At 40.3% G+C, this 72089-nt stretch overlaps 1 protein-coding gene across 1 annotated transcript; it reads left to right on the forward strand.

Annotated features, from left to right (window-relative positions):
• The first annotated feature begins 5168 nt into the window (after positions 1-5168).
• On the forward strand, positions 5169-32779 carry GNAT3 (G protein subunit alpha transducin 3). The gene is made up of 8 exons (XM_054812637.1): positions 5169-5919; positions 12612-12654; positions 18136-18277; positions 21734-21891; positions 25792-25920; positions 30095-30224; positions 30431-30584; positions 32126-32779. The coding sequence occupies exons 1-8, from the start codon at positions 5802-5804 to the stop codon at positions 32314-32316; spliced, it is 1065 nt and encodes a 354-aa protein (XP_054668612.1). The 5' UTR covers positions 5169-5801; the 3' UTR covers positions 32317-32779.
• Positions 32780-72089: the final 39310 nt, after the last annotated feature.

A 72089-nucleotide genomic window follows, 5' to 3' on the forward strand; every position in this document is an offset into this window, starting at 1 on the left:
TGCATCAGCACGTGTTGCAAATATAGAACCAAGGATAATGAGTGTACTGAAGCTGGTAGAGTTCACGTATCTCACAGTAAATTTGAGATTTTCACAAAAAGGGAAAAGAATTATTGCATATGTCAATGTTTTGGGAAAAAAAAAATCCGTTTGACAGGATTGAAAATGTAACAACTCCATTATTTTAAAAATATTTCCTCTTGACATTTGTAATGTTTCTTTCTTTCTTCTACTTCCTTTTCTTTTCACCTCTGCAAGCACTAAAAATGATTGACTACATCATTCCTTTTCCTTTTCTCATACAACTAAATGGCTTTGCAAATATTACAGTGTCATTACTGTGATACTACTATAGAGCTAAGGGACAAGATTTCCCTTTTTCTTCTGCTATTTTGTAATGTTTCCTAGATAGGAAATGATAAACTGCGGGGAGAGGAAACCCCAAAAATCTTAAACTTCACTTATTTATATCCAGTGCAGAAAAAGGAAACAGAAAGATTAGGAAGGACCAGAGCAAAATAAAAGAAAATAATCCATGCCTGTTTTTTTTCAATATTTTGATTAAAAAGGCAAAATTTTAAACCTAAGTAAGCTATCAATGTATTCTTTGCTTTTGAATGCTTTTCATAGAAATAATATTTGCTTCCCTATGAAAACCTTAACAGTGGGGGTTTTTGTTTGTTTTCAGTTGGAAAATTTCCGGAACCTGAAGAATAATATTGCTTATGAAGGAAGCCATAGAGCTGAAGACCCCAGAACCATATCCTTTTTCCACATGAATGCAGTTAACATGGATATTAAATCTGTAAAATACTCTTCTTTTGTCAAAATGTGGAGATACTACGAAAAAAAGAGCACAAAAATGTGAGGTATTGATAAAGAGACATGTGTCTCAGCTGATACTAACCACATTATTTTTTTTTCTTACCAGTTATCAGTATATTAGTTATTCTTACTTTAATAAGGCTTTTTTCAATAGCATGGAAAATACAGATGATATTTCACTACATAAACATCCAGGATGATATCTAGAACACTAAGTTCAGTTATGTGACCCTTCTGAAACAGCTATGCTAGAGTTATTTTAATTTCTGAAAAATCATGAGGAAAGCTATGTAGATCTGAGTTGTTTTCTGATTTGTTTTGGGTGTGTTTTTTGGTTTTGGTTTGTTTTTTCTTTTTTTAATTGAAGCAAGAGGATAAACAGCAGGATTCATCAATAAATGGAATCTGAAGTGAATGGGTGATTACAGGCACTAAGACTACAAGAAGCTTATCTTTCATATAACATAATATTTAAATCAATGTGGAAGCATGCAGTATATACAGAAAAGGCTTCACAATGGGTACATCATAGGAATAATATTAAGGAATGGCTAGATCATATATTTGATATGCTCTGAGTTAAATGCTCATCTATTTTTATGAGGATATGCTTTCAATTGTGCTTGAAAAGACTCAAGTAACTTGTTAACTTTTTCCAGTAGCAAATAGTGCTATTGCCCAAACAATGAATTTCAAGTGTGGTTGCTTCCTGCTCTGGATTAATTTACTTAACCTTAATTTTGGACAGTGCTTATTAGAGGTTGCTATGCTACGAGGGAGGGCTGCCTTTCAGACAGACCTCAGTAAAGCTAGACAAATGGACCAACATGAACCTCATGAAGCTGAAGGGCAAATGCAAACTCCTGCATCTGGAAGAGAATAACTCCATGAAACATTGCAGGCTGTCCAGAGGGGGGTTTCTAATTAAGTCACCTTATCTTATACATTAAGATAACTGGACAGAGGGTAGTAGCATGGTAAGATCTAAATATTCATCTCTCCATCTGATCTTGTGGCCAAATTCTTAAAGGTAGTGCACCCAAAGGAATGTCTGGATTCCCCAGTAGGAAACTAAGGAAGTTAGAGCTCTGGCTACCATTGAGTCAACAAGACTGATCATGTCACATATGTACACTGGCAGAACACATGGCAGCAGTGCTACAGGGAAAACCAGAGAAACTGGAGAACCTGCTGCCAGCAACACTGGAAGGTCTGCTTCCATCATGAAGACAGAATGATGAATAACTGAAGTAATTCAGTCTCCTACTGTCATTTCTATAAGCATTTACAGTAGCATGAAGCTGGTTGGTAACACCAGTTTGATGGTTGTCACATTTGCTTGGTCTATGTCAGATATTTCAGTGCCATAGAACAGTTGATGCTGAGATTGATACATTTTACCCTTGGCTTGAGATGTATGGATATGATTCTTAAGAGGAGCTAGATACTTATCAGGACAATTTTTTGTGGGCTTCACGTCACATTCAAGCTTCAACAGTTTCAGTTTTGTGACTGAGTCACTACATCTTGGAAGAGGATCAGAGTAGCAAGAGGAGACAGCTTGAGAAGCCCTCCAGGGCCAACCTACTACCCAAAGATTCTCCACCTGTAACACTTTACTGCTAGGGTAGATGGCCAGTTCTGAAGTCAACCCTACCAGTTTCTTCCAGGTCCATCTTATGTTCTTGTGAGTCTGAGAGATAAAAAGCTCACAGAAGGATTAACATCCATCTGGTATATCACTTACAGCAGTCAAGCAATATGGGTATGCCTAGACTGTAAAAGGCAGATGACAATCCAAACTGTAACCATCACATAGTGAAACACAGCCCTGTGTGGACATAGTACCTCGGATCCACAAACATTTCAGCCCCATGACTGTGGCCGAGTGCCAGAGGTAATAACCCTTGACTCTTAACAGGTTTCAAAAGCTCTGGCTTTGTGCCATGTTAATGCAGCTTGCCATGGACCCAAGGTAATACCAGTGCCGACTGGGAGAATATAAGGAGTCCCTGTACCTGCTTTGTCTCTAGAATATCTGTCAACAGAGTAATTCACAGCTGTTTTGTTTCTTCTTGTGCATCGGAAGCAATTGAGTAGCCAACTGAAAAAGCTGAAGGGTTTCCTTTGATTGTAACAGGCATTGTCCTGAAGATTTTTCAGGCTTCCTTTATTTAGGAGCATACTGAAGGAAATTTATTGAAAGTTGCTAAATTTAGAGAATTCTGTTCTTACTAAAACTTCCTCCTTTTTCATCAATGTCATTCCTCCAAATTTTATCAGGCAAAAGGGAAAACATTAGTTATAGTGAAACGTGGAAAAACCCAAATTACTTGAAAGACTCTATTAACAGAACAAGCTATTTTATTTGCCAAACAAAAAATCCCAAATCAGTACACCTTTAATAGAAGTTCCAAAATAATAAATTTGAAATTGAAATCCAGAATTCCAAATCCATGACTTCTGGACATATTGTTTGAAAGAGCCTTTCAGAAAGTCTCCTATAATGTAACTCTTACTAGCTACAGAACGCCTTTAGTGTACACTCTATCTTATCAGCACCACCTAGAGTGCATCACTAGAAATAACTCCAAAAACATAAAGTTAATATTTTTTACAAAGTGTGATTGTATTTCAAAGGAACGTTTTCCAGACTTACTGTCTTTCAGAGACTTCCATATCAAATATTCATGGCTGATACAATAGAAGACAGGCAGGGAGAGGCAATATTTTTATTATTGCACCCAGAAGAGGTGGAGAAAAAATACCACAAGGTATGTTAGTCTCAGCTGAAGCCTGTAAAGGCAGTGTCTATTGCTTCTGGATTCATCACCATCAGTAAGTTCCTCAATTAGAATACAGTTAGTGATGATGGTGATGATGATGTCCAAAGCAGAACAGAATCTTGTCCATTTTCCTAAATCTGCTTTGAGTCTCCAAAGAAACAGAAACAGATCATTGTTTTTTCAGTAAACTGTTTAGTTAAGGGTTTGAAGGCAGCCATGAGCAAATTAAATTGATGTTATAGACATTGTATGTTTATTAAATAATTGTTTGTATCTTTATTTCTCTATTCTGTTTACAGCCTGCTTGTATCAGACACCTACTTATTTAAAGCCAATTCCTGTGCATAGTCATAATAGCAACAGAGGATGGTAGGAAACTTATGCTACAGGGTGAACACTTGATTTTCCATTGCTTTTCATCTAGGAAAAATGATGTAAAGCTTTCTATCTCGATTTATTTACACTTATTTTCTTCCTGTATAACTGCATGGGACCTAGTTCATCATTACACTATTCAAGTTTGATACTGTAAAAATTAAATGCAAAAAGAGTAGAGTATATGCCTGGAACAACTCAGTAGTGAAATGGGTCCTTAATCTGGAGATTATGTTTTTCTCCATGATTTGTGACTGCATCAGTTAATTTGTAAATTCAGTTACTGTTCAGAAATGCTCATACCTACTCTTCAAACCCACTGAAACCCATAGGAGCACCGTACTTACCTATGGTGCTGATAAACAGACACCTGGCACTGACATCACACTTCTGAAGCTGCTTATTTTCATTTTTTTAAACAAACCAGTGTTACTATGGCTGCATAAAGATCTTATTACAGCCTATTTTAAAGAATAAACAAAATAAGAATATAAGCTTAACAAAACAGAGCATTTTCTTGCATTGTAAATGTACATGCAAAAATTCAGCTGTTAACAAGTACTGATTATTCACTTCTGGCAAAGCAGTGCAAGGACACTGGAAACAGCTTCCTGCTGCGCTGACGGAGAGGCAGACACTGAAAAAGCACAACTTCAGATCTTTATTGCAGTGTGTCTTAATTTTAAGCCTGAGAAGACACTCCCATTGAATAGGATGAGCACAGCAAAGGACCTATCTTTTCTCAGAGGACAGGGGTCTCCTGCTCTAATGGCTCGTTAGTACCACTGATGGTCTTCATTCCTCTCACTCCCATCTTCCCCACCCGGTACCAGCTGCCTTCCTGTTACATCTGGGGTCCACCTACTTCTCCTGTGGGAAAGTTTAATTTCTGTAGGACAGAATGAGTTAAATGTTTTGCCTCTGGCTGTCCTCATTTATCTTCTGACCTAAATATACATCTAACATCACTCAAACTGACCTGTAGGATTATGTTTCCCTTGAACATTATTTCCAGGCTAAACCTTATAAGCTCACATAAAGTCAGAGTGTTATTGGCTATTACTAGTCAATAATTTTAAAATTCTAATATCATTTTTATGTTTGTATGTTTTATATGATTGAAATACTTTATAAAAAGTGAGTAAGTATAATATTACAATCAATTATAGTATTGCACAGTAATAAGATTTAATTTGTTGAAATCCTTAATCTGAAGAGAAGGACCACGAGGAAAGTATTTTGGATCTTGTAGTCCTGACAGCAATTCTACTCTTACCCACTACCACAATATTACAGCAGAGTATATTTTCTCAATATACTGTTGACAACACATGCCAAACAGTATTTCCACTGCATTGCACAAAATACTTCTATATTACTATTGCACTATAAAGATTTTTTTTTTTTTTTTTTTTTTGCTTCAGGGCACTAACACTGAGTCACAAGTTGAAAAATTTGTCCTTGAGCTAGGCTATTCCCAGTTTTATTGTTTCAAGATATTCTGCACATTTCTCTGAAGCATGTGAAGACAGAACCTGTCTGAAAAAGCACAGAGATGTATCCAGACCTTGAGTTTGCTCCTGAATGGATCATTTTAATTCTATGACATCATAACAGTCTGTTTTTATGTCCCTATATAGCATCTCCAGATCATGTGACAGGTGAAAAGGGACCATTTGATTTGAAGGCTGAACAGCGTTTGCATGGGATTTTTAAATTTTCTTGAAGCACAGGCTGTTGTCCTTCTGAATTAAAGGAACTAGTCTGATAAGAAGCAAATCACCTGGACAAACAGAGGATTTTTAACATCTCAGGATGGGCAGTGGAGCCAGTTCTGAGAGCAAGGAGTCGGCCAGAAGATCCAGAGAACTGGAAAAGAAACTCCAGGCAGATGCAGAGAGGGAAGCCAGGACAGTCAAACTGCTACTGTTGGGTAAATAGAATAAAAATTGTTCCTAATGCTTTTCCATTGAGGGGTTATTTTGCTCTGGAATTACATTTCAGTACAGTGAATCTCCCACCTCTCGCTATTTGATTTGAAGAAGACAGTCCTGTAGTACCTACACAAAATGTTTCCTAGTTGTCAACACTCATGAAGCAACCAATTAAGTCACGAGGAACGGGCTGGAAATGGTCTTGTCACTGCATGTATTCAACTTTAAATATTATAAACCCTTGACTTTGAAAAGATTTGAGAAATGAGAACCTACTGCTAGGATAAATGTTATGATGCTTACTGACACAGAATATAGCACAGACTTATCTTTTTTTTTTTTTTCATGGACCTATACACATTCATTTGCAGGATTAAGTGAGATAACTGGTTGCATAGAAAATCCACAGGTGTCACAAGGTATTGATATTGTTTATTTTCCAAACTGTTGCACTTCATTTTTTACAGAAGCAGAAAGTCACTTGGAAGGGCTTTTTTCAATGTATAAAAATGATATTGTGGAGAGTGGAATGGAAGGTAATGAAATGAGATGAATACAGATGAATATTCTCACAGACTACTACTTCTAATCCACACTATGATCAATTTATTAACAACCAGCGGGTGTAATGGCAAAAGAAAAAATATTTTTTTCTTGATATAGCTTTATTCTTCTCTCTTTTTTCCCGTGGTACTATTTAGCCTACCTGAAATATCCAAGAGCACAATAAGACTGGCACCATCTTAATATTTTTCTTCTAGCAGTATGATGCCTGCTATGACAGTTTATACTGGTCTCACCAAATGAATAGAAAAACTTTGATCATTGAAATGTTTCTAATTTTTCCCCATTGTAACCACGATGCTTACAAATGCTTTTAAGCTGACATTTATTCAGACTTAGCTAGATCCCTTCGATGAAGTAAATCGGCTTAACTGTGTTGTTTTGTATCTTATGCAAAAAGTCTATTTATACCTGCTGAGAATCTAACTATTATTATTAATAAAGAAATAAGACAAAAACATAACCATGCAGGTTTCTCAAATAATAGGAAAGTGGCAGTTTGATACACTGTATGTACATCAGTTTTACATTTTATGTCCATCAGTATTCAGATTGCGGTTTACAGAGATTTTCAGTCCAGTGGAGGATATGAAGATTTTCTGTGCCACATTAATACAAAATATTGCCCCTACTGAGATAAGCTTGAGTTGGTCAAAAACCAAAATTACATTTTCATTTAATCTTTCATAAAGTTTCAGTACTTTCTATACACTCTTACAAAAAAGAATTGGCATATTGACTTTGAACCAGGGTCTATCTACTCCAGCATCCTATCTCTGATATTATACAGTATTGGTACATGAGGAAGATGTGAAAAATCCTTAAGAGGAATTCATAGGATAAAGAGGAATTTATAAGATAAGTAGTTTCAGGATATATTTTGATCTTCAAGCCTTCATGTCTTGGCAGTAGTACTGGAGGCTGTCTTACACTAGGACACAAACTAAATTACCCCTCCCAGAACACATGTATGTATTTAGTATTAAGAACTTCAGTTTTTCATGTTTCCCAATGTATACAATCAGTCTTTTTCTGACACTATTAATATTGCATTCTCAAGATAACTTTAGTAAAAGACTTTGAGATTAATTGTAAACTATGTGAAAAAGACTTCTAGTTCATTCATTTCAAATCTGAAGATATTTCAGTTTCATCAACTACTCTTTTCATGAGACAAGATGATCATCAGAATCTGAAATACTTTTGCTAAAGTCTTCTTTATAGCATATATTTCTATAATATCTTCCTTTATTCATGTCACACATGATAAAGATTCAATTTGTCAGTGGGTAATGTTTTGGAAGATTTTTTCTTCTGGGAACTGTTATGACAAATCACAAGGAGCCAAGGTAAAAAACGTTGGGGAAAAGAAAAAGATTATACATGTAACAGCTTGATTTTCTTTTGTTCTTCAAAAAGCAAGAGGTGAATAAAACATAAGTCTGTTTCAAGCCTATTGCACAGCCAGAGTGAAAGTGTCTCTTGAACACTTGGAATCACAGAAGCTGAAGCAACATGTATAAGGGGCACCATATAGTCCTTTCCATAGTCAACCAGTGCAATGGCCAGACAGGAGAGGATTAAATCTACTGTGTTCAGATCTATACCTGTTATCTTTCCATACCTCTGAGGTGATCTCAGAAATGATTCAAATTTTGCACTTCATAAATCAAGGGCAGCTCCATTCAAGCCAACCAGCCTAGTCCTACCCTAGTCCTAGGTTTCTGTTCATTCTGACCATACGTTGCCTCTTTATTATGGATCAGATGTTACCATTGTTTCTTTTGCAGTAGGCAGATTGGTAGAAAATACTCAGGGAAAAAAAGGATATGTATATCATATTTTTTTCAGAGTGATCATTATGTTATTACTCTTAAAATGTTAAAAAAAATACATATTTTCTGACCATTTCCTGAGAGGATTATTTAATATGTAGTCTGGTCTCTCTGGTCCTCCAGTAGGTCCCTTTACAAAAATGAAATTATAACCAGAAACCAAAGATACCACATTTGTTTACGTTAAGTTCCGTGATCTGGGCTAACACATTATCTGTGTTGACGTGATAACTTACAGTTTATATGACATACTCATATAAACTGGGGGAGGGGGAAAATTATGCCACTTTCTGACATTCCTCACAAGATGTCCTTGAGCCAGGAGGGTTAAGTCCTCTGTGCGACGTGTTCCTATGTTGTCAAGGCCATCCCACCCCCCGTCTTGTCCACAAAACTATCATCTACGTATTTATACTTCCAAAAACCCAGATTGTTCCAGACTCATAAAACAAACTCCAAGGTGAAAGTTTTATTTCCTTTGTATCAGGGCCGTATCTTGCCTACCACATCACACGCAGATCAGATACTTTGTAGGAGGCCAGCTTGCAGTTTACCTGTGTGCAAAGTACAGCACACGTGCAAAACGTGGCCAAAACAGCTGATGCTAACAGTGATTTTTCACAGAAATAAGAACTTAGCATCAGTTTAAATAATCATTTAAACTTATTTCTTTCCAAAGTATTACTCCATGGCCTCATTGTCTACAGTTTTCAGTGGTGGGATACAACTCACCTCATCTGAGCTGGTCATCCTCAGCTCATTTTACTGAGAAATACTCACTTTTAGGGCACAACTTACCCAATTTAGTTTAAATATCTACTTTAGGGTGACAAAAAAAATTTGACGTTTTCTTTTTGTTTGGTTGGTTGGTTGGGTTTTTTTAGTTTTAGAAGCAAATATTTTTCTCCACTGACTATAAAAGGTCACTGGTAGGCAGTCTGAATGTAGAAGTTTATTTTACAGACATTTAAAACCAGTTAAATGAATCAATCTCTGCTCAGTTACCATAGTACTGAAGTCAGGCTTAAGTTCCTGTTATTAACACCTGCATTGGAAGAAAAGACTTTGAGCACAAAGATGGCCCAATAATCCTATTGACTGGAATACACTGATTTTCTTTTTTGAGGGTTGAGGGAGGGGCAGCATTTAAGGACCTTATTCCCTCAAGAGGGTTAGATCTTAGATCTTTTCTCTAGTTTCTTTCTCTCTGGAGAAAGTTTGTTGAGTGTGGTAAGAGGACGAGGAAGATATGATTTCCAGTCTAGTTCACAGTTTCCAGAGCTCCAAACAGCACAGACCAGGCTCAGGCAGAGGTGTGAAAACTCTTCTGATTTTAATTTGAAGAGTTTCTTTTCCTGCTTTTTCCTGGTTTATGTCATTGTCAGTGGCTTTTGTGACAAGTTTCAAACAAAATATTCAGGCAGTAGGTTTTTTAATTTTTTTACCTTTACTTCTGGAAACTTTCCTAAACCAAACCTTTACTTCCACATAAATAATAACTGTAAAGAGATAATAGCTCTCTGAGACACAGAAGCAGCTTAGTATATAAAAAGAACCTTCTCCAACAGCTCAGCAAATACCAGTACTGAAAGGAGCTTGTACTCTCCCCAGTTTCCACAACTATTCAAACAAATTCTGCTTAGAAAAACAGTAACGTCAAGTTACAGCTGAGGTCCTGGGTTCCGTTCTCCTTCGAATTTGAGAGGTTCTCACCAGCTTTCAAGCACCTCCAGTTATTTCTCCATTTCTGCTCTGTGTGCCTTGGTGGCCTGCAGGAAGGGGTCAGGCAGTCCCAGAGCAGCAGAGCGACTCATGCCAGGCTGCTGGGGGATGGCTCCTTTGCAGCTGGGTGCCTGCAGCCATGCTGCACGGCACTTCTTCTCGAGTCTCTGCATGACCAGAAATGCAATGGGCTTGGGACATGGGGTGCTGTTCAAAATATTCAAACCAAGAAGAGAGGCAGGTTACAGCCTGCCAGAGCACTGTGTGTACAGCACCATGATGAAGGTGGATGTGGCATGCCGCGGGGCATGGTGAACCTGATCTCCGGGAAGAAGTGTGAGAGCAAATTTCCATCAACTTTACTGGCAGTGGGGACATCTTCAGCTCCCAGGGGTGAGGCCAGAGTTTCAGGCATTGACCGAGATTTCTGTGCCTTTATTTTCTGTGTCTTTATCCATCTCAAGGAAACCTGGCATCCAAATAGAGACAGAGAAATCAGAGGCAAATTTGAAAAAGCTAGAAGATCCTAAATATGTGAAATGCAAAATACAGGCTATGGCATATTGTCACTGGTCCCTGTCAGGCTGAGCTATAAATCTTCACAGAGACAGGGAGTTTTTCAAAAGCCAATTAAACTTTCCAAGCTTCAGGACAGGACTACGTTTGGCCTAAGCACTCCTCTTTTACTCAGAAAAATCTAGGCTCAATTATAATTGCCCTTTTCACTGCCTCCTAAAGGGAAGCTACCTTCAGCTCCCCATGCAGTCACCGAAGGGCTACCACGATGCACTCCTGCTGTTCTTTCTGCGAGCAGAAGACTACTGCGGTGGGTGGAAACGCAGCCCTGTCCCTGCTTCCCTGACCTGGGCCCCTGGCCGGAGGAGCAGGCTGCACAGGAGGGGAAAGGAAAAAAAAGAAGCAGGTGCAAAGTAAATTGTTTCTGACCCATTTCCCGGGGTGCAAATGCCGCTACGACTAACACGATACTCCGGGGTGAAGCCAAAGTCTGAGAGTCATCTGTTGTTTAGATAAAGGCATTGCTGGATCATAAATTAAAGATGAGCAGAGGTAGAAAAATGCACGCAAAAGATATAAATTATGCCTCCCACACTATTTTAACTTTGTTTTTCAGATCTGGAAGGGAGGTTCATTTCTATATTATGTTTCCTGGAATCTTTCTACGAGGTGAATGTATGAATTCTCAGCACAGCCTGCTCTCTTCCCTACAAAAAGTGTAGCAAACACCACCTTGCCAAGAGGGCTTTACAAAGTTCTGAAGAAGGGTATTGAAGTGATAATAAATGATCTACAGCAAATTTGCATTTTTTCCAAACTGTGGCAGATGGCAGCATCAGCCCATTTTGCATAGGCTCGTTTTTCTCTCGCACTTTCTGCCGTTTACATCATGGATTTTAGAAAATGCTTTGCATATGGTTTGCTGTCTGTTGTGATTCATTTGGGTAAATTAATCCCTGTCATTTAAATGTTATTAGCTTTACAAAATCTGTTTGGAAAATCTGTAATCAGTTTGTTCCATTCACTGAGAAGCCCTCAGTTAAAATAGCTATGCCCCAAATTCCCTCTTTTGTCAAAAGTATTTGACACCGTCCAGTGAGGTAAATGATAATCTGCAAAGAGAAAAGCAGTGATGAATCCTGTCCCATGGATTCACAGCCAAAGTTAAATCCTCTCTTCAGGTGCTTACAAAATCCAGCTCTTGTTTGGCAGTTCTTGCCAAGCCTCACCACTCTCACTGACAGATGATAGTCACCCGCACTGATTTCCAAAGAAGAAGGTTTGCGTTGTGATTACTCACTTTCCATGAGATAAGGGCAAATTAATGGTACGTAATCTGACCAAACCCATGCCCTAGTTCCACAACTGGCTGTGCAAGCAAATGCCCATACCTCCCCGCCAGCTATGGGGATTTCCTGCAGAATCGCTCCCAAGCTGGATCTGTTGCATTGCTCTGCAGGTTTCCCACCTCCAATACTTTACAGCAGAAGAGCACAGGGTAAATAAAGTGACAAAACACCAGTGTCAAGACATTTGCTCATGTGCTGCCTCTGCATCAGGAGCAAGAGCACATGTAAGTCTCCAGGCTCTATTTTTCCAGTTGCTCAAAGAGACTGGCTAAAGAGCATGGAACTGGCTGGTTTGGCTTACAAAAGGTCATGATATGCATAAAATGAGCAGATACAAACCACATCATGAATGGGGCACTGTCAGAAGCCGTAGTTTGTTCATGTTTTTCTGCCCATCTTCTAGACATGAAATCAAAATATGACCCATATTTTATTTCCTTGCTAATTAAAGAGTCTGTATTTTTCTCTTAATTGACTCAATGTTTTTTCCAAGTGTCCCTTTCCTTTTCAGAATTAATGGTTTCACCAAGATTTCATTCTTTTTAAGTCTGAATGGACACTAGGGAGGGTTATAGTTAGTACAACGGAGATCTACATCATCTGTATGTCTCTTCACAGATACAAAATTCTGTGCTCCAGAGAGTTAATTTTAATACTTGCTACTTACTCACCTATCAATCACTTCTCAACATTCCCCTTCTGCAGGTGCTGGAGAGTCGGGAAAGAGCACTATTGTGAAGCAAATGAAGTAAGTATATGAATAGTCATATCCGTTGTTGAATTTGGTATTTGTAGTATAAGCTACCTAGCTAATGCCTTATTACAATATTTATGACTATTGAATAAAATGCAAAGAAACATTATTTAAAGCAAGTTCTCATTCAACCACATAAAGAAAAACACAAAGTGACTAAAGACACTCAGCTGGATTGGTAATCAAATCTGTCTGATCAAATCATGCACCTGCCAACTCCTTACTGAAGGCCAGGGAAGCTTCTTCACTGGCTTTGGTAGGAGTTACAGTACGTAATGAGACCACCAGCCATGGCAGATCCACCTAGCCCAGCATCCTGTCTCCTGCAGTAGCTAATGAGGGACCTTTGCAGAGGATCATCAGACCAGACAAGCAAACACACAGTAACACTTGCGCTGAATTCCCTAATAGTATCTGATGATCTGCGACTCAGGCACCATCCTGACCCACAGACGGAATCACTGTGTTTAGTAGCCCTCAGTTAATTCATGCCTATGTTTCTCCTGAATCCTTTTTTAACCAATGTAAACTAATAACATCCATAATATTCTATGGCAAGTAGTTCCACAGTTTAATTACATATTATGTGAATCATCTCTGTCCAATTTTAATTTGGTCTCTATTAATTTCATTTGATTTCCTGCATTGCAAGAGAAAATATGGAAGTATAATTGTATAATAGTGCAAAGTCTTTCTTTCTTTTCCACCCCGCCCCCCCAAACTGGCCTCTGTAGATCATTCTTGATCCCCACAGTATTATTCCAGCTCCTGCCAGAAGTCAGAAAGATTGTTCTCAGGTCTCCCACAGGCCAGGTGACAACATTTTGCCACCAGCCTACACAGTAAGCAGCTGCTACCCACCATGTAGCATGGGTAAGGACAATCATGAGAACTGCTTTTGTCAGGAAAATATCACCCCAAAAAGTTTTCATATAATAATCAGTCTGGGAAAGAACAGGCTGTACAAGCTCACATGGAGAAATCTCTGTTCAAATTTGGACTGAATATCTGGCTAGGAAGATCTTGTGACCGCACCATAAATCTACTGCAAGAATACTTGTAGATGTTTGTTCAAAGTGCAGATGGTGCAACACAGATTGAAGTCAATAGTTTTATTTCCCCTGGCTTCAGAAGAAGGTCAAATTTGTTTGTGTGTGTATGTCCCCATTTACAATTTACTGTCATAATATTTTTACATATAGTAAACCAGGCTAAAACTAAATTCGGTCATGTTGTTCTTTTAAGGGTAGCCAAAATACTAATCTTGCATCTGTTTTTGAGATCAAGAGATCTTACTTACACTGGCATCAAAAATCCTCCTTTACTGTGTAACCTGCTAAAATATTGCTGCTGTATCTAGCCTTACTTCCATAGACAGTGTCCAGGTCTGCTTCCTAGACCTGTCCAAACACAGACAACAATTACACAGGCATTGCAACTGTTTACACAGGACACCACTCTGTAGGCACCAATCTTGTATAAAAATCAAGCAGACTGATTTATGAAAGCAGTAATATTATTCTGAATTTAAGTTCTCCTAACTGTTTCATATCTTCACCAAAGCATTTCAAAGAGTTAAGTAAAAAACATTATGTCATAAGAGCAATTTTCTACTATTTAAGCAGCTCATTTTGTAATAAGACAGATTCAGAACATTCATCAAATACTTTGCTAACTTTTTTGTTCCAGTTAAAGGGCAGATAATTTTATTTCTGTTTTGAGTTCCAATCAGGAGACCCTCCCTACTGACCAAACCATTGAAATGTATTGTGCTCAAAGCTTCCCCAAGTAGGAGCAGAGTAAAGATGTTCCTCTGACCTGAGCACTTTAAGAAGGCTGATAACCCTTAACTGCATCGAGGAGGGGGCAGAAAGCTGCAAAGCTGAGAGGTATCTTTAAAGCCCTGTGCATTTATCAGTTGTCAACCTGATCACAAATATGAATTACTTTACAGGAAAACTGTTCATGAAAATTATCATTTTTCATATAAAATGCCATCTTTCTATCACAACCAAGGACTTTTTTTTTTTTTAAGGGAAATTTTTAAGTAAAAAAAAGATTTCAGTTATTAATTTTTTCAGTGAAGCACATTTTCTAGAGAAGACTGATAGCTGCTTACAAAAGAAATAATTTTGCTGAAAATACAATTTTCCACCAAAATCAGGATGATTTTACTCCTGTTAATATAATTTTCTAATTCATAAACCTCATTCTTTCCAGACTGAAGATTTCAATCAAAGTTAAATCCTTCCACTAAGCTTTCAACAATATCTTCTGATGCTCAAAGTATAGATATGTTGCAAGGCCCTAAAAAGGCTATGACGGTTGAGCAATAACAAAAGAGGAAAAAGAAAAAAAAATGTTTCTCTGGAGCTCTGTGCTTCTGACTGGATCATTTCCAATGTGTAATCTAACTTTTTTAAAGCCAAGTTGAGTATTTCTGTGCTATGCTCTAAGTTAGCAGTACAAACCTACTACAAATAATTCAGTGAATGAAAAGTAGGAAACAAAATATTTGGTAACTCATCATGCCCATCAAGACTGAATCAACTCCACCTGTCTGGTGAGAAACCCTCCTTTTGTGAAAAAAACAAACAAATGAAAAAATTCCTTAGAAACATCAAACACATAGGAGAATAACTTTTTTCCTCCAATAGAAACATAATTTAGATATTATGACCGGTAGACTAACACCTCATGCCTTCAGCATCTTGCATTTATTTTTTAAAGGTTGTTTCTTTTTTAAAGGAGGATCAGGGAACAAAATTTTCCATTTGCTAAAATGCTCCTTCTGGCCATACAAGATGTCAGCCTGTTTTACAATCCTTCCTTAAGAATGACAGATCTTTAGTAAAAGCATCAAAATTCACTAGTGATTTAACAGGCTGGCTAACATACCTTCAGCCAGAAGACATAAATATATTATTTTAAAAAAAAAAAAAACAGCAACAAAACAATCAAACTAAAAAACCTTGAAAAGCCTCAAGCAGAACCAAGGTTTTTTTCTGTAATTACAGAATCTAGTTTTATTTCAGAATCTTACATTTTCTTCCTTCCTTTGTTCTTCAAAGGGAAAGCATGAAAATATAATACAGCCATTTGTGGACTGTGTTAGGATCTTTCCTTCTGTCTCATCAGAGATTTTTGCAGTCACAGGCGAAACACCCATCTTCCCCAGAAATCCTGTTATGGTCACCACTGTGAGACAGATAAAGTAGTTAAACCAAGTTCATGTACTTACAGAATGATAAAATCATATAATTGTTTTGATTGCAAAAGACCTTTAAGATCATCAAGTCCAACCATTAACCCAGCACTACCAAGCCCACCACTAAACCATGTCCCTAAGCACCACACCTACACTTCTTTTAAATACCTCCAGGGATGATGACTCAACCACTTCCCTGGGAAGCCTGTTCCAATGATTGATAACCCTTTCAGTGAAGAAATTTTTCCTAACATCTGATCTAAACCTCCCCTGGCACAACTTGAGGCTGTTTCCTCTCATGCTATCACTTGTTACTTGGCAGAAGAGACCAACCCCCACCTGGCTACAACCTCCTTTCAGGGAGTTGTAGAGAGCGATAACATCTCCCCTCAGCCTCCTTTTCTCCAGGCTAAACAACCCCAGTTCCCTCAGCCGCTCCTCATAAGACTTGTGCTCCAGACCCTTCACCAACTTCATTGGTCTTCTTTGGGTTTAGGTTTCTATATATTTCATTCCATTATTTACAGAAAAGCTGCTGCTTTCACAGGTAGTAAGGGTAAGAGTAAGAAGAATATGCTTAAGTACCAGTGTGAGGTTCAACACTGATGGCAGCTGAAATTGCTTCCTGTTAAAGATGTCCCAACTCATTAAAGGAGGCCAGCTACATCAGTAGGGAGCTCTGGGCTCCATGGTGCTTCACACACAGGACATTGCTTAGGCCATCCCTGAGCAGCAATCCAGAGTATCCAGTGCACTATTGTGGAGCTACATTAGACTCCACCAAGTGGTTAAGCCTCCCCTCTGAACAATTCTTATTATTCCATTCAAATCACTACGTTGACACAGGAATACATGGCTATTTCAGAGGATGGCAAAAAAAAGTTCACTGGTATACAAGACTGCATAACACAGCTCCTCTTTTTCTTTCTCCCAAGTTCAATAGGATTCCTTTGGATCTTGAAGATTAGCTTGACTTCACACTGAAAACAGCATTCAAAAAAAGGAAAGCTTCAAAACAGAGCTCTAGAAGTGACTGGGGAAACATTTAGAGAACCTTTTTTTCCTACAGATGCTATTCCTACAGACATAAGAATGCAACTTTTGAATTCTCTGATATCCATAAGCAAGAGAGATGATAAGACACATTCAAATGTGATCTGGGTTTTGTGTGCGTGTGAGTGAATTATTTTCTGACAGGGCTGACTTCTCCCCTTGAAGGGAAAGTCTCCCCAAGACACACACCTATACTCACTCTGGGTTAACCTATCAGACCCTTTCACATCAGCCCTTTCTGCTCGTATAGCTCTGTACAGACTGTATCTCTGGCAAGAGACGGGGAAAAAAAACAAACCACAAACCCCAGAAATTATTTATTTAATAACCTGGCCTTCATCTCTGAACAACTGAGTTGAGGAAGAATAGACCCTTGGTTCCAGCAGCAGCCAAAGCAGTTTGGTGTCTGTTCATTGAGAGCACGCTACACCAAAACAGGTGAAGTTTTCACCCTTCTTCACAACTCATGGAGAAATATGTCTCTGAATCATGATATAATCTGCACACTGATCATGGAGAACTTTAACCCCATGCCATTCTCCAGTCAAGGACGATTATGAAATTATAATCCCTCTGTCAGAATTAGATTAATTGAATTTGACTGCTAAGTTTCTTTGTCCTCTAGAATACAGGCCAAATCCTTGGAGTAATATATGTCCCCAAAGCCTCTAGATAGTAACAGTAACACTAGAAATTGTAACCGATGTACAAAGAAATATTGAAGATTATTTTTCCTTGAGGAAGTACCTCACAGTGTAGAAATATTTTTTGCTAGAGTTTTTCTACTGTAGGTAAGATTCTAGATAAAAATGAGAATGATTAAACAAGCAATGTGACAGCCCATGACTAATATTTTTGATTCCAATAGTAAAAGATTCGGGATCTGAGTACGGCTGTGCACCTTACCCTGTATCCATAGGAATGGCCCTGGATTCATACATTATCTTATATTGACCCACAAGGCAAAAAAGCTATTCACTGAATCTGGGAAGTGAAAACCTAGCCTCATAATTGTAACCTAACATAGCTGCAGGAACTGCTGTTTACCTGTTCCAGCAGAATAGGCACATCAGCCATTGATAAATGCCTTTCCAAGGGCCAGATGGCCTCAGTTCTTTCTCACGCTGACCACAAAAGCATCTGATCCAACTTTTCATTAAATTCTTTTCTTTTCATGCATCCCATAACCTTTTTGTTTTCTATTCTTGCACCAGGATCATCCATAAAGATGGTTTCACCTACCAGGAACGCATGGAGTTCAGATCTATCATTTACAGTAACGCAGTACAGTCTATTCTGTCTATCGTGAAAGCAATGACTAAGTTAGGAATCAGTTACGAAAACCCAGCTAGAATTGTGAGTATGACGCTCTTTCTCTTGAAATAAGCATTAGAATACATTTTTTGTAATGTAATAGTAGAGACTAGTAGAACAAAAAGGGTTCAGTATTTGCTTTATGACAGTGGAAGCTAAGTACTGCTTGAGTTGTATGTGACAAGATGCCCTTTCTTATTTTCTCAAGACTGAGACTGATGTCTGAGGACTAACCTTTGCATAAACTACCATTTTGCTTGTTATGAAAGAAATGGTCGACTTGCAAAGACATAAGAAAGAAAAAAAAAAGAGAACCTTTTCTTAGCTGCTTAGTCATTTATTTATTGCTATTGGGAAAAGTAATAAGTATTTCCCTTTCATGAACAAACTTTGGGGCTCAGTCATGTAAGGAAGGGTCATCTAGACAAGTTGGGAACATTCCAGTTTGGCATTGCTCCTGGAGCAGAGACCTCCCTTTTGTACAGATGCAGCACGGGTGCATTGGCACTGCAGAGAAGTGGAGTCTGTCGTTCCTGACACGGCTAGCAACTCCATGCACAAGTGCATAGAGGAAAAGCCACACTCAGAAGACCTGCTATCTTCTGGCAATCATGCTGAATTTTCAGGGACAGAAGTAAAGCAAAACCACATACTTTTCTTCTCAGTGCAATGATTTAGTCTATTGTCTATAACTCAGACCTTGCAAAGAATTTCTCAAAGCCCTGTCAGAATATCAGCTGTTTTCAGTTTCAGCAAATTCTGCCTATTCCCTAGAGATTTATCTTAGAGGGAATTACATGTGCTTATCTGAGAGAGCTTTTCTTGTTCCAGAACTCTACATTTCATTGGAATGATATGTGGTACTTTGACCTAAAAAATTATAAACAAATGCTTCAGAGGTTACTAAAGCTCATAAGGTCATTTGACAAAATAGAAACTAAAAGTTTTGTTCCTCTATTCTTTTAAGGGTCCATGAATGCAAGTCATTCAAACAAACACAATGGTGCCCAAAAGCAGCACACAGAAAATAGGCCCATGTGAATGTGCTGCGCCTTGGCAATTGTGTCATTGTGATAGACACGTGTACAGCATAAGGACCCATCTACCAATCTACGTGGCCTAAGACAGCTGAACCCTGCAGCACGTAGCCACGGGTCCCGGCTCAGCCTCTAATATATACTTCGTGGTCCAGACTCTGTTTGCCATCTGTCACTGAGATGTGTTCTGCCAGTGCCACGGTACTTCAGCCTCTTTTCTCAGCCCTGCCAAACTTCCCGAGAGGTTTATACATGTTCAGCCATCATCTATCATCTATGCCCATTTCATAGACATTATTTTCAAGGCATTTCACAGCCTGGTGAACTGGGAATTAAAAATTTTTGTTAAATAGCCCAGTTCATTTCTTAGCATTATATATAACCAAATGCAGCATATATAGCTTTTGTAAGTTTATAATTTATAGCACAGTAAGCCCACTCTCACTGTCATTGGCAGAATAGGCCTCCAGGAATACAGTTGCATACACCTGCATAAAATATTCGCAGTGCCTGCCTTCTTTTCCCCCAGAACCACGTAAGAGCAACATGGATGTTTTAAAGAAAACAGAAATTTTCATCACATTTATTTGTATCGCCACTAAGTATTGCCCTTTCTTCCAAAAACAAACTTAGCTTTCATTTTCTGTAATCATAAGCTATTTATAAGCTTCAGTTGTTCTGATATAAGCTTCATCTGGACTTTGGTCTTGCTGTGTTCTGGTCCAGGTTTAGCTGCTTAAAGTCATCTAGCCCAAAGACTGGGCTTATCTTAGGCCCGAAAACAACAGGTTTATCTATGTTCCAGGACTGCCTACAATTATCTCCTGAAAGTGCCTCAGCACATAATTTTGAACAACATCTGTTCTGGGGAGAGAGGTATTTTTTTTCTTCCTAAAGAGCCATTGCAATCTATTTTTAATTTGAAAATCATCTGAAGTCTCTCTAAATGCCAGAGAGAAACAAAACATTATATAAATCAGGGTTACGGTAAACTCAGCCTGCCGCTATCTTCCTTTATTACACAAGCGTCAAAATCCGCAGTTGCCACCTTTGGTGTAATAATCAATGAACATTTACCGTACACCTGGAGGTTCTGAGCTCAAGGCTTCTTGTTGTAGGCTATTCGACCAACAAATCCAACATCGTAGGAGGATAGCTGCAATCATTAAATGATATGTGATATGTTGAAGGAGAGAATATTCCAGCTCTTATCTTGAAGCTGAACAAGTGTGCACCCTGGAGAGCAGCCTTGGAGACAGATGAGGGGCACATGCCAGAAAGCAGGACTCAGTTCTGCTGATCCATGCACAGGCATGTAAATGGAGTTGGTGGTGTTTCATGTAAAACCACAATTGTATGGCTGGCCTCCCTCCTCTTTCAAATGAAAGCCATACTCTAGTGGTTATTTCCACCTTTTTTCCTTTTTCTCCATGCTAACTCAATTTCTGCAATATTTTAGAAAACCTACAGTGTTTTATTTTTGATCAGTCTCCCACTTTTATAAAATTTCCATAAACTGCAATATCTATTGAAAAATAAAGATATAGTGCATTCCTAAAATAAATTTGTTACAAATTATTGTGAAGATGTTTTCTATTTTTGAATACAACATACTCCCTGCCAAAACAGTGTCTGTCAGAATCCTTTTCTACTTTTGCAACTATTGACTGCACGTCACTTCAGTTGTCTACTTATACGGCGAGGAAGGAATTATATTCTATAATTATCCACTGCTGTGACAGTGTATCAAATGACCCTATTTTAATCATGCTCTTTATTTACAGTACATTCCTAAGATGTTAACCAATGAAAATAAATATTTTTAATGCAATAGATCACTTGAAGTCTTTTGGGATTGACTGCAAAAGGAAGATAATACAGACTAATACATTTAAAATATTTGGGATTTAATTCAGTTACAAATTTCTTCTTCCCCAAATAAAAAAAAAACACCAAACATATAGGAAATGCATTCACTACTAGTTATATTCACTTTGCCACACTTCTCACTGTGGCCTAAAGCTAGAAATTTTTTCTTCCACATATATTAACAAATATATTTAGCTATATATTTCTGCTTTGATATGATATGATATGTTTAAGCTTTAAATAACCTTTATAATTTAGATTTTGATACCCCACTTACAATAAAAGCTTTTCTTCCAAGTTGGACCTTTTGTGAACACCTATTGTAAGATGACACTGAGCCCTTGTATGAACAAAACAAAACAATAAAAAGAGGAAAACTCTGTCTATCACAATTTAAGTCTAACCTTGGCACTAACTAAAGGGAAATGAGCTTGTAACAGGATGCATACATGCACAGGCGAGTACAGCTCCCTGGAAAAATCAGTGAAAATGAGATATTTTGCCCCTGCAACTCATTGTAAACCAAGCATGTCTTCAAGGAGATGCAGGGGCACAGTGTGCTTGCACAATATTTACTGAAATCTCTCTTTAGGAAGATGAAACGAAACTGTGTGCGATGGCAACAACTCTGGAGGATGGTGACATGTCTTCTGAATTGGTTGAACTCATCAAACAACTGTGGAGCGATGGTGGGGTCCAGGCCTGCTTCGCAAGAGCAGCGGAGTACCAGCTCAATGACTCGGCAGCCTAGTAGGTGACACCAGCTGCAGGGGCTGAACAGCTGGCTGTTACTGTAACGGACAGCGCAGGAAGGCTTGTGACAATAACCCTTCCTCAGGTGCAGAACAGCCTATGAAAATGATCGCTTACTAACCTGAAAAAGAATGAGGGGTTTTGCTAATATTTATAATATATTAGAAATGTTTAACTGAAGGAAACAAGTGAAAAGAAGGAACAACTTGTTTCTGTGAGTTTGTTTAAATTGTAAAAAAAAAAAAAGTCGTGTCTCTCTCTAGGTAATTCTAAGATTGACAAAATGCGGGAAAAGGTGCATTGAAACAGCTTAGGTTTTACTTTGAATGTATACATTTCAAGCTGCTAAACATAACTTTGGAGAAAACTATAAACACTTTCCTCAGCTAATGTGACTGCACAGATGGATGTTCCCTGGGCCATTACCATATCAGCATCCAGCTGATTTTGGCCAGTGGTGCTGCAGACGCCCCAACCTGATGGCCCCAGTTCCCTTTCTGCGGCCTGGGAGATGGGAAGCAGGTAAGTAGGGGACTAGGGCTGCTCAGCTCCACGAAGGGTCATCATTCAGCTGGAGCATATGTCCTAGCTTAGATGGAGTCAGTAAGCTTAGACTTGTCAGGAGTCCTTTGTTTGTTGCTACAGCTGTTCTGGCAGGCTACAATGGTTACGCTCTGCTGTTTTCTTCCTAATCTCACACAAGACTGATAAGGGAGATGTGACCTGGGTTGGAGTTTTCCCAGAGTGCGTAAGTCTGACTCTAGACCTGGGGCAGAGGGCTGTTCCAGGTGAGATCCAGATATCTTCCAAGATCTGCAATTGGAGCTCTCTGCTCCTGCAGCTCCTCCTACAGGCTGAGGGCACCTGCAGAGGGAAACCTCACGAGGTGTCCCTTCTACTCACCACAGAAAGGCATGATCGGAGCCAGGCAAACTGAAGGCAGCAATAGCTCACTCACTGTAGACAGTAGAAGGGATACTACATGAAAATATTAAAAATTCTTTGTCTCTTTATATCTTCAAAACAAGAATGAAGACCTTTCTGCATGACACCTGAAGAAAGAAAATAGTGTCTGTGTTGATTTGTGACTGATTTGGCAGTATTTTATGACAGCCTTGTATTTCTATAGCAATAGTATAGAGCAATCTTTTGTTTCCCCACATAGCCTATCTGACAGGTCACACTGCAGTTCCCAGCTCTAAAAAGCCCATAGCAAGTCAGTCATCATAATTAAAATGACAAACACTTCTTGAAGTTTAAAAAACCTACAACCAAATAAACAAACAAAAAAAAAACTAATGCAGAAAAAAAATAAATTACCTGTCTACCAGCTAACATTCTAGTGCGTACACAATGCCTGGCAGATTAGGTTTTGTTGCCTAAAAAGAAGATAGTCTAAAGTAATTCCCTCTCACTGTTTTGGGTTGTGTCATGTTTTAGCCTGCAATATGTTTCAGTATTTAAGGGAGCGAGTATAGACTGTAAAGGAGCCAATAATTTATTGAGTTACATTAAAACCAACAGTGATATGTTTTTCATCTGCTTGAATGCTACCAAAAATCCTGCTAATCCTCTGTCTTCATCTTTCAGTACCTGATGCTTCTGAAAATCTAGCCTTTGGCTCTGAACCATTAAAATCAACTTAATTTTTGCCCTTGCTGCTGGGATTCTAATGATCAGTTCAAAACCAGCCAGAGTCAATCAACTATCTAATGCTACATTTCAATTTCTTTTGACACCAAAATCCTCTTTCTCAGCTCCTGTGAATCAGCTCCTACATATAGTACTGATTTATACTGTGTAAACTCTGACTTTCTGAGGTTATCTTCTCTGAGTCTGTTCATTATTAATTCACACTAATGAAGTTTGATCAGTTTGATCACTGCCTTTCCTCTGTGTTTTTTAATGGAAAAGAATGAGATCTTCTGAATAACAGAAAATCCCCTATATGCCAAATTTGGCTGGAATTTCTTCCTTAGACTCACCTGGAATTAATCCTGTTTTAAGATGGAGCAATGGGTAAGGAAGGGGCAAAATCAGGATTATAAAATGGGACCTTAAATGTTATTGTATACCTACCAGTAGTACATGGTGCTTCCTGCTTGCTCAGTCATTTGCCTCTCAGAATAGGATTCATGGCACCTAATTCAAGCCAAGGAAAGATCAGGCATTTAGACTTACTATTTTGCCCTTCTCTTTGGCCAGCGGGGAGCTGGCCTGCAGAGTGTCCCCCTGGAGCTGCTCACAGCTCTAGGAAGAATCTTAAGATGCCTCTCTTGCTCCATTAAGTAGATAATTAACTTGGTCGAATTTTTTATGCAACTACAATTGGCTGTGTTGAATTAAATTTAGGTATTTGTGACTAAGAGCTATCGGATCTTTATAATTAATTTTATGGACAAGTGTATATTATAGTGCTTACATGCTTTATAAACTGCAAAATGTTTTTTGTTTCTGCCTTCCACAAAGGTGAGCTGAGATGAGTTTGCCTCAGGCTCTGCTCAGAGAACCAGAGCTATATTGATTTTTTAATTTTTTTTTAAACAGGTCTTTTCCTGGACTCAAATAATGGGCAAACATTGAATTACTCAGATCAGTTTCAGCTCTCCTTGCTGAGTGGATTCTATCTACTCAAAATACAAAAATCCCATTGCAAAGCATTACTTACAAATCTCCATATAGAAGATTCTAGCTTTTTTGAATTTATTTTATTTTATTTTATTCTATTTTATTTCTTACAGATGTGTTAAATATTGCAGACAAAGATGATGAGCAGTGAGGCTTGTTTTTGTAGTTGTCTGGTTAAATTGAACAGCAGAACTTCATGCTGGCCAGACTTTGTGTTAGAGAAGAAAAAAAAAAGGCATGAAGCCTAATAAACATTTGAGAGACTGAGTTTTGTTTGTCAGAAACAAGAGGCTACAAATGGAAAGGTGCCAACTGGGACACCGAAAGCTTAAAAAATGCTTCAACTATTGTATGAGGTTTCTTGCTTTTGGCTTTGCTCTTCATTTGAATATTAGTAGTTAACATGTAGGAAGCTACGCAAACCTCACCTCTTATTTTCCTTTTGTCAATTCATGAGCTCTTTACAGAGAGTCCTAGACCAGCCAGTAGGATTCACAGGCTCTGTCGAGCCATTTCAAGAAAGCTGCATGGCCCTGGAAGAGACAGGTGGTGGTAGGACAAGAACAGGCTTCAAAGCTCTGGTTTGGATTCTCACTTCATGCAGACTTTATCTCTGTATGGCAGACATAAAACCAGAAAATCCCCTCTTTCCAGGGATGTGTAAGAATACTAACCCAGGGGGTCCTCAGCTTCATTGAAGCTTCTGGGTTTGATTATAAAATATTTTTTTTAAATCATCATGTACCTTCCTCTTGTAAACTGATAGGTCTGCAGGGAAAGCAGCCCCTAAATCTGAAGTCCTCCAAAATATTACACCCTCCCTTTCACTAAGGAAGGAAAATACCGTTACAACAGGTCTGATGGGCTGTGATAGCTTCTGGTGAATCTGCTTGTGAAAGCTGCTTGTGGTTCTGCCCCTGTGGTAGCAATTCCCACTTGCAGAAAGCAAATGGATAAAAACCCCTTTCTCACAAGGTGTTTTTTTAACATCGCTGAGGAAAACAAGGATTTTCCTGAACTGAAATTCTCAGAAAGATGTTTATTATATAGAACTAAATTACACTTCTGTATACAAGGAAAAAAAGAAAAGAAAAAAGAAAAAAAGAAAGGCTCTGGATCGTGGATCTAGGTTGTATAAAAACCAATAGTATTGTATTTAAATGTGTTATTTACATAAAATATTTAAAAGCTGCTCAATGTCAAGTGATTATGTAACGTTCATTTCATCTTTTGAATTCACCAAATGCCATTTCTTTTTACTCTCCTTAGTTACCTCAATGATTTGGACAGGTTAGCAATGCCAGACTATGTGCCTACTGAGCAAGATGTTTTGCACTCTCGAGTGAAAACAACTGGGATTATCGAGACTCAGTTCTCTTTCAAGGATTTGAACTTCAGGTACAAAAAACCTATTTGACAGTTCTCTGTGGGTTTTTCATCTTTCCTGAGTTTTTCCTTTCAAAGGTATTGACCTATTATAATATTGGTAATCCGATTGTGATATCCTTGAATCCACTCATTTAATATTTCAAAACAGCCAAAAAAGCCAGATATTCTAGTACCAGTACTCCAACTTTAAGCATGTAATGGACTGTTATTAACAGATCTCAGAATATCAGGTTCTAAAAGGACATTTTTACATAGGTAAGTGTCTAAAAAGCATTATTTGCATCCTGTCATTTGAATAATTTTGTGACATTTATGAAATTTGCCTACCTAAATGTCCTTAACAGCATGTAAAACATTTGATGACTACTAATTTGCATGCACTCTCAACCTTTCACTCTCTTCTTTTGAGAATGGAAATAACTGCTCTTAACACTGGAATGCATTACAGTTGGCAAAAAAATAATAATTTCTGTCCCATGGGAAATTTCAGCATTAGGATGCATGCCTTCATGCTCATTTAAGATGAAAAGCAAAATGTTCAGAAAAAAAATCTTGAAAATAATGTCTCTGAGAAATTTGACTGAAAATAATTGACATTTTCAGATACCGAAGATTTTGTTATGCTTGGTGAACCAATTAAAAACATTTAATTCCATATGAAAATGTATTTGAATGAATTATGATAGTTTCAGTGTTCTATAATGCTTTTCTCTATGGACTGAATTCCATTTAATTCTTAATTTAAAGGCTGGGATGCATATTAAGGAATGTAGTCTAGACAAAAAACTCTGTAGAGATAGACAGATACATAAAGTACCAGGTTTATAACTTTTACATTTTTAATTGGGCTTGTTTTTTTCTCCTCATGGCAACTAAATGTCCCCAAAACCATCTATGCTACCACACAGATGCTTTGACGCAATGGAGATTACATCTACAAAATAACATTCTGAAGTAGATGCCCTATAAATAAATTGTTATCACCTATTAATACACTGATCACTTGTGAAAATTCAGCACTTACCTACAAACACTATGGTACAATGTCATAGACATCATCTTCTTTTTCTCTGATTAACTTATTTCCACTTTGTACACTCAAAATCTGAGCACCTTCAGTTACAATCATAGTTTAGGTAAGAAATAAAATCAGGATGGAGAAAGAAATCATCAGAGTGGAAACCCTCTTTGACATGAATGCTACTAGTCCTGATACTGGAGTACCAGAACTAGTGTCTAGGTCCAACTGAAATGCAGCACAGCTGAGAAGTCACCTGAATGTCCGTAAACAAGAGGAAGGCTCCTAATGCCACCACAAACACAAAAAACCACTGTGTTTGGCCTCTCTGCTATGCATCACAGCAGTCTTATTTGAGTAAATTCATTGGTGGTTTTAGGCACTCCAGTAATATGAGGTAAAATCACTACAAAATAGTCTGAGGGCTTTGAGCTGCTGTAGGGATGCAGAGCAGCTATAAATCCATCTTAACCAGCTAGTTACTGCTACTTTGCATTGCCAGAGCAATGGAAAACAGCTGGGGGATCCTGATGAGTCTGCACTTAGTTTGATAAGTACCATAGAAACATCTATAAAGAGAGGAACGACACTTCCACATTCAGAGTGAGTTTTGGTTGATGTACTTAAACGAAGCTTGGGGTCACAAGCCATACATGGATAAAAAGAAAACATTAACAGATGCCTTATTCAGTAAACACTCGTCCCTCTTCTGAACTGAATGAGGCAGAAAACATTTTGTATCCATGCAGTAAAACTCTAAATCCCAGTACTGCTCCAAGGAACTGAATTACAGTTGCACAGACAACATCTCTTGTTATTTGCTATCTCCTTAGAGGTTACTTTGCTGGTTTAGCAGAATTTAGCTTTCTTGTGCTCTTCAATTTATTTCACTAATGTTGACGTTGATTTCCAGAGCTCAGAACAAATATTTTTTAAAAGAAGGTCTGATCTTCATAGGTCCTCTCCTGCTGTCATTTCCATTGATGTGCTAGGAAGAGCTGGACTGAAATCAGGCAAGCTTTATTTTAGTCTTCAGGTCTCACTATATGTACCATTAGGACAAATGAATATACAGCTAGTCCTGTACCTGTAGCTAAGTTTTCCGAGAGCAGTACTAGGAAAATATAGAGCTTTCAAGACTAACTTTGACTGTCTTAGTAAAAGAAAAATATCATCTCAGAAATACATTTTCTACTACTCCCAGAGGAACTTCAGTTTTACATGTGCACGTTAAGTTTTGAGCTGACATGAGAAGTGCTAAGCAAACTAAGGTTAGTACAACAAAAACTGCCCAAAAGCATTGCCTCTAGCTTTGATCTTGTCCTATTTTAACTGACTTCTCAAGAATATTCACAGGGCCATATGCTAAAAGCTTGCAGGAAGCAAATACAGCTTCATATGATTATGTATGCTTACAAAACTTTACTGCAGACTAAATTTTGAAGGTTTCCCCCCCCACCATAAACTTGATTTCAGAGTTACATAACACAAATCAAGGAAGACACGTAATGGCAGGTGACTTTGGGGCACTAATCACAGCCAAAAGTCTAGATGATTTATTCTTACTGACCTCATTCTTCAGCAGGCACACTGAACTCGGCGAAGATATGCTTGGAAGAATGCCACTACTGTTATCAAAATCTTGCTCCACAACAGCTTCCTGATTTCCTAATAATTCAAATTTATAGACACTCAATTATCAGACAAAGAGATGAAATGTACTAGAAAAAAAAAAAAATCTCTGATTACTCCTCAGCTGCAGAAACAGTTCACATGAGCACTGGGAAGGGTTTCTAAGGTTTTCTTCTAAGCAGGATGAAAAATGATAAACAATAACCTTTGTTTCCATCAGCTGTATTGCTGATGGTGAAGAAAATGGAGGATCAATATACTGCAAAAAATGGTGTTTCAGTAACAAATTATTCTTGCTCTTTTTATTACTGACATGATTTTTTCATACTGAATCCCAATATTTACATTGCTATAAAAACTGAGTTGTGTTTAATTTTCAGATACCGCAGGATAGACAACCAGAGAGTAAGATCTAATGCATTTTCTTGAAGTAAGGGATAATGCAACAGGGGATTAGGTTTTACAGTTTTAACAACAGGCAGCACACAGAAAAGTCATCATGCACACAAGGAAACAGAAAAAGTAAGGGTAGGGTAAATTTGATTTTTAACATGTTTTTTCTCTTTTCTAACACACTTGAAAAATGTTAAAGTTTGGCACCTTTTATGTCAGAAAAGTAGTGAAAAGAAAGCCCTATCCCTTATCACTGAAGAATTCCGAATATACGTAGGAATTTTGAAAGGTAGTGCAAAGCAGCACAATGGGAACTTTGACAACAGCTCCATGTCAGTTGGGCCCTAACTAGGTCCCAGATAGGTATGCTCAATTGGCTTTGGATCCCATATAAAGACTCCGTAAAAAGTTCATATGACTCTCCCCAAACGTAGCAATTTCAGGCAAAGACTGAAGGAAATTAATGCAGAGGAGGACAGCCCTACATTTTCCTTTCTAGAAATGGAGTGCTGCTCCCCATGAATTACTCTTTAAGCAGCAACTAATGAGATTGGAAGGGCAGAGACTCTTACACACAAACACATGCTGCAGGTTATACTGCTAGCTAAGTGATCGTGCCAGGGCAATGAATAGATTGCTAACTATAGATCTATACCAGCCAATTAAACATAACCAGGGGGTCAACCCATGACCGGCTTCCAGTCATATGCCTTATTGACCAATGTGTCAGTTTGCTACAAGCAAAATTATGAAGTAACAAATGACTGTGGATTTGAGGGTCTTTTGTCAATGTTTCATGTATGAACTCCGTCCTGAATAAATCCTTGCCCACAGGGCTTAGTCATGCACTGAGCTCTGATGCAGAGCCCCACTTCCTCAACATGGAGAGCCACCTGAAATCACTGGATGTATTTCCTATATGCAGATATTTAAGCCTTTACGTTTCATTTCATGCCCACTACAAAGCCATAAATAATACAGAGTACTTCTTGCCCTGTTGGGATAGAAACAGACCAATATTTGGAAAAGACAGATATTTGATTGTCATTCATCTCCAGTTGCACTGGGCACATTAACAGCATGACTACGTCCTTATTAGTTAGTACTTTACATTGTACATATGTTATTTTTTCTGCAAAGGATGTTCGATGTGGGTGGACAGCGATCAGAGAGAAAAAAGTGGATTCATTGCTTCGAGGGAGTTACTTGCATCATATTCTGTGCTGCACTCAGTGCCTATGACATGGTTCTGGTGGAAGATAAAGAAGTGGTGAGTCAGAAGACACAAACAACCCTTTTTGCTGCTAAGTTTTAATGTACTCTCTGATGGCATATCATAACTATTCCTGTTCCCTGATAACCATTTAAAGGCTATTGTGCTGTATTGGTTCTTGCCAGTAAAGAACATTACAGTAAAAATGACATATGGGGATGGGATTTGTCAGTCTCTCATGTTTATCTTTTGCATCTCAACAGAACAGAATGCATGAAAGCCTTCAGCTGTTCAACAGCATCTGCAACCACAAGTGCTTTGCAGCCACTTCCATTGTGCTGTTTCTAAACAAAAAAGACCTCTTTCAAGAGAAAATAACAAAAGTTCATCTGAATATCTGCTTTCCTGAGTATAATGGTAAGTTTGGGATTTTCAGAAGAAAATACATTCAGATGATTAGTGTAGGCCATGCATTGAAGACTGAGACTGGTTCAGATCACCTATATATAACCATTTAAATACTAAGCATGTTATATAAGCATCTAGCCTTTCTCTCAAAAGAATGATATGGGATAGATATGGCCAGAATCCAATGTTTCACCTACTCCTGATGCTTCTCCTGGGTTGGGGTCATCTCTCTCTGGAGATGCATATTTCGGATGAACCCAACCAATATTTCAGTACAAGTCAGTGGCTTATCACTCACACACACCATAACTGAATCAAAGTTTTTTGTCCCTACCTTGAAAATCCATTCCATAAAGGAAGACTGCCTCTTGTTGTATGTCACAGTAGTGTCTACTGAAAATAAAAACCAGCAGCTGTTCCCAGCTGATGTAAGAGAATATATGAGGCTATGTCAGAAAGAAAAAACAAAATCTGATGGTACTTTAATATTAACCTAATGTGTTTGGGATAGGAGTGTCCAGAATGAAGCATACTTAAAGCAGTATTATTATTAGACGACAGGTTCTGTGCACTTCCTGAAAACCAGCTCCTTCACTCCCTTTCTCAGGACACATCAGCACAGCAACCCAAAACTGCTCAGTGCTTCACTGGGATAATCAAACATTATGTGCTAGAGTCAGTGAAGCTACGCCACTGTACACTGCCTGAGGCTTCAGAGAGGTCGGGAGCCATCACGGGCCCTCAGCAGCAGCCTGCCTCGGGAGTCCCTGCCTGCTCCAGGCACACAGTGAGCCTGCGGTACCAGTGTTCACACCTGCTGTTGTTCTAAAGTACTACTGATAGACAGAGAAGCTGTGTGAAAAAATTATGACCTAATATATAAGCATCGGTATTTTTCCCTTTTTCCTTCTTAATTTCTTTATCTCTGCATTTTTGTACTTCCTACCAATTTTGTCTGCTATCTACCTGATTCCTTTTGAATTTATGCTCGTTCCTTTTTTCTTCTGTTTCTCTCACTTTCTGCTCTGTCTCTAAGGTCCTTAACTGTTTCACACTGACTTAGTCAGGATCATATAATTTTGGAAATGAGGACTTCTGGTTAGGCATTGAAATTTAAATTTAGGTGGGCAGTTTAGATAGATACAAAATTTCCATACCTAATGCATGAAGTTAATAAGGAAAGGAAAGGAAAGGAAAGGAAAGGAAAGGAAAGGAAAGGAAAGGAAAGGAAAGGAAAGGAAAGGAAAGGAAAAGAGGAAAAGAGGAAAAGAGGAAAAGAGGAAAAGAGGAAAAGAGGAAAAGAGGAAAGGAGGAAAGGAGGAAGGGAAGAAAGAAAAGAAAAATGAAATGAAATGAAAAGAAAAGAAAAGAAAAGAAAAGAAAAGAAAAGAAAAGAAAAGAAAAGAAAAGAAAAGAAAAGAAAAGAAAAGAAAAGAAAAGAAAAGAAAAGAAAAGAAAAGAAAAGAAAAGAAAAGAAAAGAGAAAAAAGAAAAAAGAAAAGAAAATTGTTGAAATGTGTCTTCTCTTTCTTTTCCTGTTCTCTCCACTAGGACTAAATACATTTGAAGATGCTGGAAATTACATCAAGAAACAATTCCTAGACTTGAACATAAGGAAAGAAGATAAAGAGATATATTCTCACCTGACATGTGCCACGGACACCCAGAATGTCAAATTTGTATTTGATGCAGTCACAGACATAATAATCAAGGAAAATCTGAAAGACTGTGGGCTTTTCTAGACATTCATTCCCTTGCTCACAGCTTGACTTCATCTCAGCCCACTTTCCTCTCTTCATCCTGTGTGCTGACTGAAATAAAAAGCTCTAGGGAAGAAACAATATCAATTAGGCTTTTGTTAGGTGTCAGTTGAAGCCTTGGGTATAGCCTGAGCATTGCAGTCCAATGCTAACTTTCTGTATGTCATAAGAAGATTGAAAAAAATGTTCCTCCTCCACAGAGATGCCAGCCACTGATAAATTCTACTGGAATCAAAGGGAAATTCCTATTTTAATCAGTATGATTTGAAGATAATCAGCACTTCTCAGGAAACTGGGGACACCTCAGTATCCTGTGTTTTCTAGTGATGGGAGAAAAAAGATAATGTGTAACAGATAACTGACTTTTATTTATATTTGAAGCCTTAAGAAAGCTATAGCATTAAACAGTATCAATAGAAAATTTCCATTCAGTACTCTTTTGTTTTCATGTTACATACACAACTAAAAATGACACACCATTAATTCAAGAAAGGCAACCCCCCCAGACTTAACAGGTGTATGACAAAGAGCAGTGCCAATCAGAATATTTAATTATGCTCTTTCGTAAGAAGAGCTGAGGGACACGTACATAAAAGCTGCACATACATAAAATTCACAAATGCTGCTATCCAGTTTGGGAAAAAAAAAACAAAACACAGTACAACGGAGGCAAGTTTTTTGAATCCCTAAGGCAGAAAAAAAATATTATAGTTAACTGCCAGTTCCTGCATAGGCCATAAAGGCAAGTTGAAACATTTTTCATAATAATTAAAAACGAGACTTTTTTTTTAATAATAATTAGTAGTCTTGCTGCTGGACACCTTCTCCAGTGCCCTGTGACTGCAACAGTTATCTCCACCAGTGCAGAGCAGATGCAAACCCACCAGTCCTCGTCGCAAAAAACACATCCTTGGGGCTTTGGCACAGAGTTCTGTTTTCTACGCAAAGAACTTGTGAAAGAACTGCTCCCCAATGTTTCCTTGTGTTTTCTTCTTTTTTTAAAAAAATACATTTCAATCTAATTTTCACCATACACTCACTGTTGTCTGGTTAATCTAATTATTGAAAACACTGGAACAGGCAACTCGGCCACTGAAGAAGGGAGCCCTGCAAGCTGTCCACATGAATAAGGGCATCAGAGTGTGCAGGTCTCCCAGCAGAAGTAGGAAGTGCAGAGCTAAAATACATTTTGCACTGTCTGGATTTCTATTGCTGCTTGATCTGTAATGCCTCACTTGATTAATTCCTTGTTTGTATTGAAAATAATGGATTTCCAGTGGTAAGGTTTCTGGATTCATTTCCAGCAATAAATCTAATTTAAAATTAATAATTTGAAGTATGGTGACATCACCATTAATTTCTGGATGCCTTGATGGCATAATAAAACTCAAGGCTTTTAACAAACAAATCCATGAACAAAGACATCTCTCAAACGTATTCTCCAAGCAAACGCCTAAGAAATCGGATGGACTTTACACCGTAGCCTCAAAGTTAATACACGTAATACTGTACAGACTGGGTTTCCTACTCCTGCTTTAAGAAGTTAGGCCAGCCTGAGTGTGCCAGTTTCTGGCAAAGCAGTGACAGGAGCGAGCTCTAGGCTTTGCGATCCTCCCAGAGAAAGGCCTGCGGTGGTGCCTCAGGGCTCCCCGGCGCCGGGGGGCGAGCTGTGAGGGGAGGACAGGGCGCGGCGCTGGGACCTCCCCGAGCCGCTAGGCCGGCAGCTCCAGCCCCAGGGAAACCAGCACGCCCGGCCGCGGGCAGCTCACATAAAACCGGCGACCAGATCTCACATAATCCCGACCCGCGAGGAGCGGGCGGGGGCGCCGGGCCTCTCCTGGGGCCTCCCGCCGCCTCCCGACCTCGCCGGCGGCCGTGAGCGGCGCCAAGCGCAGCCGCCAGGGGTCGCAGTGGCACCGCCGCGCCCAACGGCCACCACCGCCCGTAAGGCCGGGGGGCCGGGCCGGGCCGGGGAAGGGCCCAGCGGGGCCAGGCGGGCACAGGGGCCTCGCACCCCCGCTGATCTCTTCCTACAAACATAGAGCTCGGTGGGCTGAGGGAGGCAGGGAAGGCGCAGGGAGAGAGAACAAAGTGTGTATCTTTACTCCGCTCTCGTGAGACCCCACCTGGAGTATCCAGCTCTGGGGGCCCCAGTACAAGACAGACATGGAGCTGTTGGAGAGAGTCCAGAGGAGGCCATGAAGATGATCAGAGGGCTGGAGCACCTCTCCTGTGAGGACAGGCTGAGAGAGTTGGGGTTGTTCAGCCTGGAGAAAAGAAGGCTCCAGGGAGACCTTAGAGCAGCCTTCCAGTACCTGAAGGGGCCTACAGGAAAGCTGGAGAGGGACTGTTCACAAGGGCATGGAGTGATAGGACAAGGGGTGATGGCCTTAAACTAAAAGAGAGTAGATTTAGATTAGATATAAGGAAGAAATTCTTCACTATGAGGGTGGTGAGGCACTGGAACAGGTTGCCCAGAGAAGCTGTGGATGCCCCCTCCCTGGAAGTGTTCAAGGTCAGGCTGGATGGGGCTTTGGGCAACCTGGTCTAGTGGAGGGTGTCCCTGCCCATGGCAGGGGATTGGAACTAGATGATCTTTGAGGTCCCTTTCAACCCAAACCATTCTATGATTCTACGATTTTCATTTTTGTAGGGAACCTGGCATCTCCAAGTGTGACTGTTTTTAATGTGGGGTGTATTCCAGGTCACCTGCATCCTGCTTGAGCTGGGTTACCCAAGACAGTGAGCTGGATTGCTCTCTTCTCAAGTCTGGCTAATCCTTTAAGTTCATTAAGTATCTCCGAATTTACCTTGCAGAGTCACTGAGCTTCGAAATTCAGGCACCAGCCCGTGGTTGGCAGTGCCAGACCGGCACTGACGCAGCTAGCACTGAAGGCTGACTCTGCTGAGGCCTGTGGAGACCCGAACCCTGCCTGGATTCCCAGGGAGGACCAAAAAGTGAGGTGTGAAGACTACAGGAACATGCTGTATTGGAGGGGAGGAGGCAGACGGAAGACCGTGATGTCTGCCGTGTGGTTTTCGTATATGGTAGACTGTTTATACTTTTCTGTCCATGTGCACACAGAAAAATCATGGTCCCATTTTTGTTGAAAAAGGGTTATTATTCACAAGGGAAAGAAATGTTTGAGACCAGATAGAAACATGTCTTCAGAGAAAAGACAGCCAGAGGTATCAAAAAATCTTCCCAAGAATGTGTCTGCAACTTTCCATAAAAAATGCACTAAATAATAGAAGCAACTTTCTCAATACCTAACCTTGACTGCTAGAGATGAAGTTGATCCCATGAGCAGAGAATGATGAAGAAAAGATGTCTTCAACAGTTTGAAACCTATTCTATACACTTAGGGACCTCCAAGTTGCACCAAGAACCTGGGCTTATGAGCCTGTACTTTCCAAAACCCTAAATGTAATCCTGATCTTGGTCTTACCTCATTTCAAAGTGAAAAGGTGGACATGAGACAGGAGCCAACAAGGGGTTAAGAAAAAATAATTTTGATGAAAGTGGCATGAGTCCTCTTCCTAGCTCCATGGGACCGCCAAGGTACAGAAGGAACCTGGACTCCTCAGCCTGCACTTTCCCAAATTCTAATCCTTCTCCTAGTTTTAAATCTACCCTAGCCTAGAAATCGACCGAGATGTGAATGACAGCAGGTAAAGTATCACTTCAAACCAAGATAAGCCCTCTTGCTTTTTCTCAGGAAAATTTTCCCTATTTCTCAATGATCATTGAGAATTTAGGTTTCTCAAAACTGTTCTGGTCCATACCCTAATCCTACCATCAGCTCTCACTTTCAGCCTAAGGACCAGATCCCTTCAAATCTTCTCCTTCAGTTAGAGGGCCCTGTGTACCCGCATGCATTAGTAAATACAGTATTGCTGTTGCTGGTAACAAGCCACAGGCTTTGTGTTAAGTTAACACAGGCCTGAGAGCTTGACAGGTTTTGTCTGGACTAGTCTCAACTAACTTGGAGCTTTGTTTCAGTTTGTTTATCCATAACAGCAATTGTCTAATGAACAGGTGACTCTTACCTGTTTTGTTTTAGCTTTGTATAATTGATGTAATACCTGTTGTTAAAAGTTTTTATGTAAATAAGAATAACAAGTAATTCTGCTCTGTAGGATGAACTACCTGTGACCCTAGACTAATGATGAAGCACAAAAAGGTAAAGGTATGGTGTGATAGTGGTGGCTGTAAAGGTTTAGGCGTAGGATAGTACCAGAGGACCCATTAACTGACCAGTGAGGGTTCTGCAAACCTTGGAGCTGAGTAAAATCAGTCGTGGCAAAAAAAAAAAAAAAAAAAAGGTATCCAATGTGTATAAACCCTACCATAAATAGTAAAGTTAGGTGCAATGGAATCAAGCTGGACTGAGGAAGAAAAACCAGAGTGTAGAGCATATTAACAAACATATAAAAATGGTCCCAAGTGGCCCCTAGAGCAAGGAGGAAGCAGCCATCAACATCATGCTCCTCCTAGCAAAGAGGAGAAAAAAACCATACCATGAACATCATACTCCTCCCAGCAAGTGTCCCAGGAGGACAACTTGCTGTCACACCTCTTCCCTCAGACAAAAACCATCAGCATTAGCAGCTAGAGGAGCAGTGGAGAGGTAAATGTAGCAGAGCGGCTTTGCTTTTGTGCTGGGTTGACCCTGGCTGGGGGCCAGGTGCCCACCAGAGCTGCTCTCTCACTCCCCTCATTCACTAGACAGGGGAGAAAAGGTATAATGAAACGCTTGTGGGTTGAGATAAGGACAGGGAGAGATCACTCACTAATTATCATCACGAGCAAAACAGACCAAACTTAGAGAGGAAATTCATCTAATTTATTACTAGGCAAAACAGAGTAGAGGAATGAAAAAACACCTCCCCCCACCCCTCCCATCTTCCTGGGCTCAACTTCACTCCCGGCTTCAACCTCCGCCCCCCTCAGCAGCACAGGGGGACGGGGAGTGGGGGTTACGGTCAGTTCATCACACGGTGTTTCTGCCGCTTCTTCATCCTCAGGGGGAGGACTCCTCTCATTGTTCCCCTGCTCCAGCGTGGGGTCCCTCTCATGGGAGACAGTCCTTCACAAACTGCTCCACCGTGGCTCCCTTCCACAGGGTGCAGACCTTCAGGAGCAGGCTGCTCCAGCATGGGTCTCTTCCATGGGGTGCAGACCTTCAGGAACAGACTGCTCCAGTGTGGGTCCCCCACAGGGTCACAAGTCCTGCCAGCAAACCTGCCCTGGCGTGGGCTCCTCTCTCCACGGGGCCACAGGTCCTGCCAGGAGCTTGCTCCAGCGCGGGCTTCCTGCAGGGTCGCAGCCTTCTTCAGGTGCCTCCACCTGTTCTGGCGTGGGGTCCTCCACGGGCTGCAGGTGGAATCTCTACACCCCCTCATCCTTCCTCTGTGGGCTGCAGGGGGACAGCCTGCTTCACCATGGCCTTCACCACGGGCTGCAGGGGGATCTCCGCTCCGGTGCCTGGAGCTCCTCCTCCCCCTCCTTGTTCACTGACCTTGGTGTCTGCAGAGTTTCTTACATCTTCTCACTCCTCTCTCCGGCTGCAAAAGCTCGCTCTCTAAGTGTTTTTTTTCCTTCTTAAATATGTTATCACAGAGGCGCTGATTGGCTTGGCCTTGGCCAGCGGTGGGTCCGTCTTGGAGCCGGCTGGCATTGGCTCTATCAGGCACAGGGGGAGCTTCTAGCAGCTTCTCACAGAAGCCACCCCTGTAACCCCCCTCCCTCCCCCGCTACCAAAATGTTGCCACACAAACCCAACACACTTTCTATAGCACGGCAAATCCAGCTCAGTGGGTTCTGTGAGATCATTTTGTTCATGCATTGAACTTGTACTGACGGTGTGTCCCTCTTACATAAAGGACATGCGCTGTGTGTCAACCTTAACATTGCTAAGAGGCGTTCTATGTAAGCAAGGACACTAGGGTTTTATTTTTTATGTCTGATTGATTAATAGTATTATCCCTACAATTTCAAGAAATAGACTAGACCTTGACTACTTTGACCTTTTCTGAAATTCAAAAGTTACGAGTGAAATGTCCATGAAGTCTTATCTGGGATAAGGGCCACTTCAAGAACTGGATATCTCTACACGCATTCGAAATTTCCCTTTCCTAGGCTCCTCTCAGTCTTCTCCCTCATTTCTCTTTTAACTAAATGTTTCCTTTTAATGCATCCCCATTCATCTGTTTTCCTACATCTACTCCCAGGAAGCATCCAAAGACATTAAGGATCATAGAATCATAGAATGGTTTGGGTTGGAAGGGACCTCAAAGATCATCTAGTTCCAACCCCCCTGCCATGGGCAGGGACACCCTCCACTAGACCATGTTGCCCAAAGCCCCATCTAACCTGGCCTTGAACACTTCCAGGGAGGGGGCATCCACAACTTCTCTGGGCAACCTGCTCCAATGTTTGACTCCTTTTATCATAAGACAGGATAAAAAAATCCTAACTCTTTGCTTGAGAACTGGCAATAAGAAAAGTCGTAGAGAAGGAAACAAGTCATCTTGTGATGTACTTACTTTTGCACTGCTTTATCTTTGAAGATGAAACACTTCCCAAGGCCCTGATTTAGCAAAAACATCAGTCACTGAGAACGTGAAAATAACTGTTTAAGCAAGTGAAACTGCTGTACTGTAGAGCTGCTGTACTGGGGCCAAAATGGCCAGAGAAAGCACTCAAAAAACACCAAAGAATACTTTTCTCCCTGGGGATTACAAGGAGGATTTCTACACTGGCCCTAGGAGCAAACGACTGATGTGGAAAGGTCATGCTCCTCAACTCTGAGTCAGCCACTCATTCTAATAAATTGAATTAAAGACTCAGCAGTCCATTCTTTTGTCCACTGGGACATGTAAACCTTATTAGTGTCAACGAAGGTTGCAAGACACTCAGAAAAGATAATATACCCTCCTTATAATGTGTATCTATAAGATAGATTACATGTCCTAAACCCACTTTCTATAACGTGGTAGGAAACCTGCCATAAATACAGCCCTTTTCTGCAACATTTTAAAAGCATGGGAATGGCATATAAATCACAGGACAGTGAGACTCTGATGATGAGCATTGTGAAAGCTTCTTATCCTTGCTACAGTCCATTAAAAACAAATCATAAATTCTGAAGAAGCACACAGGAGGATCATCTGAGACCTAAGATCCAAGGGCACTTACATGCTGAACACGCATTTATCAAAACTGCTAACTGTGTATACTCATGGGTGCAAATCCTGTCCTCATAGGAGCAAGAAGCTGTAAAATGAAATTACACAGCCAGGAGATACATACATATGGGATCTTACTTAAAAGATACAAAACTACAATTTGCTACCTAGCAGCACTGTTCAGTGGCTGGTATTGTGGTAGCAGGATGTGTAGGGAGGAATGAGATGGACTGATACTCTGCTGGATTTATGAGGGGAAAGAACATAGTAGAGCTGAGGATATTTTTACAAGTCGTGTGCATTGATTGAAGCTGTGCTAAAGAGCTGCAGCTTAAGAGGTCATCATGTTCATTCCTGTTACGAATAGAGATTTGTAAAAAGGAAACCTTAATGTCTCTCTTAAGTGTATTTTTTTCCCTGTAAAATAGGCAGTTAGTTGGTTTGTGAGCTACACCCACTGTGGTTATAAGTGAATCATGTCATGCCACTGAGTTTTGATCAGAGCTCACCATGAATTAAAAGTCAGTGGATTGTTCTGCTTAACATCAATAACATGACGTACTATACGAGGTATTTTATCCTCATGCTTAGTTTGATCTGATAACCTTTTTCTCCTGTATTGTGCTATTATTGGAAAGCCAATACAAACCTTGTTTAGGAGTTCTGCTTAAAAGTGATGTTCACTATATATTGTATTAGTAATAGAACAGCAATTAGCAGTTATTTATAAGTTGGGTCTTTGAGAATTTCCGCTGAATTTTTATGTTTATGTGTGTGTCAATGTCTAAGTTTATTTTCTTCTCTCTTTCCTTGTTTTTATTTTACATGGGATCAATAATGACTCTGTGGAATAATGTATCTTCTTGTTTAATGTGCTTCAATTCAGTGCTTAGAATAGAGAACAGTTAGAAAAAACAGGGTTTATTCCATTGGAAAAAAAAAATAGAAGCCATTAGTTAAACAGAGACTGTAAGTAGAATTTATATGAAAGTAAAATGACAGCTAGATCTTAATAAAATACATTGCACCTCCTCTTTGGAATAAACAAACAACCATTTACTTTAGAACTCATTTACAGCCAGTGTTTTTCATACTTACAGTAATCTGAAATTCTAAATAAATCTCCCTCTGAAAAGCCACATGAGGCAGAGAAAATACTTGTATAACAATTTTGGGGCTTCAGAGAACAGGAACTAGAGAAACAAGGTAAAAGTGGCCAGGCTCAAAGGAAAGGGAATTAAATTAAGGACAGGTACATTTTCAGACTAAATACCACCCATTTTCTCCCTTGCAAAATAATTTTTATTTTTTAAATTTTGCATATTATAACTGAAAATTTTCAAAGCTCAGACAAAACAGTTCGTTTTGTTGAAATAAAATATTTTGATAGATCCCAACTATTTCCCTTTTCATGTGTGAAGAACTACCAGCATCTGTTAAAAACAGAAACAAAAACAAATGTTGAAAATCTCAGAATCTTCTCTGATGGGGAATGCCCACTGTCTGCAGAGCTCTAGGCAGCAGCGTTCATTTTCTCAGAGCTGGTTTGCATTCAGCGATGTTTTACTAAGTCTGACTTTGCACCAGCAGAGAGCAGCAGTACCCCCATCATTAAGGGCTAGATCCTGCAAGATCTAAGTGGGTTTTGTTTGGTTTAAGGTACACAGTGGGGCCTGTGGGCACTAACTTAGAGGTGGCATCCAGAAAGCTCTCTCAAAATCAAGTGTGTGTGCTGTACCTTGCTCAGGGTCTGCACAGCTGATAGTGCTCAGGACTTTGCTGTTCTCCTTTATATTTTTGTTTAGGTTGACAGCAACAGTGAGGAATTTTGCCAGCAATATTTGCTTAAACTGATCATCTCTGAGCTCACAAGTATGAAGGAGCTGCTGCTTTCCCCTTTCAGTAGTTAATATGGAGTTGCTTTTAACTTTTGTTTACTGAATTTAGGTTTATTAAATTTTCTTCCATAAAACAATGTTTGTATACATATACTTTGGTGTTTATATTATAACAAGATTTCTACCTTTTAAAAAGACTGTTCATGCAAACAGAAACCTTCTGGTTCCACCAGGCCCCAGTAAATGCCTGTTTACATTATCTCTCTGATCTGTAACAACCAAGCACCCAACTGAGCCCCTACAGATTTACAAGTGCCATGAATCCTTGAGGTTAAGATATCAAACATCCACTTGCTAATTGTGACATTAATCTCACACTGTCTGCTGCTGAGATGTTAATGCTGTACTAGTGCCACGTTGCCATTTAAAGTCATTTCATCCTGTAGTGCAAGTCATGTGGTTCTGACTGCTGGTACAGATTCAACAGATGGATTGTGAAGGAGTAGGAGGCAGAAAGCAAAATGCAAACAGACTCACTGATTTTAAAGTACAGCATATTCTAAGAGTGCCTTTGCTTTTAGATTTCTCAGTTCTTAAGCACCCAAAATAAGGTGGGGGGTCTCATCGCAGCGTAGTCAGGTAGCTCATACAGACGTCCGGACCGGGGTGCTGGGAAATGCTTCTGCCTCACAGTTCATACAGGGCAAAGGGATTTGGACACAGACAATCAGCTCTTGAAGCAAAATTCACTCCCCTGAGTACGGTGCTGAAGTTCTCTACAAAGTTCAGCAAGTCAGAGTGAGGTAACGAGCCAGCATGCTGCAGAAGGAGCTCAAGGCAGTCAATAGGAAATGCTGTAGAGGAGGTTTTGCCCCAGAGATTGACTTTTCTAGACCTAAGTGGGAATCCAGGCACCTCTCTGAAGGAGAATCTAATGCCCAAAAGGACCTTGCTGCCTAGGTCTCTTTGTGAAGATGGACTTAAGCACTTTCCTAGCCATACTTAGCACTTGATAGAATTGGGCCTTGAAATGTTACTTGCTTCATAAATGGGTTCTGCAATAAGAACAGTGTATAGTATTTGTGAAAATAAGCAAAAGTGCCAAAAGTCTGAATGTGACTCAATGTTTCCATTTTCTTAATGTTAATTGAATTCTAAAATCAAATAACATCCACCTAATGACAGAGAATAGCAACATATCATGGAATTTACATAGACAGACAAAATAAGTCAATTTGCACAGTGAGTAAAGAGAATACTGAAAAAAAGGTATTGCAGAGAACACATTTCTGTGGCAATGAAACATGTGGTAGCTTTAATGATGTTTTCACAACAAAACAAAAAAAAAGAAAAAAAAAGGTTTACGTATACTTTTTAGTGAAAGCCTGTATATCAAATTGTGACAGACATGAGGCCAAGGGAGAGAAGTCAGGAAAGCTGCAGCCCATTCTAGGGAAGCAGCTGCTTTCATCTGGAATTGACTGAAAACTGTCATGACTGAAAAAATGTTAGCCAAGAAAAAACTTGCACTTAGCATCTTGTAAAAGGTTCAGCCTGTTCTCTCTCTCTTTCTCCCTCTGTCTGAATCATTTATTAGGAAGTGGATCTTTCCTGCTCAAGTTGCAGCAGCCACAGGTGGAGTAATGGATTCGTCTTGTTAGCCTCACTGTTTAGCTTCTCTCTCCTCAAGGTTTAAGCGTGATATAGTATTGTACAATACAAAAGAATAATGTTAATGTAATCAGTGCTGTGAAATGAGATTAATAATGACTGTTCCATCTGGCAGGCTGCAACAGGGGGTTCCTCATGAACAGGAGAGATTCTGTATTGCTAACACTGAGTTTTCCTTTCCCGGGTTCATTACTTTTGCTTTCTTCCTCTGAGGAAAGTGATTTGCAATGAAACATTCTGCACTTTGGCAATTTTGTTTGATGAAAGGAAGAACATGCAATGTAACAAGGGCAGATCTTGCCTTCAGTTTCTCCTGGACAAGCTTGCAGCCTTCACTGAGACTGCATCAAATCTCCATTTCACATTTCCAAAGCACTGTACAAACATTTGCCACTGTACAAACAAAGCACTATACAAACCCTTTGTGTCATCTGAGGAGTTCAGGCAAAAGAAGCTCAAGCAGAGCATTAGGACAGTGTTTTCCCCACACCTTGTGACAAGCAATCCAAAGGCTTTTGAACCTTCTAGAAAGGATATTTTTTTTTTTTTTTGCCAATTTCCAAATTTCCTAGGGGCAAGATGACCTGGCTAATTTTGCTGAAGGTGACCATACCTTGGCACTGATTATACAGTCTCTGGAAACTGTACTTCTAACTTTGACCTCTCAGCAGGCTAGCTGAATAGAAGTGAGGTGAAGATGTTAGGCCAGCTCTGTCTGGAAAAGAAACAGCTAAAGCAAATTTGGCCAACAAGATGAAGCACTGTCACCGCACATAAGTCAGAGCAAAGCAGTGTGCCAAAATGTGCATGTGTGCATGCATGCAAGCATTTTTATATGAGAATATGAAAAGTTTATGGGTTGCTTTTGATATATTCCATTTTACAGATGCCTTCTGGGGGTAAAAAATCCCAGCCCCTCCATCTGTATGCAAGAGATATTTTCTCCCAAATAGTTCTGAACTGCAACATGCCATTTTCTGCAACTATAAAAATTTCGGCACAGTTAGGAAGCTGCTAACCCAGCAGCATGAACAACATGAAGCTTTAAACTCGTAATGATTTGAAGGCTTTTCTTAGCTGTAGCGAAGTTTTTCTTGTGCTTCTAGTAACCTGTAATAAAGAGTCAAACTTTATCCCCCAAAATTGTGGGGCAGGCATTTAGAGAGACAAAGCCATCATTTGCTGTAGAACTTTCTATTTAAGGCTCTGCTCTTCAGCATTTGCAAAGAACAACGCAGATTCATGTTTATCCTCCAGCTCCCTGAAGACTAGGATTTCATATGAACTTGGGCTGTTAGGAGAGGTGTTGTTTATGAGTTTGTCTAGCTGCCATTATAAACACAGGCCTGTTTTTGTGTGCATCAGATCTTTATGTAAAGACTGTGAAGAATGTGGGGTTCTCCTTCACAGAGCAGTACAGGCCAGGGGTTTGTGGGAGGCAGGTCTGGGGAGGTGGGACCTGATGGCTGGGAGGGTGTGAAAGGGGTAAGGGCCATCTTTATTCCTGGAAGCCGATAGACTTTTGAGATGTCAAGATGACACCACTCTCCTTCCCTCCTCCCTTCCAGGCCCTTCAAATGTTCCCTGACATAATGTTGGCTGCCCACAGAAACATTCACTGTGATACACACTTAGTGGCTGAACAGACATCATCCAGTAAATTCAGCTGCCTTTTGGCTACAGAGAAACAGCTCAGGCACAGGAGCATGAGGGAGTTGTAAAAGTGGTGACTGAAGAAATAGCTCTGTTCAAACGACAGGGCAAAAAGCTAGGAGAGACATTTCTCCTTCCTCCCCAATTCTCCTGACTGCACACAGAATCACAGAATTACAGAACCACAGAATCACAGCATGGTGGGGGTTGGAAGGGACCTCTGGAGATCATGTAGTACAACCCCCCTGCTAGAGCAGGATCACCTACAGCAGGTTGCACAGGATCGTGTCCAGGCAGATTTTGAATCTCTCCAGAGAAGGAGACTCCACAACCTCTCTGGGCAGCCTGTCCCAGTGCTCGGTCACCCTCAGAGTAAAGAAGTTTTTCCTCATGTTGAGATGGAACTTCCTGTGTTCCAGTTTGTGCCCATTGCCCCTTGTCCTGCCGCTGGGCACCACTGGAAAGAGCCTGGCCCCATCCTCTTGACATCCACCCTTTGGATATTTGTAAGTATTGATGAGATCCCCTCTCGGTCTTCTCCAGACTAAACAGACCCAGCTCTCAGCCTTTCCTCCTAAGAGAGATGCTCCAGTCCCCTCATCATCCTTGTAGCCCTCCACTGGACTCTCTCCAGTAGTTCCCTGTCTTTCTTGAACTGGGGAGCCCAGAACTGGACACAGAACTCCAGATGAGGCCTCACCAGGGCAGAGTAGGGGGAGAGGATAACCTCCCTCAACCTGCTGGCCACGCTCTTCCTAATGCACCCCAGGATGACATTGGCCTTCTTGGCCACAAGGGCATATTGCTGGCTCCTGGAGAGCGTGTTGTCCACCAGGACTCCCAGGTCCTTCTCCTCAGCTCTGCTTCCCAGCTGCTTCCCGGGAAGGTGTTGTAAGAGGCAATGGAAGCAGCACAATGCCTCAGGACCAGTGTTACACACCATCCCTTGCAAACCCCATCAGAGAAGGGGTGCTGGGGCTGGTGTGGAGCCTGTGGGGCACACGGCAGCCATCTGAGGATGGCCGCTCTCAGGAGACTCTGGGATACAAAACAATCTCTTAGCTGTTCTTTGCAGGAGAAGGCTTCCCACAGAATGGCTCCTCCAGCTCAGCCTTTGGTTGCTAATTTTAAATGACTGATTCAGTTACGTTTATTCTGATTGGGGTTACATAAAACAACAGCAGCAGCCAGATGCCTTCACCAGGGCTCCCATTGGGTCTAGCCCTGGGGTAAGGTTAGCTGTGCTGGGAAATCCTTAGAAAAAAATCCTTGAGGTAGAGTAGACTGCTGATAAAAGAAGGGAGAGAGGCATCTCCTGCTCACTCCCCTTCTGTCCCAGTGAAGCACAGTAACTTTTACCATTGCTACTTTAAAGAATAGGAGTGTGTCTCTCTCCACTGAGCTCTCTTTCCTTTAGTTACTGCTTTTTAGCCTGCAATGCCAGACTCAGTGCCTCTCACTGATACAGGATTGTAATTTAGATTTTGGGAAGTACGTAAGTGTGATGTCTTGGGTAACCTCTGTTCAGCCAGTTGGTGTGATCCCGTGTCACAGAGTGCTGGCCAGTGCCTGTCCTCATGCTGCCATACCCACTGCTGCTGAATCCAATCTTTAAATCCAACCAGAATTAACAATTCACAAGTGGCTGTCTAGGAAGTCCAGCACTTTTCATCTTCCCTAACAGTTGCTTCCAAAAACATTTGGTGTTACGTGTGTGAGTCCAGATGAACAAGAATTACAGTACATCAGTAGCACCAGTCTGTAGCTCTGTGGAGCTGAGAGAAAAGTATTTTTACAGCAAAAGACTGGTATATCATTTGTCCACAGGCAAGATGAAATGAAGGAATTATGTGCTTTCACTGGGACCTGGGGGGTTTAGGATGCAGGGGGACATGTTTTAGAAGTTGACACCGATCCTGCCTGCTCATGGAAGGATGGTGATTGACACGTCCTCCTGAAAAAGTTTCCCTGAACCTACGTAGAATTCCCTTAATATCAGCCTCAGATAAGAGGAAGCAGTGAAAGTCCAGGTTAGTACACACTGTAGTAACCACAAGTCCTGCTACAAATCACCAGTTCTGGAGACACTACACGTAACATTATGGTATGGAAGCTGGCTCTAAATGCAAGACAGACAGACTGAGCTGGAAGTGCTTTTGATTTGATACCAGTAATCAGTGCTATTCCTGTCAGTGATTATACCCAGTGCTGCCATTATCAAAGGCAGTGTCTATCAAAAATGTTTTTAAATTCCTGATTTAGACTATTGCAGCTGGAAACATTTTAAGCAACCAATGCATTTCCCTCTACAGATGAGCTGTGAGAATGGACGTTGCATTTCAAAAGAATTTCAGGATTTCAGTGTTTGACTTGATTCTGATAGGAACCAGTGTTCCGGACTTTTACTTGAAAATAAGTCTCAAAAGCACACAAACAAAAAAGCTGGAGTCATTCTCAATGTTTACTTTTGGCAAAATTGAAATATTTTCACACTGACTTTTTAAGATATGATATTTGGGTAGTTAAAAAAAAAAAAAGCCTTAGGAACTAAACAGAAATCAAAATGTCTTGCTCTGAATCTGTCCAAATGAAATGTCGAAACATTACTGGAATCTTTTTCATTGGAGAAACTGTGGAGAGATTAATCTGATATTACAATGTGATTTAGATCCAGTTGAAAGCATATTGAAATGCAAAATCAAAATTGCTCTCAGCAGTTCTACTTGGGATACAAAAGTTCATCTAATTGGCATCCACCAGGATGCTTATTTGCTCATTCAAGATGAGAGACCAATTTACGAAGCAAAATTACATCCTCTGAGTAGAATAGGAACCCTGACATGAGACTCAGCTTTTCAATAAGTATTTTCAATGCAAATAAGGTTTCAAAGGACTGTTCTGAGAAAAAAAAAAAAAAAAAACAAAACCACCACACAAAGAAGTGAACAAGCTTCTTCCTGTCTCATTCTTGAAGTATGCTGCATGACAGTTTGAATTACTAGTATGAAGTATGAAGGTAAAATAATTGTTCTTAAAATTATAAAGACCTTTGCACATTACCTCTCTGTCGCTCCCTCTATTCAGCGAAGATGCAAACAAAGCATTGTCAGGAGGTTCATTCATTGTGAAATGTGAATGGAGGTGAGAGGGCTCTACTCTGCTTCCCTTGGGCAGCAGCAGCAAAGGGGCTGAGTTGAAATGTTAATTAAAGCCCTGTCAAGACAGCACAACTTACTGTAAGCCTCTTTTTATGAGTTTTACATCATACAAACCACAACTAAAGCACCTAGTACACAGCAACTGTGATTACTTTGCGGCTTATGGTAGGACTCAGTCTTTCTACAAAGAATGTATATGAGAAAACCATATAGAAGACAGACCTAGTACTGCAAGTAGTGTCGCTAAATATCTTACGCTTAAGTGTCCTTTGCAATATAAGTAAAGCAGATGATGCTCTTCTGGGAGGAGTTACCCTGTTTATTGAAAGCACTTCTTGAGTTGCTACATCACACTTAATCTTGTCGCTATACTTGAAGAACTATTCTTTATATAAATATCCTGTTAATACCACAGTTGTCAGCTTGTTCTCATTGTCACAGAGAGACCCAAGGCAATGCATAAACAGGACAGAAAACAGACTGGAGAATGAGGTGTTGTATCTATGATAAATCTCCATGCTCTCCTTCTCAGCACGCTGACATTTTTAGAAGACTCCATGCTAGCTCAGATAAAGTCCATATTTTGCTGATGGGGGAAAAAAAAGAGGTAGTATTTCTTCTTGCTTGGAAGGCCTTCAGATGCTGTGCTGACAGGCGTAGTAGAAGTGCCCACATAGATCAGAGCGAGAGAAAGAGAGAAAGACTGCAGAGCCAGAGCTCCGCAGGTAATCATAACATAATAGCAGTATTAGATCGCTGCATTTTTTTCTCTCTGTTACTGTCTGCTGGACTCTTTCTCAGGGCAGAAGTTTTTAGGATATTTTTCCTCTCCTCAATTGCAGAACGTAATCTGAATCACGAGACGGTGCTCTGGACAGATAGCCAGGCGTCATACCTTGGGGATCTTGTTTGTATCACACAAACTACACTGCCTTAGGGGAGTATTCTGGGCATGGTGACGCATGTACAGCTATAAAGTCTGAGCTGATTGCTGATGTCATTTTACAGCCAGACTGTAGAAAGAAGAATGTGAAACTGACCTTGCATCAAAATATTTCAAGTCTATTCATGGTTTTATTTTCATGCAGTTTAGCAGGGGATTTTGCTGTTGCGGTTTTTTTCCTTAAGCAGAGGATGCTGTGTGCGCAGTCTGCTGCCTTTTCTCATCAGGAGAGGCCCCCAGGGTTGTGCTGGAGGCACAGACCAGATCCAAGGGACCTGCTACCCAGCCACTGCCCGTGTTTGCTCCTGCTTTTCCCCTGCGCTCTTTGCAGGGCTGCCCGTGGGCTCCTCCTGCCACGGGCGTTAGTGAAGTGCTGCTGTTCCCTGCACGCTCTGGTCTAAATCCCAGATGATTCCCGTGGATTTAGGAGATTTATTTTGGATTTACACTGAATTCGCTGATAGCAGGGTGCTCTTCTTTAGCCTCTAGTGTAAAAAAGTGATAAAGCAAATAGGTTACTGAAGAAAATTCAAAGAGATGACAAACTTTACATATTCAGGAGCTTTCCCATTGATTTTCGTGGGGTGACCCACATACACAAACATGGATGAATAGGCATTTGCAGGCATAATCTCTGATGTGTTAGTAACATACTAGCATAAACTGCCTAACTTTACATTTGCAAGATAGAAAGCAGCTGACATTATCATCTGAAATCAATAAAAAGCAGTACATATAATAAAAATAACTGTGTAAATTAAGACAATATTTTATATGAAATTCTTTAAAATCCTTCCAAATATTTTTATAAAGTAAATTTAAAACATGTATGACTTCTTAGCAACCACATTCCTTCCAAGCTTCTGCAGATCTCAAGGTCTGACCTCTGTCTTTCCATTTCACTTATCAGAAATTCAGTCATCTGAAGTCCCAAAGGCCTCTTTGTTTTTGTAGGCATCAAGGACTTTCTATAAATTATTTCCTGCTTTCCTCAAGAAATTTGAAAGGGTTTTTGTGAGTGAAGGAATGTTTTGTGTGTTCGTCTGTTTTGTTTAAATCTATTTGAAACTTGAGAAAACAACAATGGAAACAAAAAAAGTTACCCAGCCTTACTTTAGTTCAGTGCACTTAAAAAGATAAATCTCCTGTTAAGTGATTGTTGTTATCCTTACAAAATAAAAAAAAAAGTGTCATAATTCTTTATCAGAATTCTGGGAAAGTATTTTTTCCAAAATAACTTGTGTATAAAGAGTGGGATTTTGACTACCAAAGGAACATGATGAATAAGAGAAAGTACATCATAATAGAATTTTTTCACATTCGTATTTTCCATGCCCTGCAAACTGCACATACAAACACACGCACACAGAAAAGTTCAGGTTACATATGGCAAAGTAAAAACTTCTGCTCTGCCTGTTTTATAAGAAGAGGAAAACAATTGGTCCTGAGAAGTACCCTCAAAACTAACAAGGGGTTAATTCAAAATAAAATGTGGAACATTCAAATGATGTAAAAGAAGTAAGGACATTCAGGGTGTTTCAGAGATCAAAAGACAACTCTGTGGCTGGGTGGGGACAGGTGCAAGGGAGAAGTGGGCCACTTGTATTCTGGACTGTCATAATAAACACCATTCCTCAGCTATTAAAATTCCCTTTTAGCATGGCTAATTAGGTCACACTTCAGCAAAAGAACCGTATTCGCACAGCTTCGAGATCTCAGATTGGCTTTGGCTTGTTGTATGGATGGGGGAGCACAGTCAACTGCAGCTGCATATAATAATATACCTTACAAGTCAAAATATTTAGATGGCATTGTGAAAAACAATGTGCTTACGTAAGCTCAACATGAGCTGGCAGTGTGCGCCTGCAGCCCAGAAAGCCAACCGTGTCCTGGGCTGCATCAAAAGAGGTGTGACCAGCAGGGCGAGGGAGGTGATCCTGCCCCTCTACTCTGCTCTTGTGAGACCCCACCTGGAGTACTGTGTTCAAGGCCAGGTTGGATGGGGCTTTGGGCAATGTGGTCTAGTGGAGGGTGTCCCTGCCTGCAGCAGGGGGGTTGGAACTAGATGATCTTTGAGGTCACTTCCAGCCCAGGCCATTCTATGCGTCTATGATTCTGTGATTCTGTTATTTTAAAAAACAGCCCAAGACAATCAATGTTTGAGAGAGGATACAATCTGTTAGGTGATCTGCTTCATGAGGGGAGCACTCCACCTCAAAGTATGAAAGATTGGAACAAAGCATGCCATGGGCTATGTTAATCCTACTGTTGTCCTTTGTAGCTCTTCTTTGAGCTTATCTCAAGTTTAAAACCACAGTACTGGAGTCAAGCTTGTAGTTTAGACAGAGGCATAGCCATTCTGCTTCTCAACGTGAAGCCTGGTACAGTCAATGGAACCAGCCTTAAGTGGCTCCACTGGCCTTTCCAGAGGCCAAAAATCAGTGAATAAAACTTTGGCGCTCAATTTCAGATTCTAAAAAATTCCCTGCCCAAGGCTCTTCTACTGTGCTGGTGAAACCTCTGCTGTTGATATTCTTGCTGTTCCAGTCATTCCGTTCCCCTGCTTACTGACAGGAGACACAATGTTTCTGAACAAGGAATTGATCTAATGGTGAGTCAAAAAAGCCCTAGGAGCAAATTCTAATGCAAAGTCATACCTGCCATGCTTGTCCAGTTGGTTATGACTATCATGCTTTTCATTAACTTTTGTGTATGTGTATACATTAAACTTTTCACATGTATAAATGTGTATACATTAAACACTAATTACTTTATCTGAGAAAATAGAAAATATATTTCCATATGAATGCATCTGCTTGTTACATAGATAAGATAAACAACAGCCTTATGGAGGTTGGTTTTTTGTTGTTTGTTTGTTTTTTTTTTTCTCTTGGAGAATATTTCCCAGAACCCAGTGCTCTTTTTTGACTCAATTGTAGAGTACATCATAATGGAATTTTTTCATATTCATATTTTCCATAACCTCCAAACTACAAAAATAAAAATAGCAAATATAAAAAACCTAACAAGGACTAGCGTGAATATTCAACTAAGTTCCAAACTAGCTTCTACTGGCAAAAAAAGCAGAAAAGCTTTCTCTCTTTTATGGCCAGTTTCATTTGGAATGTCCTATTATAACTCTTCACAGAGTGATTAGAAGACTCCAACTGAAAACAATACTACTGCTGCATATTAAAATGATAACACATGACCTCCATTTGAATTTAAATTGGATTTCCAAAGGTGAATTCACTTTGCAGTCTGATACATTTGGATCTCAAGAGTACAAGGGCTTGCACACTTTCTCATTGACAGAAATGAGTTTTTTAGTTAGTGCTTTTTTCCTCTTTGTAGATGGAAAGAAAGGAAAGATGAAGCAAAGCACACACTTCACTCAAATATCTACAATGACATGAATGATGCCACAGGAGACAGAGATCATAGTTCTAGTGACATTTCACTTAGGCTCTACATCTATATTATATTCTTCTATTGAAAAAAAAAGACTTTCATGAGTGTGACTTACTGATGTCTTCCTACCAGATGTGTTTTTATCCAATGTATTTAACATTTTCTCCTAATCATTGAAGAGCTACTGCCATTAAATAGTTCCTGGCATGTTATGTTGACTCTTTGATATATCAATAGCAGGACCTGCATGAAAATTTTTATCGAAGGTTCATTAATACATAGTCTTCAGTCTCTTCCAGAATTTCAAGCTGTGGTATATGCACTATTAGGAGCAAGGTATTCCAAAACAGTATGTAAAAGGCCATTTGAAGAGCTGAGTTCCTCTTTCAGGGCAGGAGTACAGCTGCTTTATCATTCTTTACCTGGTTCAGCCAGGGGATAAGATGACATATGATGCTGATTATTTCATTTGCCTCCAGTCCAGATGCAAAGTGGCCCACTAGAGAGAGGGAGAATAAGATTCTCACTCTCTTCTATTTCTAGTGGCAAGAGCAGAGTTTAAACTGTTTCTTACTTCCCATCTCCCTACAAAGGTATGGGGACCTTTTATTCTTATCAGAAGACTAAAATCAAACAGCATCAACAAATACTAGAGAGGGGAGAGGCCACAGTCAAAATGTTTTCATTGCCTAAGCAAAATCATCTGGAGCAAAGCAAGATGAAATCAGCAGATATCCTGTAACATTTCCTGGGTTTGAAAGATAACCCATTTCAGCACAATTCATGATTGAAAAAGACAGATCTTTTCAGACACAATAGGGTTTTTTACTCTGGCAGGAGATATCAGTGTAGCCACAGCTGCAAGGCAGCCATCCTGAAGATCCCTAAGCAAAGCAAGTAAATGAAGATGGAAGGCAGTAGTGTAATATACATCACGGAGTTTCATTTTTTGTGCTAGTGGAAAATATTGCTCAGTCCATAGATGCCTCCACATTCCACTGCGTTTCTCACCAATATCATGTACTCCATGGACAGAGACACTAATTCTCAGTTCCCTCTGAGACATCCCTTTCTGCGTAAAAATACAAAGATATATCCTGAATTTCTAAACATTAAAGTTATTTCTTTGGGTGAGTTATGCTTTATGCCTTCTTAAAAGGAGGAAAGAGAGGGAGAGAGAGATGCATATGAGATTTGAGACAAGCAAGCTAATCAGTTCTCAGTCTTCATGTGCTCGGCTATCCCTGCTAACACAAGGAGAGAGTACAGACCACTTAGCTCTCATCTAACAATGTTATAGCAGTAACTCTGTAATGTGGTCCCTGCTTAATGCAACCCTATATTTTTTCACATTCATGCTCCAAAATTACAGTTCTGGGGAGAAAGGTACTTTCTTCCTAACCAGATCTCTAGTGTGGTCTAATTTTAGCAGACAGCCATCCAGATTCTACTTACATCTCCATCAACCAACTGTCATGGGAAAGCCTTGTCCTGGAGGAATCACTTGTCCATACCATCAGACTGCAGTGAGCAGTACATAAGAGATAATAGTAGCTTCCAGCTTTTTTGCATGTCTTGCTGAACTTTCTGACTGTCCATTCATTTATCAGATACCTTCTATGGCTCTCTTTACCCCTCTTATTTTTTATCTAGTATCATTCAAAACAAAACCTGTTTCCTAATCATCTTAATAATAGAGGATGTCGCTCTGGTTGTGCCGTTAAGCCATAAAGCAATAGCTACTCACAACCAGCGCCATGTCCGTCTGGTCCATCAAATGCATTGATCCAACTAAAGACATTAAGGTTCATAATCATATTGGGATATCTGCATGTTCAGAGGCTTACCTCCAGACTTGAAATCTCCCACACACCTTTCACAGAATCATCTCCCAACTACGTTTATTGGAAGGCAGCTCCAGTGCCAACGTATTAGTGAACTAGACATGGCAATATCACTAATTCTGTGGTTTCCAAAGGAGATCAGGGTACAAAAGGCAGTATTATCATCCAGCATCAATGCAGCAGGTAAAGGGGATATATTTCCTTCCGATTTTTGCAACATAGAAGTTAAGCACTTCTCATAGAAAACAACAGTGATTTTAGCCACTTCTGATTTACTAACAAGAATAAAGCACATCAACAGCTGTGCATGAATGTGAGCAAATCAGTCGTCTTTATGTGGCTTTTCCTGCTGGCATATGAAGAGGGCAATGGTATAGAATTGCACTGAAGAGGTTAGAAACCAGGGCAGGCGGAACTAGTGGACTCTGACAGAAATCTGCAAGTTTATCCAGGTTGGCTAGTCAAACACTTTTGAAGCTGCTGAAGGAAACTTGTACACCCACCTACCCTGAAATCTTTATATTTTGAATTGAAAAGGATGGGGTCACAGTTTACAGATAATTTATACATATTCTAGGTATGCCTGGAAGGGAAGTAAGAGCTTTCCTGAAGGGGGTTAGTGTGATTGCATGCAGGGTGTAGGCAAAAAAACATTAGGAAGAGGTGACTGGGAAAACAAGGAGGCTGAGCCTGATGAGGAGGTGACTTAGTGCTCGCAGGGAAAGTGAACACATACTGAGTAGCTCTTCCCCTGGAGCAGCTGATTGAAGTAAAGCTGTATCGCTTTTATTACCTGTGTTATCAAACCAATGTATCTTGAAAGCTGTACAGAAATAGATGAAACACTGATTTTAGAACTGTTTAAATCCTCTTTGACTTTTCACTCCATTCCTTTTATTTCTGTATGAGAACTTAACAGTAGCACAGAAGCAAAATAGACCTTTAAAAGAACCTTTGTTTATAGACCTGCTAATCAGCACGACTCATCCACAAATCCATCGCTCCACCTAATCATGCTCTTTGATGGTTAGCATGCTTAAATTTCAGGCTAGGATCCCATTTTAATGGGGAGGGGTAGTGCTTCATTACATTTCCTGACAATGGTAATAACAGGCATTTCTCCTCAATCTCCTCTAGGGTTGCTTCTGATCGCTGCTAGGGCTTCCACATTCGAGGACAAATGTTCACATCTATAGATTAACACAGACTTGTAGACTTTTAATTCATCATGGACAGGATGTTTCACTTCACAGCTTTCCTGTACTCACCTATCTTTCCACTTTAGCCAATCAGTTTTATGCAATTCTTTCTGTGCCGTGCTATATGAAATTATATATCTGCAGGCAGATCTACCACAGAACTTGGTTGGGTTTTTTTTTTTTTGGTATATCAGAAAACTGGAGAGGAGTAATCTATTTTCTATCACTAGCTTAAATATATCTTAAATTCCTCTAGTCACATACAGAGTTTGGGAGGAATTTCAGATTTAGTCTTACTGAGTAGGAATTATCCATTTAATTCAGATTTCTACCAAGCAGTATGCGCGCTACAAATAAAGCTCTTTCTTCTTTCATCCCCTTTTATTCAATATAACCAATATTGTTAAAGTTTTCAGAAAGGAAAAAACAGGGCATGAAAGCACCTCTTTACAAGACCCACTTATAGTAAGTATATTGTTGATAAAAATACAGATTTTAAGTAGAGCACATACTCACAGAAGACTCAGCCTTTCAAAGCTCAGAGCTGATGGAGTGTCCGATTTGACAGAAAGTATAGAAGTAGGCAGCAATGCTAGCCTTCGCTCAGGTACATTGCAGGCCTCCAAAATTAAGGGGATAAACCTGAATGCTCTAGTTCACTGAAACTACTACTTTGCAATACAGGGGAAGGCATATAAAGCTTTCTTTCCTTGTTATCCACAGAATCAGGCTTCTAATTATTTATATTATAAAATCATTTATGTATCTGAATCGATAAAATACACTATAAAAAAGACTAAGAGTCTCTACCCTACAGAACTTACAAGTAAGCCAATAATATAGAGTTTCACTTATGCATATAACAGATTAAGCTAATTTTTACCCTTCCTTCCTATCTCCTCTAATGTCAGGGTCACTGTCAGGCGCAAGAAGGGGCAGAGAAGCAACGTGATTAGAAAACTGTGCACTTAGCTAACCCACAGCTTTAAATTTTTCAGTGGGGACTCTGGCCAGCAGATGCACTTACGAGCAGCGTCTGGGGTGTCGTAACCAGAGCACAAGTCAACGTTGGGCACAGAACCAGAAAGCCATAACTTGTTGCTTACAGCTCTTGCTGATGAAGTAGAAATATGGCCTGTTATATTAAAAGATGCACTATATATATTTTCGATATCATTATTGGTTGGAAAAATTACTGATGAAGCATGTTAAATTCAATTAAAGATGTCTTGAATACCACCCTCCATCTCATTTATCTGTGCTGTTTTCCTGTGGGCTTTTTCTATGTAATATTCTCTTGATTGCTAATGGGTTTTCTCCTGAATTAACACCAGTAACATGCTTATGCGCTTATCCAAGGTACATGACCTTTCCCATAATTCAGATAGACAAGAGAAAAATATAGTAAGGTTGATTACAGGCTTTCCACTGCACCCTAATGTTTGCACACCCAAATTAGCTGCTATTTTGAGTACTGAATTTCCATACTCTTCACACCTTCCCACAGACATAGAGATGATGGCAAATGGTGGTCGAATGAAATCTCCTTCCTTCATGTTGCCCTCCTAGGCTGGAGCTTTCAGCTGGGTTTTGGCTTCCCTTTGTGCTTTGGGCAAACAAAGTGTGCCATGACCTGGTCCTTAAATTAGAGGCAGCTGTTGCACAGCTAGCAGCAATGATGCAGTCACCTTAGTTTCACAAAATGGTATTCTAAATGTAGCTCTCAAGGTCTCAGACTGTGCAGAATCATTCCATTAACATGTAAAATACATCTTCATACTGATTTGAAAGCTTTTTCATTGTGACAGTGGCATCTCTAGAGGCTATTTTGGGCTTGCCAGAGACACTAATGGTAGTGTTTGTTTTAGATATCTGGCTCTCTTCCAATTAATTATGGCTCTATGATTCATTTTGTTTGGAAATCTCTGATAGAGATTATGTGAATATGACAGGAGGTCTTCAGATAGAACATAGCAATTATAAATTGCCAAACACTATTAGAATGAATTGTCAGCATCCTTCCTACAAACAGATACGGTCTTTTAAATGCACCTCAGCGAGGCAACGGTCTGGTAATAGTCCACCTAGTGTGATCTTAGCCTTAGTGAGAAAGAATTAGGATTTTAAATTAATGGAACAGAAAATGCTGTAATTCTTACTAGTATCTGATTCAGGGATCGCTGAATGGGTTGTTTATGACAGGTGATTTCCGCATGTAAACAGTAGTTGCCGTAGGAACTGTTCGTTTGGATTTTGGTACTGTCTGAAGCATTTTCAAATCTACAGGTAGTTTTGGGAATCAGTTAAAATCCCTTCAGTAGCATATTCCATATTAATGGATATTTGAACAAGAAGAATGAAGGTTACATTCACAGCTCGAATGTTACTGCTAAGTAAAAACGGAGAGGAAATTAATAGGTCCTTCTTATCAGAATGTGGTACTCATGAACTGCAGAGAAATACAAATTGTGCTAAATCTCAACTGCAGGTTGCGTGCCAATCTTTTTTTATTTATCTTGTACGTCATTTCATATAGGCCAGCAATACCTACTTTCCTATCCATTTTGAAATTCAGGGTCCAAAAATAGCAGAATCTCAAAAAGAATTATCATTACCATCACTAAATTTGACTTCTTTTGTGAGAAGAATTTGACAAAAAGATAATAAAGTTTATGAGAAGGCTTAAAGCAAGGCTTGTTGGACATGCTACACAGGGGATATTGGAAAGAAGACTGACAAAACAGCTGAGTCTGCAGGCAGCTGAGCTTATTAGATGCCCCCCTACTTACCCCAAATGACAATGGGATTGGTGGTTTTGAGAGCTATCTGCTACCTAGAGAACAAACTTGTGATTCCAAAATGGGAGCACAAAAGTTGGATACAAGATAACTCCCTAACCTGCACATACGTTTCCCTTCAAGTGGTTTTGACCACTGTTAGCTTCTTGTGGCAGATAGGGATGGCTGTGAATAGGTTTTCATAGAATCATAGAATGATAGAATGGTTTGGGACCTCAGAGCTCATCTAGTTCCAACCCCCCTGCCATGGGCAGGGACACCCTCCACTAGACCATGTTGCCCAAAGCCCCATCCAGCCTGGTCTTAAACACTTCCAGGGAGGGGGCATCCACAGCTTCTCTGGGCAACCTGTTCCAGTGCCTCACCATCCTCATCATAAAAAATGTCTTCCTAATATCTGATCTAAATCGACCCTCCTTCAGCTTAAAGCCATTACCCCTTGTCCTATCACTCCATGCCCTTGTAAGCAGTCCCTCTCCAGCTTTCTCGTAGGTCCCCTTCAGGTACTGGAAGGCTGCTCTAAGGTCTCCCTGGAGCCTTCTCTTCTCCAGGCTGAACAACGCCAACTCTCTCAGCCTGTCCTCACAGGAGAGGTGCTCCAGCCCTCTGATCAGCTTCGTGGCCTCCTCTGGACTCGCTCCAACAGCCTCCTCATTAGGGCGCCGCTCTAAAAGGGGACAAGTGTAGATCCAAGTCCCCTCAAAGAGCAGTGTCTCCCAGGCAGCTACAGAAATGACAGCAGGGTACGGACACAGTTTTTTAAAGCCAGCTGTCCTCATTACACACCTGCTTTCAGAAGTACACTGACTGGATATCACATCTAACGTTCCACATTGGTTCACTACACCCTCAGTGAAATGGGTGCATAACTTAGGTGAACCAGGTCTCCCTCTGAACATCTGCTGAGGAACAAACTTCTTCCTGTAAGAACATTTGGAAATTAAATGCTCATACCAGGACTGAAGTCACTGCTGCCCGCCCTCTGTTGTGGCCATGGCTGTGAGGAGGCAAATTTTAGACTTAGTGCTTAAATTTGGTTCCTGCGTTAGGCTCACTGTGTCCTTTCCCATCCCTCAATTTCTCTGCTTTCCAGGTTGCTGAGTCTATGCACACTGAGGAAAAGTTTTCATGCATTAGGACACTGAAAAAACCATCCAGTGGGCTCAGTTCTGACAGTGAGCCCCAGGGAAATGCCCAGAGGAGGGAGAGGATGCCGGTTATAATAAAGCGTTCCAGCTCTGTTCTCCTCCACAGGTTATGCTGCAACTTAAGGAAAATGCAAGTGGGGATTTACATGAAATTACAACATGCTTTTTAAACTTACATGTACAACTATGAAAATAATCTCTACAGATCTTTTAATCCAATTTTTTAAGTCCCTTATTAGTCACTTGAATTGCCTGAACAAAGCACTAGGATTAGCACTCCTGTGTCCTAAGGCACAACACAAGCAGCAACTCTCTTCCACTAAAAGCCTAATCCAAATACCACAAGAGTCAATCAAAACATTAACATCACTTCTAGGGGCTTTACTCTCAGCCACCAGTGCCCTGTCAAGTCCCACATCATCTCACTTGGCTCTTCTGGTTTGAGGAAGTTCATCTTGCCAGTTCCTTGAGGATTGCACAAGACTTCAGCTGAATGCAGTGAGGTTTTATTCCCCTTAGGTGCATCAGAGAAGCTGAAGGACCAGAGCCAAACAGCTTCTCTAAGTGGGGGACTACCTCTGAGATTCAGAGGTTCCAGCTGTTTTATCATGGCTGCCTACCTATGGCTGGTCTACACAGAGAATTACTTGAAAATATTTATCCTTCTTCAGTTTGTGTTTGCCTTTGATCAAGAGCAGTAGACACTGTTCCAGTGAGATTTCGCTTTTAGTGGTCCGGTTCATCTGATTTGAGAAACTTTTTGGTTTGGCTAGCACATCTGGCCTGTCTCCACCACTGAGCACATCTTGGGTTTGAGTGTCTGAACTCCCTCATCACTCCCCTAGCGCGGCTCTTGCCTTCACCCATTAGCTGCCCCAGCCCGGAGCGAGAGGTGCCATGGGAGCAGAACTTAGCATCTCCGAGAGGGGGCTGGGGATTCTCCTCTTTTGCATTTAAATGCTGAGGGAATCAGGAATAGCGAAATACAACCACTTCCTTTTTCAGCTGCTTCTCCCTGAATATTTATTCTTCCTTTGGTAGCAGCCCAAGAATTCCTACATGCAAAACAGAACAATAACCCTGCTGTCACTAATTTACTGTCATAACTTGTATTAAGTTAAGCTCTGTGCTTTTAGTCTTGGCACGTGGGTGTTCAATCCACAGACTGAGTTTTCCGTGCTATCTGCTCTGTATAGGCACTGTTATCTGCTTAAAAGAGATGCACCGCACCGATGTTCAGATACGGCATCCAATGTACTGTCTGTAGGCAATTATAGCAAGTACAAGACAGGACAAATTTAAACTAGATCTTTTTAATGTGACTAACATTTGAAGATTCATCCATCCAATTTACCTCCTGGGAACTTTCACAGTGTTTAAGAATTCCCTGAAGAATCTGTCTGGATGAATTAACTTGGGAAAAAACTATCTTCAGGCTATCAATCAATCAGCCAGTCATGTATTACTCCATCAAGTTAGGTTTTGGCTGCAATTTTCAGGATACTAAAGAGAAAGGTCATTGCAAAACATCATCTTTTGCAAGCTGCAATTTCACCTTCTTATTTTTGAATCCCTCATTTGAAACCCAGGAGGCATTTTCCACTGAATGAAAAATACACTTAAGCCACTCCAGGAAAATCCCTGCCTACAAGGAGATGGCAGGGTCTCTCAAATCTGGCTCCCAAAACAAATTGCAAAGCCTCCCACAAACAGCCCTGGATGGGTTGTGCCCAGCGCAGAGGCAATGATTCACATGCAGCTGCAACCCAGCTTGTGAGCTGCATAACAAAAGCTCAAGGAAACTCTTTTTTTCCCTATGTTTCTTATGGTCAGAAGCCGGATTTTGTTGATAAGTAATGAGCAAATATGAGAGAAAACCTAGTGAGAAACAATATATTTTGGTAGTTCAGAGAACAGCATCAGCTATAGATAAGAACAGGCGAGAACGGGTATCTTAGCTCTGAAAACCATGTTTCTGACAAATTCTCATAACCATTTAATTTATTTTCATTCAGCATTTTACATTTTCTATGCTTTTTGACTTCTCTGCATGTTGTTTTCTGGTGAACATAGGTGAGAGATGTCAGGCTTATGCTGACAGGGATGCAAAACCTTTGTTTATCCATGACTGGCTGACTTTCCCCTCTCCCTACCCATCCTTACGCAGATAAAAAGCCCACTGCTGTTTTCCAAGTAAGGCATGCATTTTTGGGCCAGAAATAGCATCGGGAGTGATTGCTTCCTTCCGCTGCCCCCTCACGATGCTTCACGGCAGTGTGGGTGACTAAACAGGTACTGGTGTCTCCGCTCCATCAGGAGACTCTGCATTACATGTCAAAAAAATGTCAGAAGCAGCGGAATTCATCTCATTCAATGCAGGCATCCCAGCATAGTGCAAGTCATTTAGGCTGTTTAGCTCATGGAGAGAAAGAGGCACTTTTGGAGCAGCCTCATGAAGATAAAATAGGCCAGGTGACTTGCTATAAAGGTGCCTGTTTTTCTCTTTTGGTTTTAACAGGACCTCCAAGGGTGAGTAGCTCTGATGGAAGCAGTCATGCTGAAAACTAGAGTAAGGGGATACTAATCATGTTCCTCTTCATAATAATTTGAGATTAGATGATTCATTATTTTCTCATCTCCCATCAAATACTTATGATTTACCTGAGCTCAGCTTGAGCAGTGGCTTAGGAAAGGATCAGCATTTAAGCATAAGCCACCTTTGTTGTGGGAACATTTTGAGGAAAGGACGTGGGAAAATAATGTGGAAGCCCTCACCTCTGTTCGTTCATCCGTACTGAATACTTCATTCCTCAAACACGGGAGGAAAAGCCACTGTGGGTAGCAGCTGGGGTAACAGCAGTTATCAACAGAGAACTGCACTGGGGGTCCCAAGTCAGGCAGCTCCCTGGAAAAGACTTGGGAAGTAAAGTGAGAACCTGGCAGGACCACATATGGTTCTGCTATGTCTGACTACTGGCACATGGCTCTTTGCAGACCTCTGACAGTGGCAGAAGTAGGACAGCAGGACATCTGTCCGGACTTCTGTGATATCAGCAAGTTAGGACTCCTGGTTTGATGCTCTGAAGCTGCCGCTCCCGTTCTGTCACAGTCGTAGCACATCAGAGAGAAACTGAGATCTGAGATTTGGTTCTTAACCCATCATGGTGTATTAGACATCAGTATCAGACCAATCAAAGTGGGGAAGGAAGTGTTCTAAACCAGAGAGGATCATGAAAGATTTGGGCAGGTCTTTATATAGCTGGCACTCTGCAGATTCTTTTAATGTCCACCTTGTCTTTCAGGAGCAATAAGTTTCAAGACATAAATTTGGATTTGAAATCATGGTCCAGCACATTACTAAAGCGGATTTTCTCCCTTCTGACAGTTAATCTTATTTATGTCAAAAGGCTTGGAAGTTTGTTTTACTTCCATTTTGTGACTCTGCTGCTAATCTGCTGCCATAGTTAGTCTAGCTGTTTACATCAAAGTATTCCAGTCCTTTCTCAAAGCATGCCCATTAATTCCAGTTTTATCTTTAAAAGTTATTTCGTAATCAAAATAAGTCTGTGTAGCACTGCCAGTATCTCAAAGTCTGAAAGCAACAATTCCATAGCAAAGGTCCCCAGTTGCCCCAGTAACAAAACCGTGAGGTGTAAACACTAACAACTGAATTTTGGCTAACTTTCTCAGCCACTGTGCAATTCAACATAATTTGCAAGTGAGACTGAAAAGGCGTGTGAAGAATCAGATATTTTGTGTGTACAACCATCCGTATTTGTACAGGTACATTGCAACAGGCTCAGCATCACTCACAGGCACTAGTTAGTGAAAGCCTGAATCCCAAATAAGCCACGAGAGTCTGCTCTTAATGTCCATGACAAAGATTTAACCCTTTACTGGTGCATGTAAATGCATAACTGAAGACTTCAGCACAGACGTATGTGCCACGTCGATTTTTATAAACACAACACAACTATATTGCAAGTGAGCTTGTAAAGTGGCTTCTTCTGAAAGAGGCCAGGCGTGTGTGTGAAGTATGTGTTATCCATACTTTTTTACAAATCAGGATAAGACTTAATCTTTAAACTGCTGTCTGGAAAATACTGAGAATACCTTGATCTTTAAGAATCTGGACTCCATTAAACTTGAAAATGGCAATAGGTACCTTTGAAATACTGAAGTGCTGTAAGTCTTGATTATCCTGGTTCCTTGGATCATGTCTTGAGGGGCACAAGTGAAGATCTTCTGCCATCATGAGTGTAGTTTCGTCATCGTGCCCGGAGTATCGCTGCCGTATTGTCTCAGTACTGACTTGGTCGCTATCTGCCATTTACTTAAAAACCTAACAAAATCAAAGCTGTAAGATCTTCCTGATATGTTTGCCTGTTTGAAAAGGGTTTTTCTGTTAAAGACAGGAGCCTACTCTCATGCTGACTCATGCCCACCTTCACATTTGTGTTTACATTCTTGATGCAGTCATCAGAAAACATGCTGAAAAATGGACGCTGTGGAAAAGGACAAAGATCTCTGTGCAAAACTCTCAGCCCCACATTTCATGTTTTATTTCTAATCTACAGTGCCAGCTCACAGCCTGGAGACATAGATATTTTACACTTTTAATTGAATCACTTCCTGTGCACTGTGGTGACATAATATTCCATCTCTTTGTAGGCTCAGTATTAGCAACAGTACCACAATCATTAATTAATACTTTCAAATAAGATTTAATTTATACTTCTGCGCCTTTGGAATAAATAAATAATAGCTTCTCATTATCATTATCTTATTATCATTAATCTTGTCTCTTAATATAATTTAGTACATAATTAACAATGTCATATCCTCTTAAAGGCACTCATTTATTTAAATAATCATCTTTGGGATAAAAATCTGAAAAAAACATGGAAATGCAATAAATTAATTTCATCACTAGCAAGGTTGCAATTGGTGATCACTGAAAGGGGAGATTTTGGGAACTGAGAGACCCACAGAATGAAATGATGATGAAATACTGTATGAATAGCAAACATTCTGGTTCCCCTTTTGGTTATTTTTTAATCTCAAAGCAATAATGACACCCCCAGAGATGTTTTCCTAGATGCTTTTATACAGATGGTCTCATCACTTTCTTCTTGCCTTTAACAGAAGTAATGGTAAGAAGAAATGCAAAAAGCAATACAGCTGAGCTTCAATAAAGACCCTGTGTTGTACTGAGCTTAATGTGGAAGAATCTTGAAGATGGATCATCAATGCAGTAATAAACATACATCCGTTTCTTCATTGTTCCATCGCGTAAAAGTGGATGCTGGCTCGTAGAGAGCTTGTGTTTTAGCTTCTAAAACTGGCTTACGTAATAGATGGGCATTAGGAGACCACAAATAAAGGGTCAGACAATGAAAACAGAAAATTCAGTGCTATGGAAGCAAGTCTTAGGTGGAAACGACTTCCATAAGTGGCTGCAGAATGAGTTGCTGCAAAAGAAAATATGTAGGCAATATTCCATGAATCGCATACTGTTTTTATGAAAACACTGCATGAAAAGACTGATTAGATTTGAGGGCATGCACTTCATTCTTCTCCCCAAATCTGTGAATTAGTCTGCACTAGATTAGGGTGGTCTGAGGGGTTGCTTCAGCCCAGTCAAGAAATGCCAGAGTCTATAGCCAGCATTTTGTGCTACACCACTTGTGGGGTTTAAGGATATGGCACACCTAGAGATTCCCAAAGTTGACTAGTGGGATTTCTACAAAGCCTACCTTTTCACTTTGCCTGGACCCAGTCATTTCTAAGAGAACAGTGTCCTGGCATGTGGAGACCCAGGAAGCAAAGAAAGGCCACTGTGGTGAGGAGGGACTTGCCCGGGACTGGCTGGATGTGGCTTACATGTGCCCTCCTGAGGGACCACAGCGTGTACGACAAGTATCCACCTCCGCCGGAGGGACTACAATTCAGTGGCTTCTACCATCATCTTTCTCAGGAGAGTTTCTTGTTCACCAACAGCCATAAAAAGCAAGCCCTAGCATTAGTTCACAGCAGTTTTGATGGTTTTGGGTGCAGGAGAGTGAAACATGCTCCTGACTTAGCATCTAAAGCTAACAGAGGAGGCTGTCTCCGTGGTTCTGTGCGTAGAAGGTGGTAGCCAGCAAGGCAGGTGCTGCTACTGTCACCAAATATGGGATAATAAACTCTCCAATACTCTGTTTTAGTATTAGAAAGCAGGCATTGCTTTATTCGGTGCCGGATGGACAGGGGATAGTTCCACCTATCGTGCATACCCTAAAACAACATCCTTTATATACTTTAAGACATGAATATTTGTACATTTTCGGAGAAACCTCCGCCTCTCCATCTGTCTACTCGATCTACATAATGCTGGTGTTGCAAAATTACACTACACATGCGCAGGGGTCTCAGGTGGTCGTTGGTGGCCATTTGGGGAGTTAGCCCCCCACTCCTTTTTCCCTATTATGGTCATGAGTCTTGAGGACAGTTTCTTCTCCTTGGATCTTTCCCAACTCTGTTGTCCGGCCAAGCTGTTCTCCCTTATCAACCCTGTTTGGGCAATTCTGCCAGGATGTTTCTGTTCTCAAGGTTAGGATATCTTCTCTGTACACATTAATCACTTACAGGCCTTGTTAAATTCAAAGCTAATCATTGTTTGGTAAAAGAATTTCTCAACACTATGACTTAGCAAAGTGTGTATGCATGGCAACAGAAACACTGCCTGAGGGGCAAACCATAGAATCATAGAATGGTTTGGGCTGGAAGGGACTTTTAAAGGTCATCTAATTCAACTCCCCTGCAATGAGCAGGGACATCTTGAACTACATTGGCTTGCTCGGAGCCCCATCCAATCTGACCTTGAATGTTTCTAGGGATGGGGCATCTACCACCTCTCTGGGTAACCTGTTCCAATGTTTCACCACCCTCATAGTGCGGAATTTTTTCTTTATGTCTAATCTAAATCTACTCTCTTTTAGTTTAAGGCCATTACCCCTTGTCCTGTCACTCCATGCCCTTGTAAACAGTCCCTCTCCAGCTTTCCTGTAGGCCCCTTCAGGTACTGGAAGGCTGCTCTAAGGTCTCCCTGGAGCCTTCTCTTCTCCAGGCTGAACAACCCCAACTCTTTCTAAGCTGTAATGGTGAAAATGTAAAGTCCTAGGAATTCATAATGGCAAATGCTTTGTGAATGCTGGTTGTGGCCAAAGCCACTCCGTTCTCCCTGCTGAGCCTTGAGCCAGGCCACTTTCACACATGGCATGTATCTAATAACGATCAGATATCCAAAAATTCACATGAAGTACACTTTGGTGAACTCCATCTGTGCGGTTTTGGCAGGACACTGAACCTATGCATCCATTCTTCAGTGACAGAGTCTGCTGTTTCCCATTATTTCTGCTTAATCATAGAAAGTTTGCTTTCAGATTATTCCCATAGCTGTATAATGGGTATGGAGGTGGTGAAGGTGTATTTTGTTATGGGAGTGTTGCATCAGCTCGTACTGTTAGGTTAAACTCCCTTAAACTAAAATCAAAAGATGTGCAGAGTGAGTAGGAATGCAAAAGCCTTGAGGCGGTGTTTCTTGCAATTATTGGTTACAGGCAAGCAGTAAGATTTAAACCAGAAGATTTAAACCAGAAAAATGTGTCTAAGCTTTAGACACCACCCACCAGAAATAGCAACAGAAATAAACTGAAATCATGAATGTAGAGTAATAATTCAGATGTCTTAGTACTTCAGGCAAGTAAAAAATGTAAGTAAAATAATAATTAACAGTACGCGACTTTACATGTCTACCAGAAGAGAGTTGTTTTTCTGTGTATGGTTTTTCAGAAGGAAATTCTGGACTTTTCCTGTGCCCTCAAGGACCTTGTCCAAAATGTCACACAATTTCATTCAGATTCTACAACTAATGGCAACCATGTGTATAAATTGGATTCACTGGAGAGAGTCACACAGATTTGTAGTTCTGGATTTGTCCCTTAAATTGGACAAACCATTTCACAAGCTTTTTAGCCCCAGTTCCTGTGACTCACATTGCAGGGCATATGACCTCATTTTTCCTTTGTTACAGTGAAAATGACCTGGCACACATGGACATAGAGAAAGGCCTAGAAACTCAGAAGATAAATCAAAAGGGGGGGGGGGGGGAGAAAGGGGCAGCGAGGGGGAGAGGAAAAAAACAGAAAGAAAGAAGGAGAGAAGGAAAGAGAGAAAAAGAGAAGGAAGGAAGGAAGGAAGGAAGGAAGGAAGGAAGGAAGGAAGGAAGGAGAAAAGAGAAGAAAAGAGAAGAAAAGAGAAGAAAAGAGAAGAAAAGAGAAAAGAAAAGAGAAAAGAAAAGAGAAAAGAAAAGAAAAAGAAAAAGAAAAGAAAAGAAAAGAAAAGAAAAGAAAAGAAAAGAAAAGAAAAGAAAAGAAAAGAAAAGAGAAAAGAGAAAAGAAGAAAAGAGAAGAGAAGAGAAGAGAAGAGAAGAGAAGAGAAGAGAAGAGAAGAGAAGAGAAGAGAAGAGAAGAGAAGAGAAGAGAAGAGAAGAGAAGAGGAAAGGAAAGGAAAGGAAAGGAAAGGAAAGGAAAGGAAAGGAAAGGAAAGGAAAGGAAAGGAAAGGAAAGGAAAGGGAAAGGGAAAGTGAAAGGGAAAGGGAAAGGGAAAGGGAAAGGGAAAGGGAAAGGGAAAGGGAAAGGGAAAGGGAAAGGGAAAGGGAAAAAGGAAAAGGAAAAGGAAAAGAAAATATAGATTAGTTTACGTGATTATACAAACATCTAATAAGCAGTAAGCAGTTCTGGAAGAAGGATCAGACCTATCTCAGTCTCCTGTGAGCTGAGGAGTAGTACTGATGTCACACAGAGTCAGCAACGTGTGTTTTCATGTAAATAAGCTATGTCTGCGGACACCATCTTTTCTGTACCTGGTTTTTATACACATACCCACCCCTCTGGACTGATGAAATCCTACTGGTGGAGCTAGAAGCCTTTAGTCCTCCAGTTGTTGCAGAGACCCAAGAAATATTTCAAGAGAGGGAAGTAAGCTGTATGTCATCTGAGCTATTTTGAAGTACACTATTTCTTTTGCAGTTACACCTGCATTTGAGTGCTCCCTACCTGCCTGTCTATTTGTACAGGTCCCCTTTCAGTCAGCCACACTGTTGAGCACCTTGTCCATGTAAGCAAACCCGCTCTGACCAAATGTGTTTAATGCATTTCTTCAAAAATTTGCAAGTCCCATAGTGGACCTTCTGCACTTCAGGGGGACAACAGACCTCTGCCACAGCCCACCTCTATTTTTAGACTCATGGCCTTCAAGAAACTATCGTAGCTGTGCCATTCCTGCATATTTGCTGCTTTAAAACCTTTTTTTTTTTCTTTATGAGCACTGAAACCAAAGGTTAAGAACATGAATGCTTGTAGCTAACATATCTGTTTTCTTTTCAAGCTTTTGTCAAAGGTTGCCTGCTTGCTGTTACAGTACGATACCAAACAATAGCTGCAGGGACACAAGCCCTTTTACAGAGGGACATATTTATTCAATAGCTTTAAACATAGGAAGCCAAAACAACTGCTTTAAAACTAAATCCCCTTTGCTTCAGGCATTGGCTTCTTAAGAGGTAAATGAGGTCAAGCAGATGATGTGGTGTGTGTCAATTTAACAAGGCAGAACCTGGCAGAATAACTCATAAGCCTGAATCACTGAGTGCTGCTGTATCCTTGGCCTGGATGCAAACTTTACATGAAAAATGTCCAGGGATTTGTCTACTAAAAAAAAAATAATAGAGTTTATTTAAAAATAGGTCAGCCTGCCGTGTGCAATTCATAATGCATATTACCTTAAGTATTCCTCAGGGCTTGTCCCTTAAATGTGAAAGGAAGAAAAAAGTGGATCAGGAAGGAAAAGAATCTATACCTGCTGCCTTTTCCTAGGATAAAAGCCTTCAATTCAGCCTTATCCCCATGTCACATCAGTGCTTAATGCTAAAAACTACAGGGACACATTGAAAGGCCAGAATACTTAGAAAGAAAGGGGCTATCAAATCATTATTTAAAAAAAAAAAAAAGGAGTGAATTTATATTGCAATGAACACATAAAAATATCTGTTTGTCTTTTAGGAGTGTTTTGAAAACAGGGGAATTGTGCTTTCTCTGAATTAATAGCTATTTAGGCCTGAGATTCACAAGTAAGAAGTTACAGATAGAATGAAAGACTTTATGGAATGTGAGATAAAGAGTAATTTCTCCATTTCATATCATTGCAGTTCCTTTCCTGTGGGTACTCAGATGACTGTGATTTTTGTACGTACTGATGTTTGAGAAGGGGGGGTTTGCTCATACAACTATGAATAATTATGTTTTAAAAATCTGTTCATTCAGAGAACATATGCTGTCCAGATACTTTACATATGACTCATGAAGAGTACTAAGGACAGAACTGAAGATGCCAAGTTAAATACAGAAAAGTTAGGAAGTTACAGAAATAAGGTAAAGACCCGAAGAACCTTAATTTATCTTCTTTATGAGTAGGCAAAATTAGATAAACTTAATGATATAATCCTATGCTATTTTTTCCCACAGACATTCCAGATGCCCATGTTACAAGAGCTCGAAATGCTTTTGCTTTATTTTATCATAAATTCATTTCTGCTTAGAGACAACTTTTTCTTTTGCAGGTCAGATTCTCGATATTTCTGAAGTATGTTTGCAGGATGGAGGTTAGAGCTCTCGCCATACGGAGCAATCCAAACTAATCTGCTGAAGAATCCCTGTCCTTATTTTATAAGTGGAAATGCCCATTTGTCATGACAGTCCCCCAGCAAACCCAGTATCCCACGGCTTTGCAGAAGAGAACCCACAACATCTGCACAGCATCCAAAATGAGGACACAGCACCTTCTCCCTGAGCCCAGCGGGACGGGGCCAGGCCAGAGCTCAGCTCTTCGGGAGCCAGCGTGCGGGACCAGATCTTTTCTGCTTTCTCTAAAGAGTGGCCAGGCTTTTCCTTTTGAGCTTTGCTCACAGGAAGGAGTCTTTTAAACATTTATTGGCGGTATGTAAACAGTGGAACAGAAGCAGTTCTTCACGGCAGAACATGTGATTTCAGTTCAGCATTAAACTAAATAACTGATTTCCAAAATAACACATCCACTAAGGCTTTTTGATACCAACTAGGGTAATTTTTTTTACTTGCACACAGTTAGGATATAAATCCTAGGCCATATAAATGTTTAAAAGTGCTGTCAGCCCAAGGGAGGGCTAACAAAAGTCTGCTTGGTGACAAGAGGTATACCTTAGTCTTCTCGATTTGTTTTATAGCTGCTGTTGAAATGCCTTAGAGTTTGTTCAGATCCAACAGACGGAAAGCTACAATGCAGGCTTCTGCCATGGTTTCTGAAGATTTACAATAAATGAATCTTTTGCCAAAGGTAATTCTTCTAGAAAAAACTCTAGCAGTTTAATGGAGAAAAAAAGTTAGTAGAATGCTTAGTTTTTATGCTTCAAGAGGTCAAATATCTGCTGTCATTTGTGTGCATGGGTTGGGGGGAGTAAGGCAGTTAGTTTTCAGTACATCCCATTTTATTTAGATATGAAATACAAGAAAAAGAAGGACATTTTAAGCACTGCATATTTTATGACTAATTCAGGAAGAATGTATATTATGAATTATTTTCTTAAAAGAAATTAATTCCATTGTCCAAATGAGATGAGCTCTGTGCTGAAATAAGGCCAAAACCTGTCCCTTTCCCCTTCCTTTCAGCAAAACATGGAGTCAGTTTTACAGAGCAGAATAGAGACAGAAGAGTTAAATGATTTGCCCAAGGTCACATAAAAAAGCTGGTAGCGGAATCAGAAATCGAACCTATGTTATCTGATTCCCTGAGAGCTTTAGGTACAAATGTGTCCATTTTTCCTATACTTCACCTTTTCTCTGCTTTTCTGTTTGACATTTCAGGCAGCAAATTTCTACAGCCTTCCCTTGTTAATCCTCAGAAGCTTTACAGTCACAATAACAGGGCACACACCATATCACATATCTGCCACGTACGAAATGACAATAGCCGTGCTCACACAGAGCCCAGGATTAAGCGAGACTAAATGAGCACCATGTCCAATGATTAGCTATGTTCTGCTGTTTGATGTCATGTACAGTTCAGCTATATGGCTGATGGCTAATGGATAATCAAGCTTCAAAACTTTAAATACAAAGAATGACAACACAACTTTTTTTTTTTTTCCCCCAAAAATCTTTAGAATTTATTAGGGTGTGTTTTTCCCCTCTTGTGGCTTTTCAGCAGACAAGCCAGCTGGATTTGTTAGAAGCAGCCACTCTCAAACTGCTCACAAACTAAGTATAAAGGAACTGGAAAAGCTCTTAGCTACAAGAGACAAGAAAAAAGGGTCTCATTTTTAATCTTCTCTTTCTAACCCAACATGACAGTCAGCACGACAGCCTCACTGACTTAGGTGTACAAATGAACGTGACAGCAGAACTTGCTTGTAATTCAGCACAGCAATTAAGGATGCAGTTGGCAGCTTTGCTGAATGGGGACTGTTGAGCTCTGGTATTTGAAGTCATTTGCAGCTGGACTGCCCAAATTGTCCTGCCTGTTGTCAGTGAATACAATGAGCTGGAAAGGATGGGGTGCATTGCACGCTCGGGCAGGCAGATGCCCCATGCTGGCCATGGGATGGTCTTCAGCGTAAGACCCCGACTGAGGACTTGCTGCACCCAGCTGAGAGCATCTGACCTCCTGTGCTCAGTGGCACACGCGGGGCTGAGAGCCTGATCAGAAGCCCAGCCAGGTCAGGACTCCCGCCAGGTCTCATAGGATTCATAAACTCTGTAGCTTTCCTCAGCCAAAGAGGATCAGGACACCGTAAGTTCAGAAGGTCTAATCTAGAAATACAAAGCAAAAG

This window comes from Grus americana, chromosome 1 (assembly GCF_028858705.1).
Source record: "Grus americana isolate bGruAme1 chromosome 1, bGruAme1.mat, whole genome shotgun sequence".
In the NCBI taxonomy this organism is placed as follows: Eukaryota; Metazoa; Chordata; class Aves; order Gruiformes; family Gruidae; genus Grus; species Grus americana.

What these genes read in the sequence shown, in the direction of transcription:
- GNAT3 (XM_054812637.1), top strand. Translation starts at nt 5,802, where the DNA reads ATGGGCAGTGGAGCCAGTTCTGAGAGCAAGGAGTCGGCCAGAAGATCC. An exon ending in ACTATTGTGAAGCAAATGAA is followed by an intron (nt 12,655 to 18,135) that starts GTAAGTATATGA and finishes TTCTTGCACCAG; the next exon opens with GATCATCCATAAAGATGGTT. An exon ending in CTCAATGACTCGGCAGCCTA is followed by an intron (nt 21,892 to 25,791) that starts GTAGGTGACACC and finishes TACTCTCCTTAG; the next exon opens with TTACCTCAATGATTTGGACA.